The sequence below is a fragment of the Gymnoscopelus braueri genome, assembly GCF_963280865.1.
Source record: "Gymnoscopelus braueri genome assembly, chromosome: 19".
NCBI lineage: Eukaryota > Metazoa > Chordata > Actinopteri > Myctophiformes > Myctophidae > Gymnoscopelus > Gymnoscopelus braueri.
The window spans coordinates 31,104,902-31,176,816 of record NC_137621.1 but is presented as its reverse complement, the minus strand read 5'-3'; the positions used below and the strand labels follow the sequence as shown (position 1 = coordinate 31,176,816).

At 41.0% G+C, this 71,915-nt stretch overlaps 4 protein-coding genes across 7 annotated transcripts in view; 1 reads left to right on the top strand and 3 right to left on the bottom strand.

Annotated features, from left to right (window-relative positions):
- asxl2 (ASXL transcriptional regulator 2) overlaps positions 1-11,930 on the bottom strand; it is a 19,329-nt gene extending 7,399 nt beyond the window's left edge. Inside the window, exons 1-10 of one of the 3 annotated variants that reach the window (XM_080413309.1) lie at positions 11,762-11,930; positions 8,708-8,790; positions 6,779-6,887; positions 6,153-6,294; positions 3,006-3,124; positions 1,996-2,116; positions 1,698-1,844; positions 1,084-1,244; positions 607-724; positions 377-482 (exon numbers count right to left, since the gene is read on the bottom strand). In XM_080413309.1, the coding sequence (XP_080269435.1) occupies positions 377-482; positions 607-724; positions 1,084-1,244; positions 1,698-1,844; positions 1,996-2,116; positions 3,006-3,124; positions 6,153-6,294; positions 6,779-6,887; positions 8,708-8,790; positions 11,762-11,818 (1,163 nt within the window). In that variant the 5' untranslated portion in view covers positions 11,819-11,930. Of the gene's footprint in view, positions 1-376; positions 483-606; positions 725-1,083; positions 1,245-1,697; positions 1,845-1,995; positions 2,117-3,005; positions 3,125-3,361; positions 3,500-6,152; positions 6,295-6,778; positions 6,888-8,707; positions 8,791-11,761 lie in introns of those variants that run through there. The other 2 variants (XM_080413310.1, XM_080413311.1) reach the window with 2 other exon arrangements.
- Positions 11,931-13,717: 1,787 nt separating this feature from the next.
- LOC308074865 (kinesin-like protein KIF3B) lies at positions 13,718-18,548 on the bottom strand (the record flags this gene model as incomplete). The annotated part of the gene is made up of 8 exons (XM_080414362.1): positions 13,718-13,847; positions 14,177-14,352; positions 14,779-14,893; positions 15,154-15,270; positions 16,233-16,351; positions 16,617-16,739; positions 16,917-17,018; positions 17,145-18,548. 8 exons carry the CDS (start codon positions 18,546-18,548, stop codon positions 13,718-13,720), a joined length of 2,286 nt encoding a protein of 761 aa, XP_080270488.1.
- Positions 18,549-19,051: 503 nt separating this feature from the next.
- On the bottom strand, positions 19,052-30,212 carry hadhab (hydroxyacyl-CoA dehydrogenase trifunctional multienzyme complex subunit alpha b). Its single transcript, XM_080413201.1, has 20 exons — positions 30,079-30,212; positions 28,991-29,032; positions 28,819-28,889; positions 28,577-28,710; positions 27,888-28,026; positions 27,695-27,814; positions 27,483-27,585; positions 26,878-27,000; positions 26,666-26,784; positions 26,372-26,428; positions 26,150-26,259; positions 24,317-24,451; positions 23,865-24,036; positions 23,580-23,666; positions 22,129-22,269; positions 21,868-21,936; positions 21,377-21,572; positions 21,095-21,209; positions 20,210-20,355; positions 19,052-19,694 (listed from the first exon to the last, which is right to left on the bottom strand). The coding sequence occupies exons 1-20, from the start codon at positions 30,143-30,145 to the stop codon at positions 19,549-19,551; spliced, it is 2,292 nt and encodes a 763-aa protein (XP_080269327.1). The 5' UTR covers positions 30,146-30,212; the 3' UTR covers positions 19,052-19,548.
- A 2,194-nt stretch (positions 30,213-32,406) lies between these two features.
- Positions 32,407-64,064, top strand: rps6ka5 (ribosomal protein S6 kinase, polypeptide 5). 2 transcript variants are annotated; one of them, XM_080414783.1, is made up of 17 exons: positions 32,407-32,710; positions 39,945-40,016; positions 40,227-40,445; positions 41,049-41,164; positions 41,328-41,429; positions 42,169-42,252; positions 42,779-42,882; positions 43,089-43,239; positions 43,431-43,592; positions 45,071-45,196; positions 45,969-46,102; positions 48,934-49,027; positions 50,096-50,266; positions 50,512-50,703; positions 54,015-54,174; positions 56,013-56,176; positions 56,298-64,064. In XM_080414783.1, the coding sequence occupies exons 1-17, from the start codon at positions 32,641-32,643 to the stop codon at positions 56,598-56,600; spliced, it is 2,424 nt and encodes an 807-aa protein (XP_080270909.1). In that variant the 5' UTR covers positions 32,407-32,640; the 3' UTR covers positions 56,601-64,064. The 2 variants fall into 2 exon arrangements, with proteins under 2 accessions (XP_080270909.1, XP_080270910.1); XM_080414784.1 differs by lacking the exon at positions 32,407-32,710 and adding an exon at positions 36,436-36,451.
- The last annotated feature ends 7,851 nt before the right edge of the window (positions 64,065-71,915 follow it).

Sequence of the window (71,915 nt, the reverse complement as noted above, 5' to 3'; positions counted from 1 at the left end):
CTTGTCACTTCTATTGTGAACACTACCACTATTGATGACACGTGTCACGAAGCTCGGCCCATCTGTGAAGCCGATGGGTTGGGTTGACCAATCAGGGAAGCTGCCTACACCTCCCCCCACCCCGCCCCCCCAACCCCACCCCGCCCCCCCAAACAGAGAGATTAGGGGCGTCCTCCATAGACCCTCATACATACAAACATTCATGGATTTTTGGTTCTCGACAACCACAGGTCCGACCAAATGCAAGAATAGTGCAGATGGATGCTAGGCAAAAATGTAGGTGCGGTTATACTGTTTATTTCAGCCTGACTTTAATTGTTGGAGGTTCAATGCAGTTTCAACTTTTAATTTCTATTCATGCTAAAGAGTGACTTACTTTTCACCATAGTAGTTCTCAAAGAAGGTTTCTTTCCAGTGCTCCACTTTTTTCTCCTTTTCAATTTCTTGTCGCATTCTTAGCTGTAACTCTGGAGTGAACTCACCTGAAAAAACAAAGAGAAAATGTTTTACATTATACTTGATCTCTTTCCACATCCCCTATTTTGTGGGGTTCTTATAATGGACAATAATGGACTATAATGGACTCATGGGTGCAGTGACACTGACCCTCAGCCAGCCTCTCCTTCCATGACTGTGCAGCCGATGTGAAAAACTCGTTGTTCAGGGCAGAACTGGTGACCTTGAGAAGGCCCTCCATACATGCCTGGGGAGAAGGGGGGGTAGCCTGTATTAGGAGTGTGAGATGGTAAGCCATGTATTAACCATTAGAACCCTATCATCCCTATTCTGGGGCCTGGGCAGGTCATAATAGGCGAATATTCTGTGAAAATGGACGACCATTCAGCGAAAATAGAAGATCTACAAGCTCACACCGTGTCATGTTGTGAACCTGTAGATCAGCTAGTTTGGGAAGATATTTGGTGTAGAGGGAAAAAAGAAGGGGCTAAGTAAGTACAGACCCCTGCAGGACTATGGTCCAAATGACGCAATACATAGTGTCACCAGGTCTCCCTGGTATTCTCTCCGCATTCGGTGACAAGATTATTTAAAAGAGCAACAAGGCTGCATAAATGTTGGATCCACCTGCTGGTCGACCTCGGGTAGAAGTTTGAGCAGCCTCTGTTGACATTCTGTGGGCAGGACAGAGAAGGTATGCTTGTTGATGATCGCACGCAGGTTGGTGTTGACTAAGATGGAGTCTGGAGTTTCCACATCTATTTCACACTTGTTACGTTTCAGCTGCCCTGGAAAACAAAACAAGGAAGGGATATAAACCTTAACACAGGGGACTTCAACAAGGGGTCCGGGACCCCTAGGGGGTCCTCAGAGTTACTACAGGGTGTAGTTACAAATGTGATAGGAACTTTTTCTGTGGGGAACATTAGCTGAAAATAGCTGAACAACAGCTGAAAATTAGTAGATCAGCCATTTTTCTATGAAAAGGTTTAATCTGCAACATAGTGTTATACAATATGTTGTGGGGGTCCCTGCTTCATCTCTCTCTCAGCTAAGGGGTCCTTGGCCTTAAAAACGCTGAAGACCCCTGCCTTGAAACAATGTCGATATACGGTATTTTCGATTTATTGACACAAACCTTTCATGTTTGTGACATGACATGAGAAGACATGAGAAGACATGACATACATGTCTATCATACTGGAGAATTTAATATATAACTGCTTGACGTTTGTACTCACGTGCATTGAGACGACTAGACCTCGGGGCTATTTTCCTGGTTGCAGCCGTGTGGCATGGTTCTGTTTTGACAGAGGAAGAGGAACTGGAGGACGAGTTCTGAGGGCTGGCAGGACAGCGATCTGACTGTTTCAGTTCCCATAGTGATGCTGCCAATCATAAAAGTTATGCTGTTTTTTACAACGAAATTATGACTTTTTGTAGTAGGAGATCCTGTGCCACACTACATTGCCAAGCTAAACTAAATATGCTGGGTGTGCTGGCCTGGGGCTGGTTTAAACTGAAATATTTACCACTTACTAGTCTTTGTAGTAATGTTGTCAGTCATATCTTTGACCGTCTTCAGGAGTAGTCTGGGGCTGGAGGTAGTAGCCATTCCACCCTGCCTACGCTGGTTCCTCTGTTGCTGCTGCTTCAAGGCCTAAAACAAGCAAAAGAAAAAAAGACAATAAGGAAGGAACGAAAGCACAATGATAAGAAATGTTCAAAACAAGTCTGTGTGCCCTCCCTCCCCTTGCTGCAGCGACTCCATCAGTCTGTTGCTGTAAATAAGAATGTATTCTTACTAGTCTGCTCGCCTGCTTGAATAACAGTTTAAAATGGTGTTCCAATGAAATGTGTTGCATAACTTGATCACAAATTGTGATATAAAGATAACCAACAGATTCCAGAACAATTGATGACAAAAAAGGGGTGGGGCGGTGGGGGCATAATAAATCTCCACAATACCTCACATTTTAGCCAAACCTTCATCTTACTAGGGTTTCAGTAGCCTAATAAACCAAGGCAATTGGTCTTTAGCTGAACATTTCCACGGGAGTGCAGATGGAGTGAATTACAATCTGTGCAATCAAGTGAAATCTAATTACATGCAACACAAAAGGCATGAGGCAGCCAATAGGAAAATGTTGAAGGGGTGGATTATGAGAACATTAATAAAACCAGCAATAAGCATTTTTTCCCCTGACACCCCATTGTTTTTAAATAACCAGCACAAGATGTCTAAGTAACACACTGGGAATTGAGCATAACAAGCATAACGAGTGCCTGTGTGAAAACCTAGCACCAAAGTTGTGTGCTCAGGCATTTAGTGAAAATGTTAAAAAAAGAATGTTAAAAAAAAAAAACGTATTTTGATATTACAGATTAACAAGGATTAGAGGCAAAAGAACAACTAATATTAATTGTGGCATGTGTGCTATTCAAAACAATCCTTTTTCAGACCACTGAAGAAACCAACAGACTGCAAGATACTGTAATGGTGCTGCAACAGTGCCATGTTAGTAATTGCAGAAAACAAAGACATGTACCTGCTTCAGGGCTTTCTTGCTGTGTTTCTGAGAAGGAGAGATGAGCTTGCTGGCAGGGACAGAGGGTGACGAGCATCGAGGCTGTGGAGACGAGGGCTGCGACTGCAGCTTGGAGGGGACTAAGAAAACAAAAAGCGCAAAGTAGATGTTACAAAATACACTCCCTGAGGGAGCCATACTGACTTTTCACACAGCGCCATTGTTTTGATGAAAGTTAAAACCATTAAGATACACAAATAGGCATATGGCATTACTATTCTAGAATAACTGATTATCAAAATCAAAATGGCCTAAAAGCCTCGCGGCATAGATGGCTATTTCCTCATCTCTCACAGATGTGCAAAGTTTCCACATACCGTAGCAGAGCTGCTGGTGTCTTTTAGGTGGTTTTCTTAGCATTTGAACTCTTGGCTCTTTGCATAGATTATCTCACAAATAGAAAGAGTCAAGAGTCATCCTCCCACCCTGCATGTGCCAAGGTTATTTGCTCGCCAGTTTCTAACATGCATAATGAGGAAGTGGTCACGGGTCAAACTGAGAAAATACAGTTTCCTGTTTCAACACTCGCTCAAAATATTCAAGTGGCACGGAGCAGTAATGAGAGCCAATAACAGCGTTGCCTCAAATAAACAAAATGTATACATGGGCAAAAAGGTCTTCTACTGAAGCTGCTCTTGTTTATCAGGTGCAGTTACAGCAAGCTAAAGAAGTGGTCTGAAACCGTATGTACAGCAGACACAAGAAAAACAGAAGCCAAAGAACCTTGACTGTTATGTCATCGTGATGAATAACCACAAACTACTCTGTTGGCAATAAATAGATTACTTTTATTGAGACATAAAATATTATAGCTCTTTACATCAGTGTAAACTTACTAGTACCAACAAATCAAACAAACCATCTACGTGTCGTGAATGAATGTGTATGCCTATTGCCTATATCAGTGCCTGTCTGCCTGATATTGTATATCCCCAGTATAGCCAACCTGGGTCTTAATAACCATGTTTCCATTTTCTTATTTGGTTCTACAGTTCTGGAAGGGTAATAACAACTTGAACCCTATCATCCCTACTCTGGCCATGTCGTAATAGGCTAATATTCTGCAGAAATAGGAAAACATTATGCAAAACTAGCAGATCTACAAGATCACAACGCTTTTCATGAAGATATATGGTGTATATATGGTGAAACTTTTTCATGTCAAGGACCCCCAAATTGACACTTTCTTTCTTTCTTTTTCCTTTATTTATTCAGGGAAGTCCATTGAGAGCAAGCTCTCTTTTTCAAGGACGCCCTGATAACAACATACATGAAAACCTAGCACTTATTAGCCCACAGACCCCCATTTGAAAAGATATGCCAGGGACCCCCCCATAAGAGAAGATTTTTACAGCAGTGATTCTCAACCATTTTAATTTCAAGGACCCCCACTTTGACATGCACTAGGCTACAGACCCCCATTTAATGGCATTTCTATCTCTGGGACCCCAATTTATATTGTAAAATCAATGTTAATTTAAAGGGCCAGACCACTTTGGTAGAGGTTTGGGTTGTGTAGTTACCTTGCCATGATGTTACTCATGGACAAGAAATCCAAAATAATTGCTCCATTGATTAGAAATGGATCATTCTAAATATGCTCCTCATTGACTTACATTGTACACTGAAACAGCTCTCAAAGTCACTCTTTTAGCATGTAAACAAACACAAACAAAGTTGATTCAGACAGTCTAGAGCATCACCAAACCCAGTACTATTTGTTTTTTTAATAAAAATGTTAGCTTCCTGTTAATTTCGCAAGACTGGATCCACGGATCCGGATCTTCAAATAGTAAAATCAACAGGAAGTTGACATTTTTATATAATAAAAAAAAACATTGCTGGGTTTGGTGATGCTCTATATTGTCTGAATCAGCTTTGTTTGTGTTCGTTTACGGGCTAAAAGAGTGACTCTGACGGTGCGTTTTAACAGCGGGCGATTCAGGATAGTATTCTCCGGCAGTGCATTATGTCTATGAGAGCCGGCAACTACTGGCGATAGCTGGGCGAAGAGGCGAAGTGGGCGGGGGGACGATGTTGATCTGAAAAGATGGATTTTATTTATCTTTTGGACTATGTCGTCCGGAGATCGTCCGGAGAGTCGCCCGCTGTTAAAATGTACTGTTAGAGCTGCTTCACTGTACAATGTAAGTCAATGAGGACTGGAGCATTCATTTTTCCCATAGAGATTTCCAAAAATATTTATATCAATTATTTTAAGCCTAGAATCAAGCCATCCAGGATCCTGGTGATTCATGACCATAAAACGTTTGATTCTGTGATTATTATTTTTTTGAAAACCACAAAACAAAGGGTATTTATTAAATATAGTATAATATAATTAAATATTCAAAAAAGTTTTTGCACAGAATCAAATGTTTTATGGTCATGATTCGCCAGGATCCTGGATGGCTTGATTCTAGGCTTAAATTAATTGATATAAATATTTTTGGAAATCTCTATGGGAAAAATGAATGGAGTCTGGAACGATGGAACCAGAAAATGTCCGCCACTGCTATGGCCTATAAGCTTTTAATAGTAATCTAGCTGGAATGACCAATGGTCTATCCTCTCTCCACAACTACCATTATGGTGTCATTAGGCAAGGTCCCCCCTATTGAACTTCCCAAGTGGGAATGTGTGAGACTATGTGAGCGTTAAGGATGTTGCAGGTGCACTCAGGATAGTCACCCTATCCTGGTAAAATAAAGAAATGCAACCAAAACTGTTCTAGGAAAGGAAAATAAAACATACCAAACCTGAATACTGAATACCAAATATCCTGAATACTTGAGTAATGAGTCACACTGGTCAAACACAGCAGGGGGTATATATTGAGGTAGCACACACAGTATTATTTCATTGGTATTTTCTATAATAGCATTGGGAAAATAAATAATATATATATATATCACACAGCAAGACAGACACGAATCTGAGGTGAAATCTACTACCAAAATCTGCTGCTACTTTTTGAAATCCATGATGGACTTACCTACATAAAGACTAATGCAGCTATAATACATGGTGAGTGATCATTCACTCACCAATGAGTCATGGAACATGTAAAGTATACATTCTGAATTTCTTAGCAAATATGCACAGTACCTCTCCGCCTCCACCTTCCCCTTCTGCCCTCTGGTGCATTGGAATTGCTGTTGTATTCTGTGCTTCGGGAATCAGAGAGATTGTCGCTGCTGTCTTCAGAGCCTTCTTCGGACAGCTCTTTGGCCACATCCGAGACGTCCGTCTGCATAACATGCATATATTAATTACCTTTTAGTTACAGGTACAACTGTGTGTGTGTGTGTGTGTGTGTGTGTGTGTGTGTGTGTGTGTGTGTGTGTGTGTGTGTGTGTGTGTGTGTGTGTGTGTGTGTGTGTGTGTGTGTGTGTGTGTGTGTGTGTGTGTGTGTGTGTGTGTGTGTGTGCTGTAATGACCATGAACATACACCCTATTAGGATTGTTTTCCCACCAGTCACTTTTAAGAGCACTACCATTTTATTATTTCTTTATTATTATTTTTGGAGGGCTGCCAAAGTGGCTGGTACAGTAGGCAAACTGAACAGCCACAGACTAAATGTACATCCTGTTGGCTGGTGTTTTATTCTGCTTGTGGAGAATTTACTTCTGTTTACACTGTACATCAAGTCAACTTCCTAGTATATGCAAATGTATCTGCCAATAAAGGAGTTTCTGATTCTGATTCAAAGCTATCTTATTGTCAGGCTAACCTTCAAGATGTAGACTCCCATTCGGCCAGGAACTTTGTAGAATAATCCCTCCTCACCACGGGAGTTTGTGTGTAGCATTGCATTGAGACATGCCAATGGGGAGGTTCCACTAGATCATAAAAGAGAAATGCAAATTAAACATCTGTTTCACCGTTAAGAAAGACGGCTGCGAGGGTGCTGTAAAGGAAAGAAAACCTGTTCTGGTATCTGGGTGGGAAAAGCTATCATGCATTAAGAGGGAAAACATCACTTCAACTCAAATTCATATCAGTGTCACTGGAAGGCATTTGAATGTTTGCTATATAAAGAATCAAATGCATAAACTTGGTTGATCTAAGCAGTACAACAATCTGAAATTCATTAATTAAGCCTAATTTATGCATTGGCAAAAACGTCATGTGACCTGTAGCTTGACAATAATTATGTATTTTTAACTTTTTCAGTTAAAAAGTATTTTTTTAACTGAAAAGTCATTTCATGTCATGTCGCATGGCACTTTTTCACTTAAGCATAAATTAAGCGTTAGACTGCCATGACATACTGTAAAACTGTTGCATAAAAAGCTAATACAATTTCGATTTTCAGCCTGAACAGTTTCCATAGGAAAATAAACACACAAAACGTTTCTCCCCAAGAGAGACAACTATTGTGTTAATATTTTGTTATTGTGAACAATATTTCTTCATGACTGATAAACACAATTGCTGCTGCTAATTCACTGTTCACTAGCAGGGTGCTTACAGATGTAGTTGGCTAAAATTTGCCTGATTATTTGTCCCACTAAAACTATATACCATAACATTTCTTTGGAAAAAACACGTTTTGAACTAGGGTTTTTATTCCGTAAATTTAAATTTCTTTTTTTTTTCATTAAAGGCATACTAGGTAACGTTTTCAACAAAACTAAAGTTAAATTGTATATCTTTTGTGAGTGGCAAAAGTTTCACAACACCCACTCCATGAATTTCACCCCCGGAAGCCTTTTATTTATATATTTTCTATTGAACGTGGACGGTGGGGACTTTCCCGGGAAAATGACGTTCCTGGCCAACGTCATGACGTCGTGGCCGACGTCCTGGCCGAACACCGCAACAGTTTCCTGTTTGGCCAGGAACTACCGCGCTAATAACAAAAAGGAACCTCACGCTGATTTTAAGAGAATGTAGGATTGGAAGATCGAAAAAGAATAGAAAAAGAAAGCACAGCTCATGGTAACTATTAACTAATGCTCCAATGGCTAAGAGAAACGATCCGTAGATAGTATAAAACAATTAAAAGATCGCTTTTTAAAACGCTTCCGGCTTCCGGTGAAAACGAATGGAATTCTGGGTAATCGAGGACTACGGAAATTGTATGCAGTGACGGTAGTGACCAGCAGAGGTTGCTAAAAATCGTTATTTGTGATTCTGCATTGTACAACTTTAACTAAAGGTCCATAAGACGATGCAAATTTTAATTGCTTCTGGGTAGAAACCAATTTATTTTTATGCAACAGCTGAATTCAGATGTGTCTGTTTAGCAAATCTGAATAAAGGTTGGGCTTACAGGTCTAGTTACACAACGAAACAAAACTGAACGAAAGACATGTTATTGTTAATAACATGCACAAGGTAAGACAAAACAAAATGGCATTGCAGTGAGTTGGTTAACGGGTAAAGTTGGTGGGCAGGTGGGGGGTGGGGTCTAGCTTTTTTCTTACCTTCTGGATGAGAACAGTGACAATGAAACAAAAAGAAATGATAGAATTAGAATTTGAGTGAAATAATCACCACTATGCAAACAAGTTGAAGGAAATTACACGACGTGAGCATCAATAAACGAAGGAGAAAGACGCACTGCTTCTTATGACGCTATGGACCCAGCATGAACAACATTTGCCATGATAAGACTGATACTGCCAGAAATAAAGGAATTAGAATGACTATTTACCTAATTTCTTTAAGCCTTTCTCTTTGGATGACCTGCAGGATCTCTTTATGGCTCATGGGCGTGTTTGGATACTTCTCCAAAACCTGAAAGAAATGAAACATACAGTTTTTAAGGACCTCAAAATTACAATGATGCAAATGCTGTTTGACTATGCTGTGCAGCATAAACTAATGTAATTGGTTTAATAAACTATAATTCTAAATAATACACCTTTATGGAGTAGTAGCTACAGTAGCTATCAAAATTTCCTTTAAATATGCCTTGGGTTAGCCTATGGGTTGCAACAAAGTCAACATGACAACAGTTTTCAAAATCTGAGGATTTTGTTAAGTTATAAGAGTGGCATTAAAGTGGCACAATGTAACTTTTTTTTTAATTAATTAATAACATGTAATTTTGTCCAATCTGTATGGTAGAGTATGTTAATACAATATAACTTATACAATTGGGGTGGTTGTATTTTGTCTCCCTGCTCTTCTATTGAGACATTTAGAGGGTGTCAAAAGTCATGTCTCACCTAGACACAGGATCTGACAATTTTGACCTGATGATCAAGATTCAATTTATCCCCTGAACAAGCAGGCAGGCTCTATTAGCTCAATGGTAAAAAATGTCAGCACTAGCGCAGTAAACCGGATTCAAATCTGGGGTAGAAGAGGAAATTTACATAGTGCAGCTTTACCTAATTTTGACAGCTTGGGCTGGAGCTGGGGAATCCACAGAAATCTAATCTTTGCGTTAACAGCAGTTTGAAATAACATCTGTGGTAACGAATTCCCTTGCCTCTGGCATAATTGCACAATAGTGAAAATGCCCACAATAACAAAGACACATGCATACAGACTTCAGTATGAATGAAGGTGTGCTTTTCTACTGTTATAGCATGAACTTGACCCCCAAGTGGACATGTTCAGTACTTTGCAGTAAATTATTCTGGTGATGGAAAGTACTGAATCTAGGCAAATGCTTTTGGTATTTGGGAGGGATCCTCCTGGACTTGTCGTACGATGGTGTCGCTCGCCAACAAGAGCCGAAAAAATTAGGTTTGAACGCTAACAACGCTTATAGATCCGACCTAGGTCCAGGTCGGATCTATAAGCTCCCAAGTCCCAACAGATAGCATTGCATTATGAACTTGTAGATCTGATATTTTCGCCCGAATGTCCTCCTATTTTTTTTAGCTCATATATTTAGGCAGCTATCTGCATACAAGTTAACTTTGTCTGTAAGAAAACAGTCATCCAACCCAAGTGTATTGATGTGAACAGAACAACCCCAGAGGAGTGGTTCTCAAAGTGGATTCCAGGGACTCTCTGGGTTCCTTTAGGGGGGCTGACAGTATACAAATGGAACCAAATGGTTCCATTTGTATACCTTCAGAGTTAAGGGGAGACCTTGAAATGTAAAAGTTTGAGAACCACTGCCCTAGGTAAACAATAATCCACTGTTCAGTGTTTTTAATCACAAAAGCAACATTGTTACGTTAATTTATGTGATTTAGCACTACTACACTTGCAAGACTGTAATTACTTTAGTCCTATGGCAAGTATTGGTTATATCTCCCTACGTTCGCATGTTAGAGATTAGCTAGGTCAGCCAGAACGAGCCATAGTAGTACAGTAGCTATGTGGACTGCTAAGTGGCTAGCAGCGTTGCCATGTCCGCTTATTATAAGCAACTTTGGGCTTGTTTTTCTGTCAAGTGGCATGTCAATATTGGTAGATGTGGGTTGCGGTTTATTGGGCTTGTTTCTAAAGTGTAGTTACTTATTTGGGCTTGTTTCCTAATGTTGTTTAAACCAGTGTTTCTCAAACATTTTCAAGTCAAGGACCCCCAAATTAATATGCATTTGTCTGCGGGCCCCCATCTGAAAACATTTTATGCCAGGGACCAACATACAAGATTTGTGTTGTTAAAGGGAAACTAGGTCACTTTTCTGTTCTGTGTGTGTACACACACACACTCCCCCCTCCCTCCTGCATTAATTGATTAGAGAGAGCACTAACGAGCAGCACAGAACGAGTTTGACACTTTTATGGCACAATCAATCAAATCAGTGCACAACCCCTTTGAAGTTCAAAGGGATCAATTAAGAGCTCCGGCTGAGCTCCCCCCTCCCCCACAGACAGAGGCGTCCCTGCAACTTCAAGGGATGAATGTCAACATAAACAGTGGAACAAAACCAAAATACAGCCAGAGGGATATGTGTCTTTCTGCAAGGAAACACATCTGCTATTTTGAAAATAGCAGATCTACAAAGCTTTTCAAACAGCCAATGTATGTGTTTAAAGGGCGAAGGGCTCGCTTTTTTAGGGCTTCTTTTCATAGACCTGGTTGCTTGTTTCTCTCCCAAAACCTGGCAACACTGGTTGCTAGCACAGCTAGCTTAACTAGGGCGAAACACTTTGACATGTTTTGACTATTAAGGAGAGTTTACTTTAGCTAACTTCACAATGTATGAGACATTTCTGTCACTGACTGTCTAGACACGACACACACGGGTTTGGGTGCACATACAACAAGAAAACACTGGTCTGAAACCAAGTACACATCTTCAAGGCTGGATAGTGGATACAACAACAGACATTAGCTTGTTTTTTTTTTTTTATAAAGCTTAATAATATGTACGTCGAACGAGCGTCGTGTCTCGCGACAAAAATGACGCGGGTCGCGTCTACTACACTTTTTTTTCTCCCCCCCCCAGTTGAATCATTTTTGTCGAGCGACGAACAGCCGTGACCGTGGAACCAACGTCCAAACGTGGATCCCCGTCCACACACACAGGCCGCGGACGCAGAGTTCAAACCTAATTTTATTCCTACTACGTCGTCGTACGATGGTGTCGCTCGCCGACAAGAGCCGATCGGCAAGCTCACGCCGACGCCTGAGCTTGCCGATCGGCTCTTGTCGCTTGTCGGCGAGCGACACCATCGTACGACAAGTCCAGCTCATGAACTCATAAACACACTTGCACAAGTGGGATCAGAGCTGCAAGGAAAACAACCACAAACACACGGGCGGATTAGTAAAAAAAGAACTGTATGGATTGGATACCGTCTTGGCTGCTTCTGCCCACGTCCTCCCCTTCTTTTTCTTCTGCCTCTCCCTCATCGTCGCCGTCTTGCGCGGATCGGCGTTTAGTGTTGAACGTGTCTGTCTGTGTTTCTGTTGAAATGTTGCTTTAGTTACCGCGTAAGCTCCTCTCCCCGTCTGCCATGTTGGACTTTACTGTAAAGAGTGTGTCATGTGACTCCGAGAGAGACGTCATCTTACTGTATGGCTGCTGTCATTTCAAAGTCCTCCTGAGTTTTCTCATGTACCGTATGCCTATGCAATGTGCATGATCATAACATCGCGAAAATTGTAATCACACAGGACGACCATCAACAACTATGACTTGGTAATTACGTAGTAATTAATAATAATAATAATAATAATAATAATAATGAAGAGTCATATTCCATTCTTCAATGTTTATTCTGATGTGTAAGCAAATGGATTTTGCACAATTTCACAACCTTAAGAAAAATAAGGCAGCTAATCAAGAAAGCATCACAATTTTATTCACAAAATGTTTTGCTCATACATGATACAACCTAGCAACAGGGAGAGGCAGAAGCAACAATGAACAACCCATCATACAATTGATAACCTATGGGCTAACTAGGGTTCACCATAATTTGGGGACAGTCTTCCCCCTACATTTGAACTTGCACACAATTTCCAATTTTGGGCATCATGACAATGTAATTATTCGAAAGACCTCTTATGTTAACCTATTGTCAGCAGTACAGTGATTAGGCTACGCTACATCATTGCTATATTGAGAAAAGTAAAGTAGATCAGTAAATCCATCATTAAGGATTTGAAGACCCCCACCACCCAAAATACTTGTATCTGGTTGTGCAATAATGTAGTGCTTTTGAATTATCGCAAAGTTTTATTATTATTTGGGTTGTGCTATTCCTAGAGGACACTGTAGGGCAAGAATACACAGTCACACTGTAAAATCCTGAGTGTTGATTAATTTAACTCTGAGTTACAGTTATTAAAGCTGCAATCTGGAGCTTATCTTAAAGAATACAACGACAACTACTGGTTGACACGTTGCCCAGCCTGAAGCTCGTAAGCCCAATATCTCCCCAGGCCAAGCAAGGTTTCCCTCTTGCACTAGCGGTATGTTTGTTTTCCTATGTGTAGTGAAGTGCAGTGAGCTGGGATTGAACCCGAGGCTCCCACTCGCCAGTCCGACGTGTTACCAGTCATGCCAATAGGGCTGAGCCCGATTGGCAGGTCTTTTGCACGCCGGTTCTGGCTACTATGACTGTGGGGGCTACAATCACCCCCCCGTTCTTTGGAGCGCGTCCTCGCGCTTCACACTTCACGCCGCGGACCACCGTACACGACGTCCGTCATGTCCCTCACGCGAGGATATTACGCTCCTCGTCCTGCCGACTACGCCAGATTGTAGTGAAGTGCAGTGAGCTGGGATTGAACCCGAGGCTCCCACTCGCCAGTCCGACGTGTTACCAGTCATGCCAATAGGGCTGAGCCCGATTGGCAGGTCTTTTGCACGCCGGTTCTGGCTACTATGACTGTGGGGGCTACATATGCAAGAAAGCTGGGTTCTTGGGTGTTACAATTGCAATTACCTCTCTCCACCGGGAAAGAACATAAAACGAATGGATTGTACAACACTGAGGATTTGACTGTGCATCTGGTAGGGTTAGTTACAATAGCTCCACTGATCACTATGTTCTTCTGACAAACTTCTAAGCATTCTAGTGTTAAAGCGTATACCCAAATGAAAGATGAAACGCTGATTTCTCCTGCGACACCAGATACATGCTTACTGAATCCCATATCTTCACAAATTACTTTAAAATCAATAAAAAAAAGTACTGGACATTGAATCACTTATTTTATCCCTTTGGCTAATCAAGAACCACAAGCAGCACTTAAAAACAGAGGCTAGCTGTGTGTATGCAAACTTAAGAGCATTCACACATGTCAAGGGCTCGTCTCGCTGGCACCTTCCAGTGGATGATAGGCAACAGAGGATGGTCTCTGTCTTGGAGGTTGAGAGAGGCACTGGGATGATGAGGAGGATGAGATTTGTGGCGCTTGCGGTGCTTGATACCTGTAGTGTATAACGACAGAATAAGACTTAATTTAGTGACACTACACAAAAAAACAACTACACACTGACAAAACATATGGATGCCAGTGGGTTGTTAATATACCACATACTGTATCATAGTATTCTACATTGTGCCTCCACTTAGTTTGCACTTTACATTGTTCACTTAATGTGTCTTTTGTTTCTGCAAGACACTTAATGTTTCTTCAAAACATGATTAATGTACTGTAGCTAAAAAGTTGAATTGGTTATTACAGTGTCATCATCACACATTAAGCTGGGCACCTTTTACCATGTTAATATTCTGCCTTTAAAAACCATTCTCTCACCAGGATCGGGACTTCCTGACTCGTGATGCAGTATTCCTCTCCCTGAAGGGTGCACTTGTGATCAGATCCCTCATCGGTCTGGGAGAGAACACCCGCTCCAGATGAGCTCCATTAAGGTTCAAGGTGAACATTGTGGGTGGAGTCATATCCAACTCTAACAGCATTATATTCTCAGCCTGGAGGAAGAACAGGTAAATAACCTGGTAGGTTTCTCACACAATTCTATGCTTATAAGGAAACACAATGTGTTTCATATAGATTTAGTTTTGCTCCAATTTTATGACAAACTAAAAGCTAAAGTCATCTTCTATCATTATCCAATGTATGAATGCTATAGATTCAAGCTGCTGTGGTTGAAATGATCACATGATCTAGACAAGGCTAAATAAAAGATTATCATAAATGTTGTTGTTTGTGTTTAAGATCAAGTTCAATATAAGATAGCTGTACAATATAGTTGGCTATTTAATTTGCATACTCAGAGTTGTAAACAACAGTATCTATTATGAGTTAAATAAGGAAAAAAAGTCTGACCTAGACATTTATAAAATGCTACTTCACAGTAGTTTGAAAACCATTTTCATGAATAACTAAATACCAACCTGGTATCTGGATGGGGCCCCTGCTGCTGTGGCAACAGCCAGCTGTGCATATTGGCTGATTGGCCTTTTGTGTCCCACGACAGAGCAAGGCCTTTTCCTAACCTGAGTGGGTGCACTGGCATGAAGACATGGAAAACCAAGGGTTAGAAATATGTTCCTTCTTTTACAAAGAGATGGTGTAATAGGTGAAATCATTATCACTGGAACCATAATGGACCCTATTGTAGCTTGTCGATACTATGTCTCCTTTATTGTATTCTACTTAACCCGTTTCCTACCATTTGAATAAAGACAAAAATATTAAAAGGAGGGTCAGAATGTATTACTCCATAGTTCATATACAGTACATACTATTAGAGAGATCAAATCACTGACCTCTCTGATGGAATGACAGGCCAGATGTGCCATTGGTCCTCCTCACTGTCAAAATGCAGTCTGTTCATAATCTTGTTCTTTTCCTCCGGAGGTATGAAATTCTCAATCAAGAGATACCTGCAATAAACAAGTAAAGACAGGTGTCATTTTGTGAACAGCAGACGTAAATTTGACATGCTGTACACTCGAAGTGGAGACATTCAATCCTTCATAGTCTATTAGTAGCTTTGTAACCTGTCACCTGAGAAAAATATTATATGTATGTGGTTAGCTCTGCAATTCGATCCAATAACAGAAGGCATTCTTTTGGCTTTCCAATCAATGAACTGTGGGAGACAAAATATTAATGTTTTGACGGGACAACAGAACAGGCCTAACTGTAATTTGCATGTGATGTTCTGACTTTTACTGCATTTTAATAAGTTGAGATGAGTGGGCAAGAAACATCAGCGTTATACAAATTGTACTGTAGTACTAAAACCTAGAAGCAAGTTCACAATGGGTTCGGGTTCCCTCACTAGATTTCCAATGCCTTATAATCCCATACGGTTTCGGATTTAAGTGGAAAATAAGGTCTGCGGCTAACATCAGCCTGAGAGTTTTGTTCTATATTCCCGTTAATACCTCAACGTGAACTGTGAAGCTGTTATGCTTACAATAAATTGCTTGTGTGGTTAAAAATGTTTAAAACTAAAACTTGCAGAGACTATATTGCTTTTATTTATTTTTTATTCAAGAAGCTTTTATTCATATAGAAATGGTTAGGTGAAATAGTCCTCGTCACACAAAGCAAGGGTTGTTATTTAATTATGAGCCAATGTAGTATGAGCCAACATGTACAGTAGAGCCACTATGAGTAGCATTCTGTTTTGGGGGTTAGGACATTTTCGAAAGAAAATGTCCTAAAAATCTTTTTTATTTATCCAAAATAACTAACTTCTGTGATTGCCTACAAAAAGACATTGTCATCCCTGTAGCTCTGTATTAGAATAAAATCAAAGGCTAATGTAATATAAATGTAATACTCCATCTGGTGGCACATCAACGGTCATGTGTGTTTGCTAGTGTGCATTACTCACTTGTACTTAAGTTCTCTGGTGAGCTCATTCTGCGTCTGTTCAAGCTCCTGCCTAGTTGTAACATGCTCATCGATTACATCACCAATCTCTGCCCTCACGAGCTGCAGCTTGGCATATATCTTGATGGACATAGGAATAGTTTACTAGGTTGTGATTAAACATTAAGTTACATTAAGTTAAAGTGACATGGGTATTATAATACTCAGTTGTTAAATTAAACAGATCAAATGGGTTGAATGTAAAACTGTTTTATAAGGGCTTAGCACAAGCCACAAACAAAATATATTTTGATTTCTGTGGTGTTGTCATAAATAAAACTAGTATTACTTAATTAAATGTGGGGCAGTGAGTGACACATATTGATGGGTGAGTGAGTCATCCTACCTTCTTTAGCTTCTTAGTTTTGAGTTCCACCTCCTGCTGTAGGGAAGAGAAGGTCTCTCTCATTTCTATGGTCTCTTCATCCTGCAGCATCACTTGCTGTTGAATTTCCCTCTCACATCTTATCTATAAACCCAGAGAAACAAATCAGCTCCAAGGTCCAGAACAAACAGTACAAACACATGAGAATAAGTACACACATTCTGAACAGCACAGATGTGAAGAAAGTTGGTGTCACACAGACAGTATTTGACTCTTAAGTTAATATTATTGACATTTGACACCCCAAATAACACAATTTACCTGCACTGCAATTTCTTGCCTCTTCAGCTCCAGTGTTTTTTGTTGCTCATTTGTGTGATCAATTATGTTCTTTCCACCAACTAATAATTTGCTCTCCATAGCCTGAGAACAAAGACAGACATGATGCAATAAATTATTTATGTGGAATTCCTTTGTTCCAATGGTACAGTATGTCATCTGTTGGATACTGTACTACAGTGAAAGGCAAGTGATTTTATTGCACAGTACCTTATATTTCTCAATCATCTTTTCTAGGGCCTCCTGTTCCTTTTGCATATCCTCCATTGTTCTTACTTTTTCGCCCAGCTGCTTCCACTTCTCAGGGCTTCCCTGGCAGGCATTGGCATTAGCGTTGTCCATAAACTGATGTTTCAGGTAGTATTCTACTTCCCGCTCCTCATCAACAGCCTTCCACAACTCTATTTCTCGCTCTTTAAAGAGCTCATCCTCCATGAAAGCCAGACTCAATCTTTTACTGTGCCTTCTCCTCCTCCTCCTCTCTTTTGCAAGCATACATCGCTCTTGCAGCTGTGATTTCAGACGGGCAATCTCCTCCTGAAACTCCCTTAGCAAGGCATCTTTGGGGTCCTCATTGATCCGAGGCTTGTTCTTGATGTTCTTTGCCCTACTGGCATACCTCAGCGTTGTGAGGGATTCGTCATGGTGCTTGCCCGATGGTCCCACTGTTGCCACCATAACAGTCTTTGCATTGCCACCCAGTGAATCCTGGAGCAAGCGGGTCAGCTTTGAATCTCTGTAGGGAACATGAGAGCTCTTCCCATCCGCCAAGGCTGATATTACATTCCCCAACGCCGAGAGGGACAGATTAATTTTGGCTGCCTCCTTCAGCCTCATCCCTTTAGCACCTGTCTTGCTCTGGCGCTCACTTCCAGCCAGGTCAACCATGTTCAACTTCCCAACTCGGATGTGGTCCTCACCATCTGCCCCGACCTCGCTGCACTCCACCGTTATGACAAAGATGGCATGGGATCGAGAGCTGTGCTCATTCATATTTGTGAACCCCACAGACCTGGACTCGTTGCCCATGTTCATCACATGCTCCACCTCTGTGGCATTTTTACAGACTACTGAGGACAGGTCTTTCACATACACCCCATAATCAGGATTCTCTTTGAGCTCCAATTTCTTGTCGTTGTCTTTACATAAAAGATCTCTGATTTCCTCCTGGTAGATTTCAAGATATGAAGCCCTCACCAGGTACTTCTGATTCTGAGTTCTGGATATCTGTGTAAAGATGTGCTGAAATGAATTTGGTATAATTCCTCTCCTCTCTGGGTCGTTTGAAACGCCCAGCATTGTGTATGTTTTACCTGTCCCGGTCTGTCCATAAGCAAATATAGTCCCATTGAAGCCTTGTATCACGGACTCCACAAGAGGTCTAATTCTATCATCGTAAATGTCGGTTTGTTTTGATTTCCAGTCATAGACCGAGTCAAATGTGAATACCTTCATTGGCCCATCAGGTGGTGCTTTCGGATTCCGGATAGTGATCTGTCCCAGTTTATCGTTCACCTCCAGGATGTTGTCAAAGCCCATCATCTCCTCTCTGGTGCTGAACGGGCGGCAGCGGACCACCACCCTGACAGCCTCGGAATGTTTGGTTTTTGACATTTTGGTTTAACAATCCTCTTACTAATATTCAACGCCTTGTGTAGCATATAAAACAGCGGTACCTCAATCGTGCGCGTCTTTCTCGTATACAGGTGCGGCAACGTTATTATGATGCACGTTCATTTAGCAAAAGCCGTCAACGCAGTCGAGACACACCTCATCTCTCCATCGCCGGAGGCCAGTTTGTATCGTTTGGATGTCCTGATGAACGTTGCGTTTTCTCCGCCCTTCGCATCCTTTAGCTGTCAAGCGACGATGCATGAAAAAAAAGGATGCTGCGAAATGAGCCTCCGCCAGAGTCAAAACCCACACACGCCCAACCCAGACTAGACTAGTACCCGATGCACACACCCTACCTACTCTGCGGACAATGGAAAAGACATGTGACTTGCACAACAAATTGGATTTCAGAAAACCTTTCCATGATGCAGCTGATATTAATGCTGTAAATATAATAAATAATACTCCAAATTAACACCCATAGCCAATTACAAATATTCATATTGATTCAATAACAAAAGTTTTATTTACTGGTTCAAATATAATACATCAGTGCCCACAACACAGAAAAAGCAGTCTTTAATGTAAGAAAAAGAAGAAAAAAGTCACTTCAACTTATTAATAGACATCTACTGACCATAGGCCTGCTTATTTATGTGTCAACTTGGAATTTCTTTGCATCTACATTTTTTTAAACATTTGTAATGTGTGAACAAGCCGTTAGTCTATCAAAACTCTTGGTTTTAGGAACTTAAGGAATTATGTTAAAAAGAAAGTGCAAAAAAAGACCATATCCATCTCTGACAAATTGTGACAATCAGAACGCTTGAGTTTGGACAGAGGACATTGTATTTTGAAATAATTTTCTTTCTCTGCTTGAGTTTGGACAAAGGACATTGTATTTTTTAATTATTTTCTTGCTCTTTTGTGATCCACTCAAATGTTAGGCACGTTCTAGTGGCGGACTGCATGAGTTCGTATCAGCACATGGTGTCCAGGTTCACTTGTGAAACTTCTTGCTGGGGTCCTTTGCATGGTCAAGTAATAGTTGGCATGGGGTGAATTGATTTCCATAGACTGCTTCATATCTCCTCATCTTCTCCACCAGCTTGTCGGCACCGAAGGAGTCCACAAACCGGAATGGACCTGAACAACAGAAGATTACTATGAGGTTTGCTTCACATGATGGGAGACATTTAAATGCAGCTAATAGTCAACACTTGCATCATTCAGTCACTGGTCCATATGAGCGCGCCCTCAAGAGGCATATTTTTTGCAGCAGAACCATTGTGAAGAGGAAAGGATGACTATGATGTGTGTAATATAAATATATGTTTTTGTGACAATCACATGTCATGTAGAGTGATGGCAGCAAAACAGCCATCACTCTACATGACCACCTCCATAGATTCCATCATTTTCACACAAGTCGGGAATAAGAAGCTATTAGACTTCACCACTGGTAGATACTACATCATTGTGCACTGCATACAGTATATACACTAATTTCATAAATGCTGGTGAGACTTAAATGCACCATACATTTCAGTATCAATTTAAGCCTTCTTTCATGCAAGTCTTTCATCATGTGTAATCATGTCAAACTGAGAAAAAGTGACAAGAGCTGCTCTTGTGATCAGGAAACATAGTTGAACGCTGACCTCCAAGACAAGGGGGGAATCCTAGTCCAAACACTGCCCCGATGTCTCCCTCCACAGGACTGTTGAGGATGCCCTCCTGCAGACACAGCACTGCCTCGTTGACAAACCGTGAGACCAGACGATACTGTACATCAGAATCTGAGGACCTGAAGGAAGACAGCAAAAAAATCATTTTAAATCATTTTATGCTACATATTCAGATATGTGCAGACTCAAAAAGTTAATGCCAAGACTTGATAGAATTGGCATTGATCATGCCAGATTCAACAGACATCCATTTTTTTAAAAACAGACCTACTGTTAAATATAATTAAAATGTCTGTTATTTCTTCCACAGAAGCAGAGTGGGCAACTGATTGTTGTAAGTTTAACTACATAACTGTTCATCTTGCAAACTGTTCATCATGTAAAGCCACCCCCCCGGAGAAGAACTCCATGTTATCATGAGTGCATTATTGCAGGTATACCATGGCCACTTACCAACAAAGAAAAGTGGGTTTGTTTATATTTTGTACTTTTACAATTGATAAGAACAGCACACAAACAATATGTTCCAAACAGCTGCTACAGATTGTTTATTACAGTTATGTTTACATGCAGTTTAATATTAAGAGCAATGATTTAGAACAGTGATTAAACTGTTAACAGGGACTATGTTTGAGGTTGTCCTTATATCCAATATATTGACGGACACCTGACAAGTATTTCCTGAAACAAGTATTTTCTGTTGCTATGATACAATTCCACCTTAAGTGGTGCCAATATACAAAGAATCAAATCCAGTGATTAAGTCGAAGCCATGATGACCAGGCGTAATCAAGGCTCAAGCAAAGGTAGATAAAGAGATGCAGCATACAGTATATCAATTATCCAATGTTAACTTACACAGCAGGATTTGGTGTCATCTTGTATTTCTCCAGGATTTCGTCAAGATCGGGGTTGACATCTTTGACTTTGAGGCCTGGCTGGTAGACATAACAACCCTTTCCTGATTTACGACCTTTGGATTAAAAAGACATGGTAAGGATTAATACATTTATGCAACTCTACATTACTTGTTCTGGTTTTTAAAACAATCATGCGATCTACAACTGATATAGATTTCAAATGTGAAATATGTTATGTAGTTAATATATAATTACAGTCCTTCAGGTAGAAGGATCATACCCTTGAATCCCAGGTCCACCATGGTTTTAAGGACTTCCACATTTCCACCACCGAAGCGAGAGCCGAAAGCTTTACCCAGGTCCTCTGCCACATGGGCAGCAACATCAATGCCGACTTCATCAGCCAATGTTGCTGCACCAACTGGGAACCCAAAGCCTGTGGTTAGAGAATCCAGCTTCTTGGGGTCAACTCCTTCCTGGAAGTACAAAAAATAAGTACACAAATAAAAAGGAAATACTCAAAAAGACAGAAACCCAACATAAAAAGTAAGTGCAAGGATATAAAAGTGCCCCTAAACTTGAGTGTGATTTGTTATTACAATCAGTGTACTCCATCTTTTGTTGTTCATTTAGTTTGTCTTGGTAATGGTATGTAATCGAGTCATCAAGCACTTCCATTTACTCAACACTCATACATTCAGTAAGCAATATGAGAGAGGCTACAACTTATTTTAACTTTGTAGCTGGGTTTCACCCTCTGACACTACTAACCTGAAGTACTCTCACTGCTTCAGCCAACATGGGAGCTAAACACCTTGTAGTATAGAATCCAGGTCCATCCTATAGAAGACAAAATCAGAGAAGTCAAAACATGCTTTCCTAGTTGCTGTTCAATTTCTACCCAATTTGTCTCGTTGAATCTTTAAAGACACATGATTCCTCAGAAACATCACTACTTTGCTGGCAAATATCAAATCGTATGAGACATTTACTTGCAATCTTGCTAACAAGAAGCTGCAGTATTTATCTCACCCCCACAACTATGATGACTTTGCCCTGTTTCAGGCCCACTGCCACAGCAGAGGCAGTAGTGTCCTTTGAGGTCTGATCAGTGGTGATAATCTCCAGGAGCTGCATCTTGTCCACTGGAGAGAAGTAGTGCATTCCAATGACCTAGGGGCACGGAAAAGCAGAAGGCCATTAAAAAGTATGCCAATGTCAGTATTGGCTCTAAGACTTCAACCTTGTATATCTCTTCTGTCCAGCCCGAACCTGCTAACTCCAAAACGCTCATTGTTCAGGAAACGAAAAAACAAAATATACGTTTTTCAGGAAATGAAGAAAACCTTATATTTTTAAAACAAAGCAATACTGCCTCATCAAAGTTGGTATAGTGACTTTATACATCGTCAGATACTTGCATATGTCATTATATTATCACCACTTTACCCAAATCCAGCGCAAGTGGAGATAGTAGTTTCAGACGAGCAGAAATCAAGCTGAAATGGGGCTAGGTGTCCAAACAACAGCTCCACTTGCTGCTGAGGGAGAGGTTTCAAAAGGGTACAAATTTCCAAAAGCTAACAATGGATCTCCAAGCTCACAATGCATCACAACAACGTGTGAATTAATGCCCCGATGCTTCATGACACTTATATAGGCCAACAATAATAAACAGGACTTTAAATATTACAATAACTTTTACAAAGAGGGGTTCACAGAATTGGAGTTTCAGTAGAACTAGCGCGAGTCGCGACAGAAATGCTATCAACTCCTTTCTTCTTGTCACATTGCTCTCTTCATTAAACACTTCATAGATTTTAGAAATATAATTACTTGTTTTCATAACATTAGCGTCAGTGCTAAGTTTGATAAACAGGTACACTGCATAGTTTTAACAGACTACGGGGAGTTTGTTTACGTGATACTCCTCCTCCTTCACTGCGCAGCTATGTTCTGTGTTGTGAAAAGGCTGCAGCAGAGTAGAGAGGGGGAGTTGTTTGTTTTTGACGGACAGTTTGAGGATCCAATGGAGTTGGGAGGTTTCGTCAGAGGTGCTTTTTAATACTTTTCATTGGTTCAAATGTTTAGATTTTTTACACAGACGTAAAGGGTGTTCAATAGTGTTGATTTATGAAAAAAAAAAAAAGCTGAAAATGGAGTTAGCTGGTTCGTCCCGGACACCGACGATATGCATCTGTCTCATCCCATTGTCACAAAGACAATTCCTGTACAATTATTGTGCCTGGCGATCAAAGTGATTATAATTGTATGTACTGTATATAAGCAAAGGGATTCGTGGCCACATTTACAATTAGGGCATTTAGCAGAAGCTTATCTAGATAAATGTAAGATCAAAGTAAATGGCATGAACCCTAGTCAAACGATAAGGTAAATGATCACATAAATAAGAGTGCAAAGAAAACAAATTTGTAAAAATTATATTAACATAATATTCATATCTAGAGATTACCATTACCCACCTTGTCTGGTCTCTTACTGGCAGCAGCGATATCTTTAATTGGTAGAGCAGATGTGTTGGTGGCAAATATACAGTGTGGGGGAATCACCTGCAAACAAAGGTTTAGTGGATTAATAGCTTAAATATTAATTAAGCATCAAAAATTAAATATTTAAATTAAAGCTTAATACAACTTTTATTTTATTTTTAGGAACTAATACTTATATGACAATTCCACCATATAAAAGTCCTTTCCTGTTAAAGCACAGGACATAATATGGCATGAAGTTACTATGAAGTTACTTACAGCCTCAACCTCTTTTATGACTCTATGTTTAATGTTGATGTCCTCAAACACAGCTTCAATAACCATGTCGGCCTTTTCAAACCCACTGTACTCTAACTGGCCAGTCAGGTTGGAAAGTATGGAGTCCCTCTCAAAGGATGTGATGTTCTTCTTTTTGGTCTTGTCATTAAGCCTGGTAAAAAAAGAAGTATACATTTATTATTCAGAGGTGATTCAACGAAAACCATACAATTTCCTACTTTGCTCACTCCTACCTACTCAAGTTATATACATGAGACCTGATATACTATAAGTATAATAAACTGAGGGATTGAAGACATGGCATTAAAAAGAAAATAACACACAATTTTCGAAAAATGCCATCAATTTGATGCAACTCTTTGATCAACATTCTAAATCAATGTACACTTAAATAACAGACAAGATAACATAATTTGGTCTCTGAAACCCACCCTTTGTAGACCTGCTGCTGTCCTCTTGCCAATCCCTCCACAGTGGTGTCCTTCAGGATTATGTGCACACCTTTGTCCACTGTTACCTGGGCAACGCCAGCCCCCATCAGACCTGCTCCCAAGATGGCCAGTGTTCTGTTCAATAATAATAAAAACGGACACAAAAACAGACACTTAGCTAAGCAACCACTTGAAATGGTAACTAAGGATTGTGAAATTCCATGCCATATTTTGGGGACACAGACAAAGTGGTGTGCAACACTGTCAATAGCTTGGTGGGTGGTGCATGACGTGTGGTATTTTCTGGACTTGAGAAGGGTAAAGTGACGGCGTGGGTTGGATTAGGCTCAAATTATCATTATTGGGTGTGTTGCAGGTGGATTTAGTCATGACCATTCAAAGTAATGCTTTTCATTAGCTTTAGGAGCAGAGCACTGCACTCAGTGCAAGGTTGTACTGGCAATTTTCGTATGGAAGGAAAAAAAAAATATATATATTTTTTTTTTTCCTCCCAAGATCAAACATATATTCATGTGTGGGCGGTAATATACAGAATCTCAAACCGACCACCAATAGCAGACGATGTAAAATTATCTTGGGAGGAAATAAGAAATGCAGATATTATATCTGGCACTGGTCCTATGAGAAGCGTTTCTCAGCGCAGTTCATAATCGCCAAATAAAACTGACCTCCTGGGCAGACATCTGCTAAGGGTTCACTTTAGGTCAGTGTGGACATAAAGCAGGCCCTGGTCAGATGTCTGCCCAGGAAGTTCTTGCAGCAATTTTTACGCCATGGCTCTAGAAGAGGGTCTGTCTGTCCGGAGTTAATCTCACAAGCCGCTTGACCAATGTGCCAGTAAGCCACAAAAGTACCTCCACTTTTTTTTAAATAATTAACTTACATTTTTAAAAGTTGGGCACTAATCAGGGTGAAACTTTGCCCAAATTTGTAGTCAGACATCATAGATAATTATGTCATGGATGACTGACGTCAAATGCTGGCCAAATCAAGTCTGAAGTCCGTATTGGAGCCACACTTTTCCCATGTGGATCCCAAGATCCACCAAAAAAATATGTTTGCATACCTGACCATGAGAAATGTTGTCTATGAATTTGGGCTGGCATAAGCTGAGTATGCTTTCAGTAATCTGGACTAAAAAAAGTATACTGTCTTCTATATGCCTGCACAGTCCACTGGACTCTCCTTCAATGGCATGAACAGTACATGTTTCTGTTCCCTGTTTTAAACTCTACACAAGCATCTTAAGAAACAGTCAATGATGTCCCAACAGAACCTGAAACAGGCATTATGTGAAATAATCTAGTTGACCAATCAGTAAGCTTTTTATAAAGGAAAAAGCAATATCGATGTTTTGTTGGATGCAAGAATTTATTCATTGTAATGTTTGGGTTAGAATGCATAAAAACATCCTGAAATATTTCCCCAACTTGAGGTATTCCTACCAAAATGAATGGTACGTCAAAACTTCTACAGTATCTGGATGTGCTTGCACCCAACCTAAGTGTGCAAAAATAGCAAAGGACGAGCATGCATCTCGCTACACCTGGTCCAAGCAGGCAGGCGGCACAAATCCTGATCACTGTTGACCCCAAAATTGCAGTGCACTGCTGATTTACACAAAACAAATCCCCTACTGCACTTTTCCCACATACGGTGCACAGCGAGTCCCCAAAATACCAAACACATGCAGGCAGGGAAAATCACACCACTTCAGCTCTGGAAATGGTCAATTCACCTATTCGCTGCAAGCCTCACACCAATCCGCCTGCCCCAAAATAGGCCCCTTCAAGTCTCTTTACATTAGCTTACTTCACATCTCTTGCAGGGGTTCCAAAGCGGTTTTTCTTGCAGGCAACTTGGCCATGGTAAAGGCCGATGAGGGCTGCTGACTCACTGGTTCTTGCCAGCTGACCAAAGTTCTAATAATACAAACAAAAACGTGGAAATTTGTTACAACAGCCACCACAGTATATTTATTAAATGAATAAGTGCATTTGTTTATGTAGAAAAAGAAATGCGATTCCCCCTCACCTGAGATTCAGCGAGATATCCAGCAGTGGGACCCTGTTCCACTCCAGCCTTTACAGACTGAAAAACAAATATAATAATTTCAAGTCTTAAGGGGCAAATTCTGGACTAGAACTGAAAAGGAACTAAAGACAGCCAAATGTAGTGCTCTAGTCTATCAAGACAAAAAAGCAAGCAAGCAAGTACATGGATAATGTAGGGTTTTCATAGAAGAGAATAGGGCAGAGGATATTGTATGACAAAAATGTTAATTCACAATAGTTAAAAACGAGAGCTTATAAAAAACTTTAAACTTACATCTATGATCTTGAGGGGTGCTGGGTAAAGTCCCTTGCTCTGCTTCATAACTTTTCCATGGACAGTTTTGTAAATTTGATTCCGCACCATCTCATAGCTCATAACGTAGTCCTGAAGCTCTATGGAGAAAAGAAAAATAACTCAATTGGTTAATTTCTTCATTTGCTTTGATCATAAAGAGAAAGCTACTTTTCAGTTCAGTTTTTACTTACTCTGCATCATGCCTTTTGGTTTGGAGAGTGAGATTTTCTTATTGGCAATTCCTCTGGCACATTCAACAGCAATTTCCTCAAGATACTCCATTGTCCTTTCCTCTGGCCCCTTCAGGCCAGGGCCTAAAACACAACATAGAAAATAGAAGCATTAAAACAATTAATTCGAATATTTTAAGTTAACCAAATGATGCACATGAGGGCCAGATTAGGCTTTATGCCCAATTTAAACTTCATAATTATGACAGTTGTTGAAAATCACTGATTGAGGGTATAATTATACATTAGTTCACGCCATTTGTGTCTGACCAGACTTCTTACCTTTTAGTGTAAAGTTAATATAGGAAATGTGATTCTACTCTTAAAGGACTGGTTCTGGAGGAGTCTCAAAAGCACATTTCCAGCGAGTTGAAAGGGCAATTATTATGGAATTCATATTTTTGTAAAAACTGTATTCTTTTAAATGAAATGATTAATTACCACGGTCACTTGAAGGACATGCTGTACTGGTCACGGCTTGCACTACTGAGGTACACAGCTTGACATTACTCACAAGTAGAATTTCGAACTAACAATAAATGCAAGAATTAGGTATAGGGCTTTACCAAGCGGGTCTACAAGCTGATCTACGATCCCCATCTTCTTGGCTTTATCTGCTCGAATATTTCTGCCAGTCAACATCATATCAAAGGCACTGGGAAGTCCAATCTAAAAGACAATAACAATATTCGCTTTGTTATACTAAGAGACTGGTGGTGGTGGTAGAGAATACATGGGATCACGAGAATTTTCTCAACTCTCAAGTGGTATAACCAACCATTTTAGGGAGTCTTTGTGTCCCTCCAGCTCCAGGTAAAAGCCCCAACATCACCTCGGGGGTGCCAAGGACTGTCTTCTTGCTCTTAGTTGCAATTCTGTACTGGCATGCGATGGCAAACTGAAATATATTTTACAATTAGATAATGTCCATTAAAATAAATTGTTAAACTTTTAAAAGAGCTTTTCATCACCTCTAGGCCGCCACCTAAGCAAGAACCATTGATGGCAGCAACAATGGGTTTGGGAGACTTCTCAATTTTCTCAAACATCATTTGCCCTTCCCGAGACAGTTTGGACACTTCCTCTTCACTGTTGCAGGCCTGGATCATACTGCAGACAATTGGAAGGACATTAAAACAACATTTTAGACACTCCCATAAATATACATAAAAGTTTAGATAGGTAATAAGTACCCTACTTCCATCTTCACAACCACTTACTTTTCTGGTGGACTCAATGATGCTCATAAATAATAACTACCATTAACATAACCAATGCATCTACATAATGGAACAAAGCATCGCAGAGGTCCCCATGGATTGATTACACCCTCTTCCATGTCTGACATGGAAGCACAACACTGAATTGAAATATCCATTCTATACATTATTTCTATTCTCCAAATATTTTCCAAGTCAAAGTTGTTTATATGTATCTATGTAAATAAATAAGTTATCTTCATGCCACACTACTCATTTCAATACACTAGTCTAGATAACTTGATGAGAGCATATCACAACAAAAAAAAAGCAGCAGATGTACAGAAATCAGAGGAGTGTCATTTAAACATGGCAAGTAGCAGAAATTTAGGTAATATATATTCTTAAAATAATTATACAAATAATTAATTTGGATACATTATTTAAGGTTAAGATCTTACTTAATGTCAGCTCCTGCAATGAAGCAACCAGGCTTTGAGGAGATGAGAACAGCACTTTGAACGGCATTGTTTCCCCATATCTCCTCCATAACTTCTGTCATCTCCTTTTGCATTTGTACAGATAAAGTGTTGACCTGAAAATACATAAAAGACAGTTAACTTCTATGGTTAGGTACACAGGTCCTAAATGACAACCACCATCATTACATTTGTGCTGCTTATATGCAGTCAATGGTTCATACCTTGGAGTTTGGGTCATTGATCCGAACAACAGCAACATCGTCTTTGACTTCATAGCTTACGTGAGTTCTGGCTAAAAGTATACAAGACAAGTAATGTGCAGTGAGATAGAAAGTTAACCAAATGTACCGTATGTCAACAGCATATGATTGAGTTCATATGATTTTAAATTACCTTGCATGGCAGGTGCAACTGAGAAGGTACGATAAGTAGTGCCTGTGAGGAAAAGGTACATCATAAGTACACTGCAATCACAGAACAAGGACTGTTTCACAGTAAAATAAATCTAAACATTTTATCCATTTGTAAATCAGATTCAGTGTACAAATTTAACCAAATTGTTTACATTTGTACACTCTCAGGGTTACATGATTTGACTGTGTTGGCTGTCAAATGACAAATGACGAATATAGCCCTGCAGCACAACTGTTATGAAGTATCACATCCTGGCTGGGACAACTCCTGAACTGGCACTCAGACTGACTGACAGTTCTGTGTTATGACCTGAAAAAACTCCCAGTCAGGACACCGCATGCAAATCCACTGAAACGTGCCCTCTCACCTACATTCCCCGCCTCCCTCCCACATAGAAAATGAATGGCAAATTGTCCACACAGCAAAATCACTGTCAATATCCATCATTAAACCAAGGACTGAAGTGAATGCCAATAGAGAAATCGAACGTTTAACGGTAATAAAGCTATATACCACACGTGTTATTTCTATCAAACACGGGCCTGGTAACCTGGTTTAACCTCGCATCACATTCACAAGGCTTTCCGATGTACCGACATTAAGTTCTATGTAACTGCTCAGTGGTCAGATCCGGTCTAGTGACCGCCTACTGTATCCTGTAAATTGCACACAAACATACAGGCACACAAACAGTTTCCGTATCCATCCCTGGCCGGATCTGCAATCTGCAAAGCGAATTGATCCCATTCTAGTCTGGTTTTACTAGCCAGCTATCTTAGCTGAGCTCATACTACTATAACTTCACTTTGAGGTGTTAAATGTTGATGTCCTCAAGCCCTATGTGTGGAGAAGTATTCACTGACATGACAATCTTGTGTTGTTAGACGTGTGCGAATAATAAGTGGAATAATAATATAAAAACAAAGGCTTGGTTGGTATTTATGTTAGCCTTCATTGAGACGATCAGCACTGAGCTAACTTCCCGCTAGGCTAATTATTCCCAAATTATGGTGTTTTTTTTTCTTTTAAAAACGTAATCCTCACAGAAATTAAGTCTGTTGTTGTACCTGTAATGAGAGCGTATCTTCTTGATGCTATTCTGGAGAGTGCACCAAGGGCTCGAACACCAGCCATGTTGGAAAGGAGGTCAAGTACAATCAACAGCAGACTGACAGACACAGATAATACTGACCCTGCCTGATATTACTTGATTTTATTTCCGGGAAGACAGACGGAGCCGAGAACAAAGTCAATAGAGCGTCGCAGTTCCCGCCCACTTCCTGTTTTTTTTGGTGCCGGAAGAAAAAACTCAATGCATTTTTCCATTGACATTTCCAAAAATATTTATATCTATTAATTTAAGCCTCGAATCAAGCCATCACGAGATGACATGAATAATGACCATAAAACGTTTTTTTTCTGTGATTTTTTTTTATTTTATATTTAATTATATGATATACTATATTTAATAAATACCCTTTGTTTTGCCGTTTTCAACAAAAAAAAAATCACAGAATCAAACGTTTATGGTCATGATTCATGTCATGTCATGATGGCTTGATTCGAGGCTTAAATTAATAGATATAAATATTTTTGGAAATGTCAATGGAAAAATGCATTGAGTTTTTTCTTCCGGCACCAAAAAAAACAGGAAGTGGGCGGGAACTGCGACGCTCTATTGGCTGATCGTAGAGCGGACTCGCAGTTAATTGGCTGTTAGGAGAACGATCCAGCGGCTGATTGGTTGTGGTGTGATACTGACAGTGCCAGTGGTGTAAAGTAACTAAGTACATTTACTCAACTACTGTACAAAAACAAATTAGGTATTTTTTACTTTACTGGAGTATTTCCAATTTTCAGTAATTTTACTTCTATTGCACTACATCTCAGAGGCAAATATTGTACTTTTACTCCACTACAATTATTTGAAAACTTTAGTAGTTATTTTTTTCAAAAAAAACGTTTTGTTTTGACCAAAAAATATCACTTACCCTATACCAATATAATGTTGGATTATGGGAATTGTAGTTGTGATTCTGGTGACTTTCAAATTTATTCATCATTGATCTTTATTGCTATCCAACGCTGCCATCTATCGTCAACTATGATAACAACATCAAATATTCAACCAATGGGTGTAGTAGAGGGGAATTCCTTTGACGGAGGCGGTCCACGTGTGATCGACACCAAAAAACAGCCAATCACAGGGTACCTTTTCACATAGCAACCCCAATCGTCGCTGTATGGCTGCGTGGTTGCGATGGTAGTGGTAGTGGTGGCAGTGTTGCCATGTCGGCTTATTATAAGTGACATTGGGATTGTTTTTCTGGTAAGTTGCTTGTAAATATTGGTAGTTGCGGGTTGCAGTTTATTTGGGCTTGTTTCTAAAGTGTAGCTGCTTATTAGTCAGGGGATATTAAAAAAATCTTGGAATAAATTCCTTACCAAAAAAAATCTTCACCAATGTGTTTGTAAAGGTGTCTAGTAACACATATCACAAAGACTGAAATGCAGTTTCCCTAGGAGAATTTGTGACAGCTCCTGAAAGTTGGGGTACCAACCATAACGAAAAAAAAAGAAATTTAATTCTGTTTTAAGTAGCATGTGAGGGGTCAAACTAGGGTGTTTTTATGATTCTGAATCCATTGCAACCATTTGTTTTGCACCAAAACCACTCATTGGGCTAAAAACGGCCATAGCCATCCTTTTCCAGGTATACTTTTTGTGTAAAAAGCCCATTGAGATTGGGCTGTTTTTAGCCCAAGGAGTGGTTTTGGTGCAAAACAAATGCTTGCAATTGATTCAGAATCATAAAAACACCCTAGTTTGCCCTCTCACATAATACTTAAAACAGAATTAAAATTTGATTTTTCCCCCCCCCTGCATAAGGTTATGGTGAAACTTTCAGGAGCTGTCAAAAATTCCCCTAGGGAAACAGCATTTCAGTCTTTGTGAGATGTGTTTCTAGACACTTTTACAAACACATTGGTGAAGATTTTTTTTGGTACGGAATTTATTCCAAGATTGGAAATTTTCCTGCTAATATCCCCTGACTATATTTGGGCTTTCCTCCTAAAGTAGATTAAGCCATTTTCAAACATTTTCATGTCAAGGACCCCCAAATGAATATGTATTTGTCTGCAGACCCCCCATCTGAAAATATATTATGCCAGGGACCCCCATACAAGATTTGTGTTGTTAAAATGTTGTTAAAAAAATTCCACATTTTCTTCAAGATTTAATTAAAATAGCAGATCAACAATTTCAGTGAACTTGTAGATCGGCTATTTTCAAATAGCCAATCTAAAGTGTTCATGTCGCTTCTTTTGGGCTTGTTTTCATAGACCTGGTTGCTTGTTTCTCTCGCAAAATATGGCAACACTGGGTAGTGGTAGTGGTGGTAAAAGCAAGTGTTTCCTTGCGCTGCATTTTCGTGCTGCTACGTTAGATCTTGCAATATTCTGCCAAATTTTATCTTTGTATTATTAGTTTTTTCAAGTTTGATTCCTAATGCAAATGCGTTAGCGTACCTCGCTAAATTCGTCTGTTTTTCATGTTGATATTGCAATCAACTGACTTGCTAGTGTGAATAGCAAGGTGTCTCGGCATAAGTGGAATAGGGAATAACGATGCCATCCCCGATGGAGGGATCGTCCAGAGAAGGTGACCTGGTTACTGTGAAACATGAGCTAAAACATGGTGAGTTTGGCTGCCAGCCAGCCGTGCACTTGATCAGCCCGTGTTTACCTGTCCTGTCCGTCCCTTCTTCTTCTTGTGGTGACACGTGTGACAAGATAAACGATAGCGCGTTAAGCTATAGTAGAGGCATATTATCTTTTCCCCATCGATGGGCGTTTGCAATTATCCACAACATTAGTGTTCCTTCCTCTTATGGCAAAGTCCAATAAAGGCAGGGAAATCCTGACGTTAGTGAACCGTGTGGACGGTTCACTAACGTCAGGATTTCCTAGCTTTCTGGCAAGCAAACGGTTACCTAACCTTGTTACTAATATACTGTCTGTTAACCTAGTTAACACAGCTAGTGACTTTAACCGTAGTCTGCAAATCATAATAATCGAACAATATAGGGAGACAGAAAACAGAAAAGAGTTTTGTTGGCGACTTGGCGGACATGTCGTTAGATAACTTACTTAAACCACCACATACATGCATTCAGATTCAGTGAACAGCTAGCTAACGGCGATGTCTCCACTCAGATAGAGGGGAGTGGACAGTCATAAGAATAACGCCAGGTTTACTAGCTGTAGCATGTAATGTTGATTCACGTGAAAAACACAAAATGGGCATATATATATATATATATATATATATATATATATATATATATATATATATATATATATATATATATATATATATATGCACGCAGACCATGGTTTTATTTCTCATTCCATGTCTCAAACTGAGTAAAGAAGACTTATTGATTTAATTTGGTTATAAATAGGTCACTGTTCAATTATAACATGCAATTGGAAGGTAATGGATGCATCCACCAAAACATCATACCGTGACAGGAAACAAGCCAGTGCAAGCATCTCCCAGATGTTTGTGTAATAATGACTGACTGTGTAGAAGAGAACACTCTGTAGCCTAGTCCTGTACTTAACACAGAGGCTTGCTGAATGCAGTTTCAGTTACACTTACACCACTGGTTCTCAACCTTTTCAGGCTGTGACCCCCAAAATAATTTGAACTGGGGACCGCCACAAAATAATCATTTATAATTGAGTTGAGGCATTACATTTAGTTTGACTTGGTTCCACAGATAAATATTGTGAAAATTGCCGATCTACAAGCTCACACTTAGCTTGTAGATCAGCTTTTTTCAAAATGTTTGCCTTTTTCTTATATTATTTGACAATTTGTCTGACCAGTTTTAATAGTATAGTACTATAGTTTGTTAATTACTTTTGATGCAGTATTGGTCTTTTTTTCTTCTTTCTTTTAGGTATTAAAAAGGTCTTAGGTCTTAAAAGTCCTTAAATTGTCACTTCACTGTCATCTGGGGACCCCCCCCCCCAAATCATGTGGTGGTGACCCCCCTGGGAGTCCCGACCCACAGGTTGAGAATCACTGAGTTACACCACTGGTTTCATTCAGGCACCAACATGCAGAGCTAAACCCCCCTTCCATTTACTGTCCTGCCCTAAATATGCAGATAGTCTAGTTGTCATTGTTATCATAATTTCACACAGCAGCCTGAGTACCGAACTGTGCCAATGGCTAATCTTACGCTGAACTTCTTGGAGAAATAAATTGGGCTGGCCTTGGGAAATGTACACATTTAAAATTTCCCACATCATAGATATAATTAAATGAACTTATAATTAATAATTAATTTCAAAATTCCTATTTTCATTGCATCTTTTATCAGTGCAAGTCCTTTATTGAAAAGTATTAAAGGAGGAGTTCACCCAAAAAATGACTTATTTTCTATCAATTGTACACCCTATGAAGCCTTGAATCCATGGATTCTTTTTTGTTTTTGTCGCATTCCTAAGCTAATAATTTGATTCCCGTCTCCTGCCGGCTAATGTATCCGGTAGGAGACACAAAGTAGATTATTTGTGTCTCCTACCGGAAATACACACGGTCATCAAATTATTGTCTTAGGAATGCCACAAAAACAAAAATAAATCCATGAAATCAAGGCTTCATGGGGTGTGTAATTGATAGAAAATAAGTAATTTTTTGGGTGAACTACTCCTTTAAATAAAAAATAGTCTCCCTTTAATTTTTCTTTTCTGTTGCTAATGCTTCTCTTGCCATACTGTAGCTTCCGTTTTGACCTGTTATCTGATGTCAGTAAATCCAGAGATAAAAAACCCATCTAGGTACATGAATTGTGTAATTAATGACATTTATTGCAAATGTGACAATATCAAATATTTACATTCTGTACTATATAAAATCAGTAAAATGATAAAATAGGCCCCTATTATGGCACCCAGTGGCTCACCTTAAGGCTCAGTCTACACAGCCGACACAGGTTTAAAAATGTTGAATCCAACTTGAGGCCATTTGCTGCAAGGCATTCCCCTACTCTCTTTCCATTTCCTGTCTCTCTATCACTACTGACTTATCAATAAAGGCAGAAAAGGTCCCACAAAATATCTTGAAACCAAAAATAGGCCTCTGTTAGTGTTGCAGGCCACTGAGGCCTGTAATAGAGACTTAGAATATGTGGTAGAATGTGTAGAAGATATAGTAGGAGGTGAATCATTTCTGAGTCAAGTTGAGTTCAGTTGCCTGCAAAATCAACCCAAAAAACCCTCTTCCAAGAAACCCAACGGTTCAAAGTAATTTGTAAAATGGTTAGGTTCAAAGTCCCACTGCTGAGCAGTGGCTGGGCTATTGGTTATTATTGTGGTGGCAACAGGCATTCATTTGTTTGGCTCAGCTCTTCAAGAAGTAGGGCTGCACAATAAAGTGGAAATATGCAATCATGTGTGATATAAATTTGTTGTATTGTAGTGTATTTAAACCGGTCTCACTCTGACTGTACATGCCGATACTGTTCTCAGCATTGCCAGCAATGTTAAAAAGCCTACATTGTCGCCTCCACCTGTTTCTGTTGTTAGATGATATCTTTAGATTCACCACCTTGAAATATTGACCCAGACACTTGACTGCTCTTTTGTGATTGGTCACTTGATATGACTGATTATTCTATTATTCTATTCTAACTAGTTGAACAGAATTTAACTTTGGCCTTCGATACTCCATCCTATCTTCGAGTGATCATATTTACTCTGAGCAGATATGATCAGGTGTGTGTGTGTGTGTGTGTGTGTGTGTGTGTGTGTGTGTGTGTGTGTGTGTGTGTGTGTGTGTGTGTGTGTGTGTGTGTGTGTGTGTGTGTGTGTGTGTGTGTGTGTGTGTGTGTGTGTGTGTGTGTGTGTGTGTGTGTGTGTGTGTGTGTGTGTGTGTGTGTGTGTGTGTGTGTGTGTGGTCTTGCCTCCCACAATTTTCATTTAGGGCAGTGGGCATGTATGTGAGCCCCAGCGCCTGGGGGAAAAAGTGTTGAGTGGGGCGAGGTATTGATGTTGATATACTGATAGCTTTTGGAAGTTTGACCAGGGTCGGAGGACTCAGCCATTCTCTTTCCTACTTCTTGAGTGGTGCAGGTCCTGGAGTTATGGCAGGTAGCCACCGATGATCCTTTTGGTCGACCAATTAATCCACTGCAGACCAAAGACTGTTGTGTTGTCAACAAACTTCAGGACATTACACACAAGTGGTTTAGATTTGCTTACCCAGCTTGCACAGGCTGTGCTTCCTGTCTACTAGGAACTAAGTGATCCTTCTGCAGGTTCAGGCACACTCAGCTGAGTGAGCTTGTCCTGGAGCAGAGCTTGGATGACGGTGTTGAATGCAGAGCTGAAGTCCACATAGGAGGTCCTGGTACTGGAGGAGATAGTGAGGATATATACCGCAGGCCCATATTGCTGCCTGCATCGTCAGACTGGCTGGGGAGGTGGTTGTATCAGATTAACCCATTAAGACCGGGAACGCGTCTGTGTCATTTTTAGATTTCTCTGGCTATTCAAAAATAGCAGATCTACTATGAGCTTGTAGATCTGCTATTTTTTGAATAGCCAAATACATCTAAAGTGACACAGATGCGTTCCCGGTCTTAACCCTTTAAGACCTGAAGCCGATTCTACAGTACATGTCTCCTAAATCCCAACAGTATTCTGAAAAACGTATGTTTCAGTGTGGTTCTCAATCTTTTTCATGTCGAGGACCCCCAAAATGATATATATTTGGCCGCGGACCCCCATGTCAAAATATTTTGTTCCAGGGGGTCCCAGAACCAAAGAGTTAAAAATGTTCGCTTAAAAATATATAAATTCAAAGATTTGCACAAATTTTCAAGATTTTTCAAAAATAGCAGATCTACAAGCTCATAGCGCGGCACTCGGTGCCGCGCTATGAGCTTGTATATCTGCTATTTTTGAATAGCCAAAGGGAAATGATCTGTTAGGGTTGGGGTGGAGTAGTTTATTATGATGACTGATGATTATGATGACAATTGTAATCACCATCTGCTCTGAGCAGGTATGATTGTGCGTAGCTACTGGTATGGGGCAAGATGCCACCAAAAACAGAGACCAACTGAGGGTGTGCATTCCTTCAGAACAAGCATCAGCAGCACTCTGCTGATGTGCATATTATGACACTTGTTTAATGTTTACAATTACATTAGTGAACATTAAAACCAGCAGGCTGAAAGTTGGACAGCTATTAGCCTACTTTCATGGCCCAAAGCAGAAGTATGTATTGTCATGTTTGTGAAAGGGGACTTTTTCTCAGCCGTCTCAATTTTCCAGCCATTCTGACATCGAAGGCCTTTGCCATATGTCTATTGTGTAAATTCATGGAAATTCATATTGCACTATATGTAAAAAACATTTGATAACATCATGCAGCCCTACTTTCAACCCCCTCACCCTCCATACTATATCATGTTTTTCTAGCGTACTTGTTCTGGTATGTCATTTGTCCTTGAGGGAGAAAATACTCTGTCCCTCTCCCTCCCTAGCTCCTGTCTGCTGTTTCGTAGCACTCTTCTCTTACACAATTGTTCTAAGACCAAAGTCATATTTTATGGGAGCTATTGCTTAGACATTAGTTTTTTTGTTTTACAATGTTGGTGATTTACTTACAAATCAAAGCCTTTTCTGCTCATTTGCAAGGTTGCTCTGGATAAGATGCATGCACTGTACTGTATATGCCTAAAATCAAATGAAAAAAATTATGAGAGAAATTATGAGAGAAAGCTGTTTATTTAGAAGAAAATGCCACGATCTTTCTAACAGTATGAAAGGAGAATGCCATTCCCCTGCTGCAGGTTCACATGCTCCGTGCAAGCAGAGATAGACTTCAGTAGTTACTGTAGGCTATGTTTCTTGATCTGGATGGATACCCTGGCAGTCTATTAATAAACACTGAAATCAAACTTGACCCTAGTAGGGAGAGGTTGATGGTGGTGTTATGCAACCTGAACCCTTGACCTCACATTTTGTCAGAAACAATTGATCTTTTGAAATAACATTCACTTAAGTTGTCTAATAGCTACTTTAGCTTCGTCTAATCTAATTTGAAAGAGGGACACAGAAAAAAGATTGAATCGGCTGCCTTAATTGTGCAGTGCTGTGTCTATTTTCAGAGTGTGAGACAGAAGGAATGTGTTCAGTACAATGGGCATGCATGTCTATGAGCGTGCTACTGTATGCTCATTCAGCTGGACAGTGGACAGGGATAGTGGGATAGACAGACATCACGACACCAACATGTCGTGAGGAAATCATTGGCTCGCTGAAGTCCTGGGCCAAATTCCATGAGAATCATGGATGAAAGTTAAGACACTTCTGCCAGTTAAAGAAGACTGTTAGTTCAATGACAATTTGGCCACAGGGTGTTGTTTATTTAGGTGAGTGTTTAATTAGCCGGGGTTACATTACCGGAGAAAAGAGTGGTTGGCCAGCATTTGTCCAGGGAAGGTTTGCTGAGCATGCAGGCTCTTTTTCATCGCTGACCTGCTACACATTCATTACACATACTCACACCTGGGAGCAGCTCAGTACATCAAATGTCGTCAGCTGTTGGCACTCACTACTAGTAGCCCATTTACACAACCTGTTCAAGGCGGGAATGTTGCTGGCAGCAAAAGAAAGCCAGCATAGTGAGAGATCTTTATGGCAATATTGCGGGATCCCTCTGTATATAAGGGGCCACTGACTTTCCTTTCTCTGAGCTTTCCAAAATGGACAAGGGTATTCAAACTGGTGATCTTCCATTTCCCTTATGCTTCTTTCACTTATGGTACCACCATCCCTTCTTCTTTTTAGGGCTATACAAACTCTGTTCGCCCCAGTGCAAGTTATTATTATTATTATTATTATTATTACTAATACTACTCAGGAACGATGGAAGTTGGGAAGAATGCAAGTTGGGAAGTACAACGGGTATTGCATAAACGGGTGGGGTATGCATATATGCATACCCCACCCGTTTATGCAATACCCGTTGTACTTGTCAGAGTACCCAGTGTGGTACGTGCCCACTACTATAGCACTACAAACTAGTGTGTGACGTCAATACTTTGATGTCATATTGATGACATGACAACTTTACTGATATTGGTGCAGCGGCACAAACGTACCGCAAAGCTTGGCCAACCTAACCGATGGGCTAGGTTGGCCAATCAGGGCAGCTGATGCCTACACCCCCTGGTTTTTGTAACGGTGTGATGTTGGTGATTATTCTTTCAACATGTTATTTCTCAAGCCATCTTTATCTTTCTTTATATGTTATATGACATGATATCAGTCGAGAGTGTATTAAGTAAGGGATATTTAGGTAGGGTAAGTGATATTGTTGGGTTAAAACAAAAAGTATTTTGTTAAAAGGTTAAAGCACTATATTCTGATAGTAATCATTGCTATAGAGTGTTTGTTCAGTAACAGGAATCTCCCCGTCTCTCCAGCTCTTTAATAAACAGAAAATACATTTTCTGGTAGGTGTCAAAATCTCAGACAATCAGGAGAAAGTACCCATTTTTAAGCTTCATTTTTATAGTGTTCCAGTTCCAATTTTGTCTGCTCATTTCTTAGTGTCATCACTTCCAATTTCACTTGTTTAATCTATATCCTGATTGAGTTCTCTATCCTGATTGGATAAAATTGTGGAAATGAAACTGAAAGTGAAACGAAAATGCATTTTCTGTTTTATAAAGAGCTGGAGAGACATGGAGACTCTTTATATGGACAGGACACTCTATAGTAACGAGCACTATCAGAACATAGACCCATTTTGCAATTATTTTAATAATTGCAAATCACTTACCCTACCTTTAACTGTATTATTGAACCTTACATTATCTGATTCCTTTTTTGCTCTATTTCAGCCAACCTGACAGGCCATGTGGAAAGGGTTGGCATTGAAAATTTTGAGCTGTTAAAGGTGCTGGGCACTGGAGGTAAGCTACAATGATAAATCTCTGCCTGCCTATCGCCACCTATAATAAAATGTGTTGCACATGTGATAATTTAAGAGTTTGAATATCTTAGTTTTGTGATTTTTATTTTTGAAATGATGAGGTTCCTTGTTTATATCCAACAGTGTGTGGTGTTGAAGGCACTTCACATTGAGGTGTGCCGTCTTTGTGATAACATTCCTCCCCTGTTAGCGTACGGTAAGGTGTTCCTGGTGCGAAAGGTGAGCGGTCACGATGCAGGGAAGCTGTATGCCATGAAGGTGTTGAAGAAGGCCACCATCGTGCAGAAAGCGAAGACTGCCGAGCACACACGGACAGAGCGCCAAGTCCTGGAACACATCCGACAGTCGCCATTCCTTGTCACACTGCACTACGCCTTCCAGACAGACACCAAGCTGCACCTCATTCTTGGTCAGTCTCTCTGTTTTTATCTTGTGATACAGATTTCCTGTGTTATCTTATCAGTTACTAGGGTTGGATTTGATTTGATTTGCTAGGGGGATGGATCAATGCCTCTGCTTTTGATATCCTTGGTCATTAATTCTCTATCAGTGGTGGTGATATGTTTTGTCACTGCTCCTGATTAGACTGAATTAAATGCATGCATTTCCTTTTGAGAAATGTAGAGCGTCTGATATGTTTGATCTAATAGCACTATTTAACTATTTGATTCAAAATGTATGTTAATAACTACATTAACAATAACCGTGTCTCTATTTTGGTCATTGGGACAAATAGCCTATCTCCAAGCTCACAATGCATCGCTTAACTATTTGTTGTACGAGCAAGTCTGTGGCTTATTTCTTTTTTTTTAACAAATCAAACCCTGTCAGTTTCATTAGGCCGGTGAAATAAGTGGACCAACGTTTACCAGCTGGATGATTCTATACACAAGGGGGTTGTTCTAAAAACAACTGACCTTCCGCAAAGTGAAATTATTTTTGTGGTAATGATATTGCATGCATGAAGTGTTCAATTCCTTTTCATTTCTTTGTCATACACCTCTCATTGTAGATTATGTAAACGGCGGGGAGCTCTTCACACATTTGGTGCAGAGGGTTAGGTTTAAGGAGCAGGAAGTGGCCCTGTACAGTGGTGAGATCGTGCTAGCACTAGAGCACCTACACGAGGTAACTCCCACATTCCACTCAGTCAGGTTTTCTTCAGTTTTGTTAATAGCCTACAGTGCACATTATGCCTGCTGCAATTTTGCTAATAATTAATGTACTGTAATAACAAAAAAAAAGTGTACGATTCACTCTACCTTTGCCCTTGTGTCTCCCCCCCTTGCAGCTTGGAATTGTTTATCGTGACCTGAAGCTAGAGAATGTCTTGCTGGACTGTAGTGGTCATATAGTCCTCACAGATTTTGGCCTCAGTAAAGAGTTTGACCAGGTATGTCTGTGTGATAGTGTTTTTGGATTTTCCATCCTTAGAAAGGAATGTGAAAAGTGATAGTAGTACCCTACCGTGACATTCACATCACACAGTCATCCACACTGTAATCCTACTTTTAGTTATACGTTGATTGGGAATCATCAATCTGCTCACTGAAAACTGACTTTAATTTTTTTTTATAATATATACTGTATATGCTGATAGTGTTGTTGCTGCTCTAACCATCATTATTGTTGGTGGTGGTAGTACCAATCATTTGTACTGGAAGGCCTGGGATTCTCAAATCCTTTGTTAATTATTATTATCATTATTATTCAAATGTTTTTATTGGTCTTTTATAAATGTATCAATAATCACAGACATATACGCCACAGGACCACACGTAACCACAAACCACAAATTCAAAATAAAATAAAATATCCCAAAACACAGTACCGGTAATACAGAAAGAAAACAAAAAAATTACAATTTTCTTGTTTTCTTGTCAGTCTAACAATTCACCATCCTATGTCTCAGTGTCCCTAGCCAGAAATTCCAGATTAAAATAATCCAATAATGGCTGCCAAACCTTATAGAATCTCTGGACAGAGGCCCTGGTTGAGTATTTGAGATTCTCAAGTTTTAAATATTCCATCACATCTCCAACCCAACGTGTAATGTTAATGACATCTACTAAGTTTTAACTTCCTAAACACTTGGGAGTTCTAAAGTATGTAATTCTTGTGTCTTCACACAGGTGGAGAGAGCATTCTCCATCTGTGGCACCATTGAATACATGGCTCCAGAAATTGTGGAAGGAGGGCAGTCTGGGCATGACAAGGTATATTACAGTTTCATGCTGCTTTGCTCTTTTTTGTATCTTTTTATTTCCACTCATTGAAATTCTTCCAGAATGTAATAAGCTTTCTACAGTGAACTCCTTTTTTGTTTTCTATAAAGTGACCTGTTAAGGATGGGTGTTTTCATTGTTATTATGCTTTTATTTATTTTTACTGTTATTGTACTGCTATTTCTGTCTGTTTTCACTTGTTGCTGTAATGGAGAAGAGCCGAAACCAAGGAATTTTACTTTCTTATACTTGTATAACCCAATTAGACCTGTTACACCTATACGTTGTTAAACCTTTCAAGCCCGGAATGCCTCTGTCATTTTAGTTCCAAAAATTAAAACAAATAATATTGCTATATACTGTAGCAACATTATAATTTGTTTTACTTTTTTGAATAAAGATTTGAAGTCTTTCAGAAAACTTAGGTCAGGATTTAGTAGGCAGTTTTAGAATCGGCCTCAGGTCTACATGGGTCAATGGAACCGCAACAAAAAATAAAACATTTGATGTTTTTCAGGCTGTGGACTGGTGGAGTCTCGGTGTGCTGATGTATGAGCTTCTAACGGGTGGATCACCTTTCACTGTTGATGGAGATGAGAACTCACACACAGACATCGCCAAGTATGGATTCTTCCTCTTTAATATGCAAAAATAATGTAAATTTGACCAAAATATTACTGTGCAATGATATTTGCTGTGCTGTATATCATCTATATTGAGCAGGTTTCAAGCCACTGTAAGTTGATTAATGCTGTACTGAAATTAATCTTGCAATATATCTCATATCGTTTTGATTACTGACTGTCTCTCCCTGCCCCTTTCCTCAGGAGAATTTTAAAGAAGGATCCTCCTTTCCCCAAAGAAATGGGACCACTGGCTAAAGACCTCATCCAGCGGCTACTCATCAAAGATCCAAAGAAGAGATTGGGCTCAGGTCCCAGCGGAGCCGAAAATTTAAAAAAACACCCATTTTACCAGGTGGGACACATCTCTCTGGACATTTCACATTGTTTAAAATATACTTGCAGGGTGGGCTGTTAGCATTGCATCATGGAGCCACTTGGAGGGCATAGCATTTAACTAAATTAAATGTAGTTTGTTTCTCAGCAATGGGGAGAAGAAATTGGTGCTGAATAGACTTTTCTTTTTCTCTTTATAATCTCTTTTAGAAAATTAACTGGGAAGATCTGGCAGCTAAGAAGGTGCCCGCCCCGTTCAAGCCAGTAATTCGAGACGAGCTGGATGTCAGCAACTTTGCAGAAGAGTTCACAGAGATGGACCCTACCTATTCTCCTGCAGCTCTGCCTCAGAACTGTGACCGTATCTTCCAGGTGGGAGGAACATGAGGGGGTTTGAGACAGTCAGACTATTTTTGTTGTGGTTCCATACTTTTGTTATTTTTTATGAAAAGGAGAAAACATTTTGTGTGTTGCTTTTAGGTCATCACACAGGCCTACATTGATCTTTTCACTGTCACTTGTGCTTCAGTTTTTGTACACTATTTTTGGAGGTTTGGTTTCACGGCTGGGCTTTGGTTGCATGCAGTGTAAAATGAAAAACATTACACCTTGCATACTTTTGGTCTGCGACTATATTTGAGATACTCACTCCACAGTTATTGAAATGCTCAAGTGAAATTTTGAATGCACTTGAATGTTGCTTGTGAGTCAACACAAGCCTGTCTGTGTGCATCAGTATTCAAATTGACTGAAGGGGCTTTCACTGAAGGCTTGTAATTACTGCCATATGCAGCTTTTGATTGAGGTAACAGATGTGAATGACTATTTTTGATGTGGCTTTGAACCATAATGTGGCCTGCAAACTCTGCCAGCTGATGTCTGTCTGATGTATCGTATGAATTTTCAACTCTGATTGCCTTTTGGATCCTTGAGCCCAGCAGATCAATAGATCCATTAACAGGCTTCTCTCATGGAATAAAAGGTTACACTTTGAGAGAATCACCATTTCTGTCTCGGTTACGCCTTCAACCTTTGATTGCCAACTTCATCTTGGCTTTTTTCTTTTTTCTCTTCACCTCTCGCCTGCCATTCACAGTCTCAAATTTTGTGGTCTTTATAATTTGCAAGCCTATAGCAATCTGTGAGGTAATGGCAGCAAGCCCAACTTTAAACGGTGCGCTTACCCCCAACCCCCCACAATGCTGTCTTACAAAACAAGATTAAAATTGCATTAATGGGCCTGAGATGTAATTTCACTGCAGAGCAATCAAATATTCAAGCCTGGTAATTTAGGGGCTTCTCATGCATTCAACATCCATCCTTCCGTCCATCCATGGCTGTCACTATGTGCCACACAGCTGTGTGGTGTCTCTGTGTGCGTCTGAGTGAAAAGAGGGGAGGGAGACATTAATGCCAGCTCAAGGCCCTGAGCTTCCAACAGCTGGAACCACGCAGGCACGCCAGGCAGCCTTCCACGAATGACAGCTCTAATAATAGGCACAGATGGACAGCCAATGTCAGTCATCTATGCGTGTGTGTGTGTGTGTGTGTGTGTGTGTGTGTGTGTGTGTATGTATGTGTGTATATATATATACATACATACACACACACACACACACACACACACACACACACACACACACACACACACACACACACACACACACACACACTGTAAATCAATTGAATGTTGATGCTACGGTTTAGTCTGAGGCTTTAAATTATGCGAATTGACTTCCCCTTTCAATGTGAAGCTCTGTTCTGTAGTGCTGTGACATAGGCCAGCTCCATATCGTATGTTTCTCCATAATGTAAACGTGTGGTGGTCCTGTGTGCATGTTTTTGTGCAGGGCTACTCCTTCATGGCCCCTTCCATCTTGTTCAAGAGGAACGTGGTGATGGATGACACCGTCCAGCTGTGTGGGGGCTCTGACAGACCAGGCTCTGCTGCAGTGGCCCGCAGCGCCATGATGAAGGTAAGATGGATGGGCCTGGAACCCACTGCACAAACACACTCACGTTAATGGCTGCCCTCACTGACAGATAGCTTTTTTCTTTTCTTGTCCTTTTAGCGTTAAAGTCAACTTTGAGCCATTCCCTTGATAATGTTTTGCCTAGTGTTTGCATTTGACCCTGTTTTTTTTTTGCTTGCTTACAAACATCTTGAGTGTCTCTGGCAGGTTCCCTAGTTATGTGACCAATACGGAGAGAAGTCTTTCAGTTTGATTATCAAAGAGGTCCTTTTGGAGCCAAAGGGACTGTAATTGCATTTGATGCAAAATAAATCAGTCCATAAATCGATGACCCTAAGCGTAGGTGTCATTTAGCCTGGCATTGGCCAGACTGATAACGTGGATTCACTCTCACGTTCCTCCCCGGTATCAGTCTGGACTTCGGCCAATAGGGAGCGAGTATGAGAAATCAGAAAATGATTTTGATGCTTTTCACTGTTGTACGGACTGCAGTTGAAACGCAGTCACTGATTGGCCCGATCATTTTCTGATTTCTCATACTCGCTCCCTATGGGCCGAAGTCCAGACTGATACCGGGGAGGAACGCGAGAGTGAATCCATGTTGTCAGTCTGGCCTATGCCAGGCTAGGTGTCATTGCCATGTCATTTTGAAATCAACTTCTACATGCATTTTGTCTCACCTGTGAAGTCAAAGGCTATCCATGTCCTCCATACATACTTATTATGCTCTTGGATCTGACACATTGGTTTGGGCCATTGTCTCCCCCTTCCACAGGACTCTCCTTTCTATATGAGTTATGAGATGGACATGAAGGACAACGCTCTGGGAGAGGGCAGCTTCTCCATCTGCAGACAATGCACACACAAGAAGACTGGCCAGAAATATGCTGTCAAGATTGTCAGCAAGAGGTACATGCTCATAGTCTGCTTGTATGCTTGTCTACCTAAATATTATCAGTGTTATGTCATGGTTATTTTAATGAAATGTACCAGCTCAAACGTGCTTGCTTTGATGTGCTTGTTAACCTAGATATTATGAATGAGATGTTATTTAATGGCTTATTAATTTCTTGACAAACTGTTTGATCTTCATGGGCAAGGTTAGAAACACTGACTGTCAAGTGAATATGAGCACAAAGCCACACATCTCCGCTAAAAAGTGCAAGAAGCAATCAAGACTGTACAAGCTTACACCCTGCTCAGCTCACGCTGACATGTTTGCCAAGCTAGATGCTATTGGCGTCATGTGATTAAATGGTTTAACCCATTAAGACCGGGAAAGCATTTTTACCACTTTAACCATTATTTTATACTTTGGCTATTCAAAAATAGCATATACAAGCTCATAGCGCGGCACCAAGTACCGCTCTATGAGCGCGTAGCTCTGCTATTTTTGAAAAATCGTGCAAATCTTTTAAAGCGAACATTTGAAACATATTTTGTTCCAGGGACCTCCCAGAAGCAAAGATTTGAGTTTAAAATGTTGTTTCAGGGGGCACGGTGGCGCAGTCGGTAGCGCTGTCGCCTCACAGCTAGAAGGTCCTCCTGGGTTCGATTCCCGCCGGGGGCGCTGGGGGCGTGTTCTCTCCTCCGTGTCATCAGTGCCCATACCCTAGGTGGGGTTGGCGAAGGGCCTTTCTGTGTGGAGTTTGCATGTTCTCCCCATGTCCCCTAGGGTAGGTACCCTCACAAAAACATGCAGTAATCCTGGTCTCTATACTGCCTCCCCCTGGTCAGCCGGGGAGCCTGATGGAGGGGAAAGGAACTGGTTGGAATAACGTATTCCTTCCACACGCCACGTCCTACCGAGGAAACTCCCCCCTGTCAGGTGATAAGAAGCGGCCTGCTCACTCCTCATGCATTGAAGGAAGCATGAGCTCAGTTTGGGGCTCTCCCCCGGCTGGCAGAGGGAGAGTAGTGCCCAGGATTACATTCCGTTCCCGGATTCAATGGGTTAAAGAAAACATTAATGAATTAATTAATCATTTCGAAAAAATGAGTTGAGCACAAGCATAAAGCCACATACATACTGTAGTAGGCAGAGTTTGTGCTGCAGTGCAGCTGCAGTAAAAATGACCCCAAACATGTTTGAAAGTTAAATATCCCTTTAAAGGAGGAGTTCACCCAAAAAATGATTTATTTTCTATCAATTGCACACCCCATGAAGCCTTGAATACATGGATTTATTTAGTTTTTTGTTGCATTCCTAAGCCAATAATTTGATGCCCTGGTGTATTTCCGGTAGGAGACACAAAGAATCTACTTTGTGTCTCCTACCGGATACATTAGCCGGTAGGAGACAGGAATCAAATTATTAGCTTAGGAATGCGACAAAAACACAAATAAATCCATGGATTCAAGGCTTCATGGGGTGTGCAATTGATAGAAAATAAGTCATTTTTTGGGTGAACTACTCCTTTAAGCCCGATCAGAGCCCCATTAACTTCCATTATTAAAAAAAGGTTATATTTCATAAAGTATAAAGCATATGTGATTTTTCTTTTTTACTGAACATACTTCTGTAGCCTACTGGCAATGTGCACACGAAATGTGGCACTGATCAGTCCAGCAGGTTGTGAGATTAGCTGAGCACACACACACACACACACACACACACACACACACACACACACACACACACACACACACACACACACACACACACACACACACACACACACACACACACACACACTGTCCCCCTTTTAGACGGCCACGCTGAGCCACGCTGTAATAATGTCTGGTGGTATGATATATGAATACTGGTCTTTTAATCCATTAACACTGGGAAAGCATTTCATTTTAGATTTTAGCGTTGGCTATTCTAAAATATAATATAATTCTAAAACAGCGCAAGCTGCGAGCTTGTACATCTGCTATTTTTTATTTTTTTTTAGTTTGAGAACTACTGCTTTAGAAGGCATTTGTAGAATCGGCCTCAGGTCTTAATGGGTTAAGTACTTGATTAATTGATTGACCATTGTTGACTATCACATTTACAGAAGCACAAGGCCACACAGCTCTGTGCACATTCCCCCGGGTCACAAGACAGCTGGGCTGTTCTTGCTCTGCACACAGAGCTCAATTACAAGCCTAATTTATGCTTCAGCAAAAATGTCGAGTGACATGTCACACAACACATATTCACAGAGGCATAAATTAGGCTTCAAGGTGCCGACACCCTCTGACATGAGCAGAAGTTCCATTACTAATAAACTGTGACAAGCAGCCACCCAGAGTGGCTTTAGGAAGACACATTTGACAACGCAACCTTCCTGTGATGATGCCCCCAAAAGTGAATGATACTTTAGTGCAGTGGTTCTCAACCTGTGGGTTGGGACCCCCAGGGGGGTCCCCACATGTTTTTTAGGGGTCCCCAGATGACAGTATAAGTGACAATTTAAGGACTTTTAAGACATTTTTTAATACCGAAAAAAAAGTCTATTACTGCATCAAAAGTAATCAATAATAAATTAATATAATAATAAATTATCGCCCCCCCACGCAGAGCAGTGCTGTCCTACTGGAATGTGGAGCATTACTAGGGGCGAAGCAGTTCTGTGTGCGTCACAGAAGGGGGGCGTGTTACTGCAACTCGGTGGGAAAGCAGGGCTTGCTTCGTATATGCACAACAAATTAAATTGAATTATAGAAATGAAGTGACTTTGTCTTTGTGGTTTTGCCTTGTATTGTTCACACTTCAGTTATCATTTTGTCTTTTCTCACTCTCACACCTTCAGGATGGAGGCGCAAACACAGAAGGAAATAGCAGCCCTGAAGCTGTGTGATGGCCACCCCAACATTGTCAAATTACATGAGATCTATCACGATCAGGTGAGGTGCAAAACTATGCCTGTATTCACACCAGTGAATTCTATTTGATGTTCACTGTGAATGTCTAGAGACTGCAGCCTTGTTAAGTCCTGGAACTGGAACAAAGCAGATTAATGGGGGGTGTTGGGAGCCCTCTGGGCTATCTTTTTGCGTATCGGCCCATAAACACTTTTCCCTGTTTCTGGTATCTCACAGCATATCTATTTTCAAACGACGGCAGCTGCACCAACACTTAATTTTGCAGCTCCTTCCTATACAACCTAGATTTACCGGTGCTGTGTTACCTAATCTGGGCCCACACTTGACTTAAACAAGTGTGCATAATGTGAGAAACATGGTGTGCTTGTTCTGCCGTGGAAGAGTGTGTATCTGTGTGGCTGATGGTGCCCAGGTTCATTAGCACCAGCCCTTCGAGCATGGGAGCACTGCTTTAAACTCTCATGAGCTCAGTGGGGTTATTACTGTACCTCAGAGGACCTGTGACCCAGATCAAAGCACTACTGTCTCACCCCAGCCCCTGCCTTTGTTCCCTGGCTCCTGCACTAATGAGAAACTGTGCCCCCCCCCCCACCACCACCACCACTACCAGGCACATGCACATTATTCCCATCACCAATTTTGTTTGGCCTGCTTTTCACTTCATACAATACCGTGTTGGTTTGATCTCACCATGGAATTGAGGAGGGGGGGGGGGGCTGATATTTGTCATACAAGAACGATTTGATGCCAGCAGATCACTAGTCTGTGTTTGACTGTTTTCAACTTGCAGTCCAACCTGAGCTAACACGATCAACTACAAACACATCAGTCAACTTCAAGTTGTTATTGAACTCACTGTTTGTTGAAGTTGCATAACCCTACAGGAATGTTTGCACATGTAATGCACTGTTGATATCGTCAATATCATTTTTCAATCCATGTCAAAGAATAAAGAAGTGGGTGAAGTGTAAAATATACTGTGCGTTTGCCGGTCTGTGTGTCTGGGCGCGTGTGTCTACACTTGGAATGGATGTTTGTGTGTGTATGTACGTGCGTGTGTGGCGTGCGTGCGTGTCCCTGTTTCTGTAGCTCCACACATACCTGGTTCTGGAGTTGCTGGGTGGAGGGGAGCTGCTGGAACGGATCCGCAGAAAGCAGCACTTCAGTGAGACTGAGGCCAGCCGCATCATGCGCAGACTGGTCTCCGCTGTCAGTCACATGCATGATGTTGGGGTTGTACACAGAGACCTCAAACCAGAGGTACCCATAATGTAAAATCTAGAGTGTTACCACAAGATTATATTGTTATTAACATGGTTTATACGGTTATCCTAATAGCTTAAGTTAATATTATCCAGCCCCATTTTGCATTATTTTTCATTTATTAATTTTAAAGAGACAACAAAGTCTTTCTTTAAAATTAGGGAAAAGATGAGGAATGACAAAGTGCGGGTCTGAACCGGATTCTATAAATGATTACAATCTCTGTCCAACTTGCTTCACAGAACCTGCTCTTCACCGACGAGAGTGAAAACTTGGAGATAAAGATCATAGACTTTGGTTTTGCTCGCTTAAAACCTCCAGATAATCAGCTTCTGAAGACACCTTGCTTCACGCTGCAGTATGCCGCGCCCGAGATCCTAAAGTATGATGGCTATGACGAGTCCTGTGACCTGTGGAGCCTGGGGGTCATCCTGGTGAGTGGCCCTATGAGATGCAAAAACTGTGTGGGGCACTGTGTGAACCACTGATTTATAGGACCATCATATAGTGTCTTATTCTAAAGTAAAAAAAAGAATAATAAGAAAACGACACTCGGGTGTCGCAGCAGTTCCTACACAGGTTGGTCAAGGCGCCTGTTCAGTGGGGTGTGCAGCTAGGAAGAATAAGGTGTACTGTACATTCACTTGCATTGCGTCCTCCCAGTATCCCAGTGTGATCATGTGTGATCCCACATGATCACAGACAGATCCCACATGATCACAGACACAGAGTAAAGTAATTGACCACAGTGACTTCAAGACCTGCCAACCACTGTTTTATCAGTCTAACAGATTTATGGAAGTTAGCATCTCATTGAGGGTTGTTTACCCACAGTAGACTAGTGAAACCTACAGTACTAACTGCAGCTCAGTCTTATTCATTCTGAGACTAAAAACTGCCCAAAACATTCTAGCATCAACATGGTAACATAATGTATTAATCCTGTTTGCTGTAAATCAAATGTACAAATCTCCCCCACCCCCTGGTGGAGATCTGACCTCCAGTTTGAAAACTGTAGCTTGGGAGTCTATACTAATACATTGCAAGTGAGTGCTGTTTTCATGGGTTTCCTCCATACATTGTTCGTGTGTTGATTTTATTTTCCAGTTTATGGGTTGGCCTTATGCTGCAGGGTGTTCTCATTAGGCAGCCCAGTGTTACATTGTTAAGCCGTTTTTGTTTTTCCAAGATTCTTACTGTGTGTGTGTGTGTGTGTGTGTACCTGTGTGTGTGTACCTGTGTGTGTGTACCTGTGTGCGTATGTATACTACTGTATGTGTGTTGTTTTGTTTAGTCAGGTTTGTGTGATAACCATCTCCCTCTCCTGTTCAGCACTGCATGCATTGGTGTCCTGTGGTGTGCTGACACAGTTTTTAACATGCACCACAGACCCACTAGTAACCAGCTGTTTAAGGCTGAAGATTGCATCCTTGTGAGACTTGGCTTTCCCCGGCAGCACAAATGTCATTCTAACTCAACAGCACTCTGCACAGACAGGAGGAGTAAAGCCTGAATTATACTTAAAAATGGCCGATCTACAAGCTCATAGTCGCAACGCGTCACCCTGCAACACGTAGACCAGCTATTTTGGTTGCACGACACCTGCGTGCAACCAAGTAAAATTCATGCTTAAAATGAAAAGCAGAGATTGTGGATAGAGGGCACGCGTGAGAGAGAGAGTGAGAGACTATTCATGCATGCAGAGCTCTTTCTCCCTCACTCACTCCCGCTCACTCTTGTCATTTCTCTCGCTCTCTATCTCTGCAAGCACTGCTCTACACTGTCGCCCCCTGGGGGGGATAGGGGAGCAGTACCGCCTCATGGAGCCATGACGAAATGGCTCCTGACAAGCTGCCTGCACAATGCCCTGGAAACATAGCGAGCCAAGGAGAGTCCGAAAAATACATATAAACAGAGTGCATTTCCACAATATGCATGTGCCAGAAAACGAGGGAGAGATATTAGGGCACATCTGAGTGTACACAGCCAAAAGCCCTCTGCTGTGACTAAAGGCTGATTTTTACATAGTTGCATGCCGGTTTTGTGTGCCGAAAATAGACGATGTACAAGCTTGTAGATCTGCTATATCTGGCATGCGACACCGGTCGCAAAACTAAGAATAAATTAAGCATAATGAGAACATGGAGGGCAGATATAATCAGGCCAAGGTGAGAGTGTTCTCTTCTGGCAGCTTTGCACAGAGATCTCTGCTATTTGTTCTGAGACACGGCAGAGATCCAACCATGGTCAATAACACACAGTACTGCAGCAGTGCAAATGGCTAGAGATGCCAGTAAACCGCTCTAATTAAGCATGCCAATGCTTTCCTAGGCTGTTAGGCTTAATAGTAATCTCAACATTATTTTTGACCCTCCTTTTATGGCATAGCCACAATACAGGGAGATAAAAGGCACAGGCTATTGCCATGTTGTTGCTGCATTACTACTGCAGATGTGGTATGGACGGTGATCTCGGTTGACTTCTGAATTATTTATCATAATTACAGTAGAAAGCCATGGCATTGGATTAGCATTTTTTTCATATAAAAAATAATTTCTTTCTGATTGCTTTGAAATATAGGAGAAGCACTCTGCGCAAGACCACACCATTATTTGGAAGCGGAAGCTATTTTCGCTATTCGACATACAATGAAGTATAATAGGATTTAAAATATGAATGTTGAATTAAAAGGTTATTTATCTATAATGTAGCAGTGGGTTCCAGTTAAACTGTGTAACAAAATTCTATATTAAATGCCAATGCCCATCAATAGCCTACCACATATGTCACAAATGTTCAAAATGCGGATCAGTTGTGATAGCATAAGACCAATTTAATGTAGTGCTTGTTCATGTTACAATGCCTACTCGATTTCTTTAGGAAGACTTATTATCCTCTAGCCTAACTGCACTAATCTCGTCTCATCTCTAGCACACTGATCGTCATAAAATAGTTATATTCTTAAAATATATATTCACATACCAACTCTTTGTGGAAACGTGACCAGTGTTGCCTAAATTCCATGTCCATGTCACTGATTCCTTAAATAATATGGTATTTAGTCTTCAAGCAATAATATAATGTCTAAAAGCATGTTTACATTAGAAATCCAGCAGTCTATTGTACATCTTGATTGGTTGTTTTATTGCAAATTTTCAATGACAGATTCATTGGTTTATTAAGCTGTTCATGATGCTGAAACTTTATGTATTTAATGAAACTACATAAAAATGCTCTCCTCTCCTGTGTGTGTGGCCAAGTATTTTAAATATAATTAACTACATTGTTGTGACTGTCAGTTCCATATTCTAAAACTAGCAAACTTCTCGTACTGGAAATTAGAGCTACCAGTGTAGCAGTTTAGAATCCCCCTAACAACCTAAACCCTATGGAGTGTGCCAACGCGTCGTCACCACGGGGGGGCGTGGCATAGTAGCGCAGACATGTTTGTTTTGGGCAATGTTAAGTCAACCTGGTTTTTACCCCTCACAGATGTCCGCTGCTACCAAAAGACACTTGTTGACGCCCCCTTCAGGATTTTTGGCACGCTCTATACTTTAGGCCTGTTCGGCCAAGTTTCCTTTCACTCTGGAATTTGACACACAGTTGATGCTCTTGTTCGTTTCAGTACACTATGCTGTCAGGCCAGGTGATTTGACTCACAGTTGATGCTCTTGTTCGTCTCAGTACACTGTGTTGTCTGGCCAGGTGATTTGACTGACAGTGATGTTCTTGTTCGTTTCAGTACACTATGCTGTCAGGCCAGGTACCATTCCAGTGCCAGGAGAAGAGCCTTACCCACACCAGTGCAGCAGAGATAATGAAGAAGATCAAACAGGGGGATTTCTCTTTCGAGGGAGAGGCCTGGAGGAATGTGTCCCAGCAGGCTAAGGACCTCATACAAGGTGTGGGTGGACTCTGTGGTCCCTATTTTAAACCTATCGCTAAACACTGCGAAGTTTAGCGGTAGTATCATTGCTAGTTTACAACTGACGTAGTTGTCATTGCCACGCCCAGCGTTAAGGTTGTATAATTACCAAATGTACTTGGCTCATCTGCACACTGATGATACGACACTCTGATTGGTCCAATTATGTATGTATTATTATTATATATATATATATTTTTTTTTGTTCTTTATTTACCCAGCAAGTAAAGTGCTCATTTTCAGCAACGCCCTGCACATAGAAACATACAGACAGACAGACACATTAAAACTTGGGAGCTGACTAGTACAACCACAGTCTTATGCTGTTGGCCACTAAGCAGCTCCACTGGAGCAGTTGGGGTTCAGTGCCTTGCTCAAGGGCACTTCAGTGGTGTTGGGGAAGTGGTGACCATTCACTTCCGCACCCAGATTTTTTCCTGCCAGTCCGAGGATTCGCACCGGCAACCTTCCGGCAACGAGGGCGCTCCTCTAACCTTTAGGCCACCACTGCCCACAATGCCCAATTATGTTATAAGTGCTACAGTATGCTGTGTTGTGTCCAAAACATACCCATGACCAGTGTTGGGGATAACGGCGTTACAAGTAACGGAATACTTTTTTGGGGAACGGAGTAATGTAACACGTTAGTTTTGCAATTAGAGTACTCGGTTACTTAGTTACCTTTTCCCAAATAATGGCGTTACTTCGTTACATTTAAGACCTATATTTCCCTGTTCTTTCTGTTGCCACAAAGGAAAAGGAAAATCCATCCGACGCGTTTCCTGATAAATGACAAGCTCGTCTCTGACAGAAACTTGCACGGATGTTACACGAAAATTGGTGACCGGGCCAGCAGTCTGTGGTGATTGCGTAATCATTCTAGTCAATGGGTCACCACTTTTGGTGTGACGCAGGCCGCGACTGACGTTATTACTGGTCTTGTTTACATAAATTTGTTGCACGTGTGCGACATACAGAGATTGAGAGAAGACAGAGAGGTTGCCCTTTAGTACGGTCGTGGAATATTCACACTATTTTTGGATTTATTGGTGAAAGGAGGAGAACGTCAATGCAAATTAGCCTTGGTGAAGGCCAGCACAGCTCCACAACACTCCGGTAGGCTGCACTCTTGATTCTATGTTTACCAAACTTCCTCGCAGGTGGATTCTAATCGTCGGTAACGCAAAAATTATCTAACAAGTTACTTTTCTCAGAAGGTAATCCTGTAACGTAACAGAATACTTTTTAATGGCGGTAATCCTGTAACATAACAAGTTACTTTTAAAAGTTACGTTACTCAACACTGCCCATGACTAATTCAGCCTAGTCTTGCGCCTATAAAACCTGCTGTTTAACTAACAAAATTGGAACTGGACACAACCCCAGCACAATTGCAACTTGCGTCCATGGATCATTTGAATAGGTCAAATTGACCAAGGTCAATGTTGATCTGTTTTGTCACCTCGGGCCCATACTTGGTCTTGTCATTACAATTTTTATTTTCATCAAGGTAAAATCTAATAATGTGAGCTGTTTGCGATTTAGACTGGGAGGACGTTTTCAACAAGGAAAAATCTAATAATGTGAGCTGTTTGCCGTTTAGACTGGAAGGAAAGTTGAATCCTTTCATCAATCTCATTTTGCTTAATAAAGATATAGATTTGTGTATCTTTTTTAGTAAATGTCTAAACTCTACTGAGCAGCTCAGTTTGGTTGAACTACCTGGCCAGGGAAATGCTTGCTCTTTTGCAGTTCACCTTTGGCTCACCCTTTCAGAAGAGCTGATGTTAATGGTTTGAGTCTGGCTTCCCATAGAGCTGCTGACAGTGGATCCAAACAAGAGGATTAAGATGTGTGGCCTGCGCTACAATGCTTGGCTCCAGGATGACAGCCAGCTGTCCTCCAACCCCCTAATGACCCCAGACATCCTGGGCTCTTCCACCGCCAACGTTCACACCTATGTCAAAGCCACCTTTAATGTACGAAATTACACACACACTTTCTGTTCATTTTGTTTTTTCAATCATAACATTTTGTATAACTGGTTTGACAGTCCTGTATTCTTGTAAGATTTGTCCACAATCCCTTGGCCTTTCACAGGCATTCAATAAGTGCAAGCGAGAGGGGTTCCGCCTGCAGACAGTGGATAAGGCGCCACTGGCCAAAAGGAGGAAGATGAAGAAGACTAGCACCAGCACAGAGACGCGCAGCAGCTCCAGCGAGAGCACCCAGTCCTCCTCGTCCTCCTCCCAGTCCCAGGAGAAGACTCCACCGGAGAGCGACCCCTCCATGCCCCAGCCCTCCTGCAGCACCCCTGACAACACACCCCTGACCTCGGGTACAGACTCTGAGCACACAGACCAGCCAGCGCCTCCAGCCTTCCGCTTCTCAGAGGGTCAGTGAAAGAGAGATGGAGCGACACGGGCAAATATTGTTGAACTAAAGGATGGATAGGAACAGTGTAGAGATCCCGCTCTCCCTCCCTCTCCCCAATCTCTTTCTCTTCCTCTCACTCTCTCTTTGGCAGCTCTCCGCCTCTGGCAGAGAGCTCAAATGCATGGACAAGAGCATGACTCCGAACCGAGCATGCAACAGAAGCAGCAACCACCTCAACCAATCAATCAATCAATCAATCCATTATCCATAGCAATAGCCTTTAGTAATTCCCTTAGTCTTTGACATGTCCCACCCTCTCTCACACGAGACGGTATCAATCAGGGAGTGTACCAGGAAGAGTTGTCGCCAAACAAATGCGCTGTCCTACTGCCCCAGTGCGTCCAATGTGGTGAGGTGAAGTTATACTTTGACACAAAGTATACATTTGCCTTTAACCATTCTCAAGTTTGGCCATGTGTCCAGAGCTCTAGAGATTTTAAAGGGAAAGTTGCAGTATGTTTTCTACAGTTTATTGGTAAAGGGGTCCACTTCTCTCTTCTTCTGAGAAAGGTCTCTGCAGAATGGAGCAGGGTCATTTATATGTTAAAACTTTACAGACTGAAGTTTATTTATGATGAGCTATATCGTTTTTATGTTAACTTATTTGTGTGTGTTTCAGATGGCTCTGAAATAAATCAATGGACACGGTGTGAGTATTTTAAAAACTAGATATTTTGTGTATGTAGAGACATTTATGCTTTGAGCAAAAAAAAAGAATAGAAAAAAGACCAGACAACATCTCTATGTAATCTTCACAGTTGCCAACTCGTTGAGATTAATTAATTCCAACTCTCTCAATGTGAGACACCATGACTACACATTAAGTATAGTAGAGTCAATGTCAGGTGTCTAATCTTCAGAAGCATGGTGAAAAATAAACACTAGCCCTCAGCTAAATGGTTGTAAATTTTTGCTGTGGATAAAGTTTCTCAACCCTACCAGCTGCTTTAGCGTGCCAGGGTAGGTCATTCTGTAGAGCACTTGACTTGGAATCACAAGGTTCTCAGTTTGATACCAGGCGCCGCCAACTACGCGTATGAGTAGCATGGCTTTGTTTGTGCATAAGTATTGGGAGCTGACAGTTGGTGAGGTGCTCCACCTCAGCAATCCATCTCCCTGGTCTAGGGCCTTGTTGTTAGGGGGATCGATGCCCATTGCTCGGATGATACTGACAATAAGCCACTTCGATCTACTTGCTTACTTGACATGCATTGTCGCTTTTTATGGTTCCTGTGCGGTTCTTTTTTTGCTTAAATATTTATTTAGGCTTTTAAAGTAGCGTAGCCTGTTAATAATAAAACGTGTACATATTACCATAGTCAACCAAATGCAGTTGTGTCAGTCAAACACCTGAGTAGAAGTGACCCTAATAGAAAAGATTCCAAACAGAATCAGTCCAGAATCTTGGTTATTTAGCTTGGTAGCTGGAATGATGATGACTGTGTTACCATGGCTGACATACCACATGGTTTACTTAACCCAATATGTGGGTCTTTAGCGCAGTGGTTCTCAATCTGTGGGTCGCGACCCCCAGGTTGATTACTTCATCCAAAGTAATCAAGAAATTATACTTTAAAAACTGGTCAAACATTTGCCAAATTGTCAAATAATATAAGGAGGCAAAAAATTTATAAATAGCCGATTGGCTATTTTCACAATATCTCAACTCCTACAATTCCAAGTGCTTATCAGGGTGGCGGGTCCCCAGTTCAAATATGATTATTTTGGGGGGTCACGGCCTGAAGGTTGAGAACCACTGCTTTAGCTGAACTGTCTTGGGACTCAGGTGTAGTTCATAGTAGGTGGACCTAAAAGTTGACATAGTCTCAACATGAAAACAAAGAATTGGACTGGTTGGAATATCCTACCAGAACATTCAGATTGGCCAGCCCTTGGGTAATGAGCTGTTAAGTTGAGGTTGCTGAGGTTCAACATGCCAAAAGGGGAAATTAGACTTGCTTTCCTCTTAAGATATATTATGTGCCAAAATAAAATTACTATCTGACCTGGTAATTGGCCATATTCACGCAGTGGCCATTTTGCGCTTACTTCGTACTGGGGGATTGCCAACCCCCGGAGTATGAAGTAACTCGGTACTCGGTAGAGCATGCAGAGTAAAGCCTGCAGCATACTCCAAAAACAAAATTCTGCTCCAGCAGGAAAATAACAAAGTTAGATGCCGAGCGAATGAACAAATGCAGTGCCTTGCCATCTTACACTTCCAAGACTTTCGAACTAGCCAAACATCACCGCAGAGACATGTGATTGGTCAGACACATATATTTTATTTCGGCAATCTGCTGGTAGTGTTAACATGGATAGTTTTGTAGAAGGGTTGTCTGAGGAGGTTAGGAGGTATATCAGACAGCAAATAATTCATGGAGAGAGCTAGCACACACATTGTCCATCGTGTCTGTCGCCAGAAATGGTGAGACAAATGATGTCAAAGCACGTCGGAGGTTGATGTAAACAAACAGAAGAGATCTTTGGTAAAATCACTGTTCCAGAGCTGAATAGATGTTTGAATTCCTTTCAGAGTACGCTGCAGGTTAAAGGGTGATGATGGATGGTGCTTCTTGACCTGGCAGCAAAACAAAACAAAAATGGTTTACTGGCAACAAGGTGTGCTGTGCAACACAGTGGAGGCAGCTCCTCTGTCACCCATGTCCATCAGACTTGCCGCAAAAACGTTGCCCTGCTTATCATGCCTTGATTTTTAACCACTTAACCACAAATATTTGTACATTATTTTCAAAATGGTGGCATGTCCAGTGGGTGGTCTTGTGTGGCACGGGTCACCCCTGGAATCTGAGGTGCCAGCCCAGGTGCCACCCCATTACACACTTTGGGAAATACCTTCAGAAAGCGCTAGAATGCATCCGGGGTGCTCTCTCTTGGTTGTTTATCTTTCTAAAAATGTTAATTCTAACCGCATCCACCCATAACAACTCGGGTTATAATCATCCTTATACTTGGGATGAACGTTCATTAGAATGCATATTAAAAGAAGAACATGGAAAATGACTGTTCATTAATAAATGTGCTCTATGACGTAAACGGCAGAGAGCTCTGAAATCGGAGCAAATTCTCACAACATATTTATGAATGCAGCCAAATATTACATTTGTATGGTGCCACACGCTACGTGTTGCCATTGGTATGTGTATCTCTTGTAAGAGTGAACATGCCGTTATGGAATGATTTGTCACAAAATATGGTAATTGATGTGATTCCGATTTCCGACATTTGTGTGTGTGTGTGTGCACGCCCAAATAGGGCCACCCAGGTAAAAAAGTCTGGACATGCCACTGAGCTGATCTACAAGCTCACAACACATTGCAGCGCAGCATGTTGTGAGCTTTTTTTATAATTCGTTTTTATTTGAATTTCACCAATAACATGGCCAAAACTGGCTTACAGGGTTATTATAGCGGTTAATGGTTGGGGCGTACTGCAAAACTTATATCCTATATGACAACATCAAGTTCCTAATGAGGAACTTAAACCAATTCTGCTTTTTCATGTTTCTTCCAAATCACTTCCTCTCTTTGCCATGTTGTACTGCATGACTGAAATAATGATCTTTGCACTGTGTGATAACTTGCATTCTTTTATGATGCTGATACTTAAGTTATTTATACTTGTTTATTTTTAATATGAGTTTGTTTAAATTATGATTCTGTGACAATTGGAGCTACTGGAATGTTAAGGGACAGTGCATTTCAACAGCAAAGGTCCTTAAAAAACAGAAAATCGTTTTATCTATATATTTTTTAAACCCAGAGATGATCCCTGCAATATAAGCCACCTTATCCAATGTTCTGTTCATATTTGCAGGGCTCTAGGTTATTTAGTATATTCTGTTAATATAGAATATGAAGATGCATTGCATACACCTTACAGCATAAAAGGCTTCACCATTTTAATGTACTCAACAGTGCGAACCAAATCAATTTGAAAAGCAACTTTAAAGTACCTGCTCTTAAGCTGCATGAGATATTCTCTGTCATGCAAATATTATGCACAATTGCTTCTTTCTGTCACATTCTTTTCTGTCCAACTAGTAAAATATGTAAAATATTTTTAGTCAAGAATATCTTTTAGTAGCAGGATATGGTATGCTTGCAACTTAGGGTTAGCCATTAAAGGACTTAGTATCAACATTCAGTACATTTCTTCACTCAGAACTATGCATCCATGTACGCCTATTCAATTGATTTATCATTTTAACAACCACTTTATCCCTATTAAATATTTTTTAATGTAGATCTGCTCTTTTTGAAAAAGGGAAAACAATTGAAAATGTTTGCCTATATTGACATGCTTAAAATAGGGACGCCGGGTTGATAGTGGTTAAGCAGGCTAACAGGGTCAGAAGCACTTGAAATAGCCAACAAAAGTTAACCTGTGCTTTGGCCCATGAATTGCATTAACCACAGTGGAAATAGACAAGTAGTATCTGTTGCCTCTATTAAAAGCTGGAACCCTTGCAGCTAAACACCACAAAGCTCTGTGTGCATGAGTTCCCCGTTGCTGCCTCATTAGCCCTCCTCTCTTTTGTTTGGGTTTATTAATAGCTTAAGCGGAGGAAGGGGAAGTGGAGTGTCCTATATTGAACTACCCTCTGGGAGACGTGCTCTATTAGCTGATGCACTGCTGCTACTGCAGCAGCAAGGCTTGTTTGTTCCAAAGAAAAGTATTCCACTCACTTCCTCGGTGGGGACCCAGGTACGCTGTCAGAGAAATGGGGTGTTTTAAGTACCACAGTCTCTTAAGGCTGGTTCCTAACTAGTCCCCCTCCTGTCTTTGGAACGGCTTGTTCAGAGTGCCAGTTATGGAGATGGAGAGAGTCATTTTTTGGAGGTTCTGTTTCTGATGTAGTTTTGATGTCTGTCCCGTGGAGTTGTAGTGGTAGGCATCTTCTCTGTAGTGCTTTATTAAAGTTCTAGATATCTGAACTGAACTGAAAACACTCTAGCTAATTAGCTGTTTTTACTGTTGCATGTCCCACATTAGTTCGCTTTTCATTATAAAAGCAGCTATTTTACCCAACTCGGTGTCTCTTTGTAACGTTGGCATTAACATTTTCTCTCAGGCTGTTGTCTGCTGTCATTGAGCCAGAGGGATCGGCAGATGCTCCTGTTGCCTTTTTAGACAGTGAAGTGTGGATGAGCTTAAGATAAAACACCTGGCTTATAACCAAAATAAATAGTCATACTGAATATGTGCCATAACTATAGGACTGCTGCTCGGGTACTGCAGCTCTTTGCCATGGAGCATCAGGTGTTTTGATGGGATTGTGCAACTCCTCTGCAATGCTTGCAAGGACATTGCAGTGACCTGGTTGTGTCAGTTTTGTGATCAGCAGTTAAGACAGTTGGGCTGGAGCTGTCCAAGGCCCCTTCTATCTGTGCTGATGTTGATGTGCTGGTGTTGGGACACCATAGGAAGAAGACATTGTCAGAACGCAATACTTGGTCAGCATGGGTACATGTGGGCCTAGAAATAGGAGTCTTGTTGCACCATCACAGGGTACAACTACTGGCTGCAGTCTAGTGGAATTGGTGTGCCAACAAAGCCAATAATACTGGATGGTTTCTAGTCATGGCACATGGTAAGTAATGTAGCTATGCATTACCCACGGTCCTTAGTGTTTGATTCATTGCCGGCCGTCAGGGAGGGTTCGTGCTTGTCAAGCCATCATAGTTGTTCTGCATGCTACATGTATGCTATTATTGATGCCATTGCCTTACAGTGCTTTTCCTGGTTGAAGCTTATCTGAGTACTGTTGCAGCAAATCCCTTTGAGACTAGCAAATGTCCCACCTTTGAAAACATGCAATCAATCTTTAAGGGCAAGTTTTTGCAGTTGATCGTGTGCTGTTGATTTGTCTTGAATGGTGAAAAATATATATTTTTCCTTTATGGTCAGACGCTAGACTTTCGTATCACCTCTCAGTTGCTCTGTTGGTGTCTGTTGTCCTGCGTTTATTAAAAGACAAAACAGCTATATTTGAACCACTGTAGTAACCACTGGTTGCTACTTCAGTTACTGCAATGAGATACAGCGTACAGTATATACTTTTTGGGCACTGTGAATACCATCAATGAGGTCTTAACAGGGATGGTATGAAAATAATATGTGAAATCTGAGTACATAGATTTATTTTTTCTTTTGCTTCACATTTATAAATGCTTTACTAGCTGGCTGAAAATACCTGTATGTTTAATAACCTGATATTATTGATGTCTGAACCTGTTCATCTTTTGATAGATACAGTACTTGGCTGCAGTTGCATATAAGATTGGAATTTACATTTTATGGAAGATATTTTACGGAAATATTTTGTAATACCAGGAATTGAATTTGTGTATATATGAGGCGTCACCAATCATGATAAAATGTAAAAATTCCCCCAGTTTGTTTAAATTGTACTTGGTGACTTCTAAAGGTATTCTTACTCTGACTAGGCACAAATCTGTTCACGTTAACAAAAAAGTATTCTTGTTTGAAATACATGTCATGTCAAATGTCATGAAATACAAAAGCTTTCGAAATTATAAAGTGTTATTTATTTTGTACTTTTAATCATCCACTGAAATGTTGTATTCTAGGATGTGCAGTTTTAACATACAACCTCTAGATGGCAGTGTTTGATTAAAATACCACAGGTTCAACAGTCCAAACCTCTCCTGTGTAGCTGATCAGCTTCTTCTCACTGTGCAACATGAGTTCTTGACAGTATTTGATATTTATCCATAGACAACTCGGTATACAGGAAACATTTTTTTTTGTTTTATACCTATATCAATATGTATTCCCATGTTTTCTAGCAGGGCTAGATATTTACATGTACAGTTCTAAGTTCACACTGGAATTCAGTTGATAAATGTAAATTTAAAACCAAATTAAGGTTATTTTTCTTTGTCTTAAAAAAGGGTTCTGTAAATACTGTAAATGTTCAGTCATTGTATTAAGTCAGTGTATGACTTCATGTTCAACTACATGTGTGCAGTGTGGGATTGATAAAGAGGGATTCATTCATTAAAGAAAGATATGTTCCTTTTACAGAAGGTTATTTCAAAGTTGAATTATTTTTGTTTCTCATGTATTTTATATTGCCAGGATGTTTTGACACAAATACTGGTGTGAGATTTCAGGAGATAGTGGTCTGGGAAAGAGTTGAATCAACTCTGGCATTGGCATGGACAGTGAGGGACTGATGTTCATTTGTAAAGTAAATGTTTGAGCTTTGTTTGTGTTTGCAGAATTTGCCTGTTCAGTGTTTAATATATCTGTGAGGAAAAAGTTTATAAAAAAAGAGAGGGAAGAAGTTAAGGGCTTTAAGGTTTTTGAATCCTTTATAGAAATGACCATGTTGTTCCTGTTTGTCACATCTTCAAATAAAGTTTTTAAGTTCACTAACGTTCAGTCTCTCTTGTGTTGTTTAATCCATATCAGTGTAAAATTCATCCTGGGCTTGAATGGGCTTGTATGATATACAGTTTGTTCAGTAGACCTTATACAGTAACTGTAGTGAGGCTCAAAGGGCAAATGTATTAAAATCTTATGAAAATAGCAGATCTACAAGATCCCAACGCATCGCATTGTGATCTGACAATCATCTTCCCAACACTGCTCTCTGTTGCTTTTAACAGATCTACAAGCACGCAATGTCAGTGCTTTTGTAAGGTTCTTTATTCAAGGCCACCACTTGTAACATTTTCTCTCGACATCTAAATCCTCCGAGGTAAGTATTTAATGATCACACATTTTCCATGCCCCTAATGGCACAGGTGAGATGTAAGAGGTTTGTAGAAAGGAGTTTCTTTTGTGTTCAAACCCACCTCTTGGAACATTTTCACATACCATCTAAATCAATTACAGGGTAAGTATTTCATTTGAAGAAATTCACCAGGGTGGAATGAGGAGGCACTCCAAAATAAAAGTTGCAAGACTGAACTCGATTAACCATCTCTTTTATTCGGACGTGGCATAAAGCTAAAGATTTTTTGAATGGTTTTCAACGACATGCAATAGCAGTGTTTCTCAACCTTTTTTTGGGGCCAGTGCTCCCTATCCAAAATCCAGATCTCTTACTGCCCCCCACACCCAATTAAAATGTAAGCTTTATTTTTATTGTGTATTGTGTTGCTTCTATAAGTAAGAAAACACAATCGGTTTCTAAATATCCGATTTTACATTGAACTGGACTGTCTGTTAGTATAGCCTATGTTTTTTATATAATTATTAGCCTACTTCCCAGGGATAATAATGTATAATGTTACGATTATAAGTCATGACATAACACTTGGTATATTGTCAAATTATTCACAGCACAAGCACTAATACACTAGTATTTTTGTATTTAATAGATTGGTGGTTGTTATAAAGACATAAAATGGAATTGAATGCATTAAGACTTTGACTCAGGGTTCTTTTTAACTGATGTTCCTTAATTACAATACTGCAGAAACACTGTAGAACAAAACAAACATTAACTCTGACATTCATATATTTACATTAATATATATGACTTTCAAATGAGCATGCTCTCCCTTAGTAGAATGAGACTGCTGTCAGACAGGCAAATACTCTCTAAAATGTAAAGTTCACAACTATGGGGCTCAGTCTATGATTGTTCATTGATTGCTGTATGCCATGTCTTAAATTAAACTTAAATCAGCGAATCGAGAAGTTATAAGCGTAGTACCACGCTGTTTGAGAAACCTATTGAAAACCTTATAGCAACTGTAATTATTTTAAAGATCCAAACTGACAACTCCAAATGTGCTCTATTAGACAAAAGGTTGTATGGTGTTGGTTGAGTAAAACGGCTATAGTTTGGTAATCTAAAACTAATAATCAAAGGGGGCGTTCTGAAAGCCCTGTGACAGGGCTGGTATCATGTTAACATGGTACCATTGATTGATTGAATACTTTATTAGTCAGAAATGTAAACAGCACGAGGTACTGTCAGACATTTAAGCTAAAACACAAAAAAGTCCTGGGGACTTGTTTCCATGGTGGTCACCATGGTAACATGGCAGGGCCTGTGACAGGGTCATGACAGCCTTGCCGTTCAGTGCTGTGAGAGGGGCCTGATGTGACAGGGCCAGACATCCATAAACAATTTACTCTTATATATAAAATGTTTATACTATTGGAATCTTACACACCTGCTCCCAATAAATTACATCACCACAGCGCAAAAGTAGGTCAAATCAATCAATCTCTCTCTCTCTGGGAGCGACAACGAGAAACAGTGAATGTAGGTTTTCATAGACATGGTCGCTTGTTTCTCTCACATAATCTGGCAACACCGACAGCCCTCGCTGCGCTGTTGTTGTCACTTCTTCTCTGCAACATGGCTACTCCCAGTCGGGCCCCAGTCGGCCAAAGAACTGAACATGTTCGGTTGGCCGAAAAGGTCCCGACGGACCACCCGACGGACCCCTAACCGACTGGACGAATCTATATCGAACGCTTCCCGACGCCAAGTTGGTCCAAAGTCGGTCTGGTGGAGAGTTAGCTTAAAGGTGACTCTCCACCAAACAGACTAGTTCAGACTACTTCAGACTGCAACAGACTGGTAGTCGGTTGGCAAAAGCAGCCCAACATTGTCACAGCGCATGTGTCGCTCAGATAACATGCAATAATTCTCCAAACCAGTAGGTGGCAGCAGTCTGCAGGAGCTCAGGGGACCGGAAGCTAACCCTATCCAGAGCCTCACTATTCGGTTGGAATATGAAGTGTCTGTGATATCATACAGTGGCCTCCTCTCCTCCACCAGTTCTATAAAGTTCTCCTCCGCCTCCTCAGTCCACGTCAACGCCATTGCTAGACACATGACCATAGCAACTCCCTGTGTTGTCTTTTATTCTCTTTCGTTGGCTCACTTCCGTTTCTCTACTCGTGCTCTGATTTGTCTGACCAAACAAGCTAAACAGCCAATCAGGGTGCTCTACAGAGCCTTCACCCCCTCCCTCCCCCCACTTCACCACCCCATGGCTCTACCAGTCGGCCAAAGGACTGAACATGTTCGGTCGGCTCTGGGTCGGCCGAAAAGGTCCCGATGGACCACCCGACGGACCACCCGACGGACCCCTAACTGACTGGACGACTATATCGAACACTTCCCGACGCCAAGTCGGCCCAAAATCGGTGCGTTGGAGAGTGGCTTTAAACAGTACTGTTCTCATGTCAATGTATGGTGACTATGCTGACTATGGTTACTGACTATGGTGCTGAGCGCTGACTATGGTGCTGACAATGGTAGTGACTATGGTGCTGACTATGGTGCTGACTATGGTGCTGTGGTTACTGACTATGGTACTGACTATGGTTCCGGAATATTATACCGACTATGGTTACTGACTCTGGTACCGTTACTGACTGTGGTACTAACTATGGTACTGCATGGTACTGCATGGTACTGACTATGGTTACTGATTATGGTACTCCTGACTATAGTTACTGATTATGGTACTGACTATGGCTACTGATTATGGAGCTGACTATGGTTACTGACTATGGTACTGACTATGGTTACTGATTATGTTACTATGGTTACTGATTATGGTGCTGACTATAGGCTACTGACTATGGTACTCACTATAGTGCTGACTATGGTGCTGACTATGGTGCTGACTATAGCACTGACTGGTGCTAACTATGGTTATGGTGCGGATTATGGTAATGACTATGATTACTGACTATGGTGCTGACTGGCTACTGACTATGGTGCTGACTATGGTGGTGCTGACTATGGTGCTGACTATGATGCTAACTATAGTATTATGGTTACTAACGATGGTACTGACTACGGTGCTGACTATGGTGCTGACTATGGTTACTGACTATGGTGCTGACTTTGTTACTGACTATGGTGCTGCGACCACGTTTGGTGCCCCCCCGATCACTTCATCAGCGGGTTGATGAAGTGACTGCTCCATCAGCCGGTTGAGGGGTGTTGCCGTCGCATTTTGCAAAAGTAAAGTTTTTTTTTGTAAAAATGTGTATGGGCTTATATTAATGCCAATATTATTTTGTACTTGTAAACATATTTTGTATTTGTAAGCCCATAGAAGTGCTTTTTGGCAAGGCATTTGGTTGCCATAAATTCATACAGATTTGTCAGTAAAAGATGATGAATAAAATACATTAACATCAATAGAATGCAGTGAAAAACTATAAGTTATAGGAAATAGGAAAAAAATGTAAAAAAAACACTACACAGTAAAAAAAAACAAAAAAAAACAGCTATAACTACAATATAAAATATCTGGCCAACCTCCTCCCACCTGCTCTCTCCCCCAGTGCTTCATTGTCTAATGGCCCTTGGAATGAAGGAGTTCTTAAATCTGTCATGAATACAGCGATTTCACTACATCCTTAAGGGGCACCACAAATGCGAGATTTTCCACCAAATTAGGCACAAAATGGTCTCATGCTTCATTTGACATTGGCTGGCTGTCAAATAGCGTTTTGATACTCCACATCGTTTGCCTGTAATTGCCTTCACAAATTTGTGGTCTGGGACTATTTCTTACAAACAATGCCATATATCATGCACAAAAATCATAACCAAATTGCCATTGTGTGTTGAAGGGCCTCTATAGAGTGCACCTCCAAAACACAAACAGTGCACCGTCTGCTGTATAAACTCTATTTCCCCTCACAGCTTCCTGATGGCTGCACCCCAAGACTGACAAAGCAGACTGTCTTTCCCTCCACACCTCTAATATGGTCTCTGCAGTGTGGAGGCGCTTGGGGAATGCCCCTGCTATGGGGACACCTCCTCTTCATCACTCTTTTTATTATTATTATTATTATTATTATCAGTTTATTCTTTTCTTTTTTCCATTCAGATTCAAGATGTTTGGAGCATTATAGTATGAGGGTTTTATAGCTTAGTATGAATTTAGAATTTCTACTGGATGGAGGACAGAAAAGAGACAGGAAACTGAGGCCATAGCCAGAATTTGCATTGATGTTAGGCTCTGACTTACTTACTTATGCCTATCGCTCCTTTTCATGTTGACTACAGTCGGCCAGAGTCCTCTATCCTGGGCCTTCTTTTCCAGCTGTTTCCATGTCAGTCCACAGTCCACACTGCTTGCTGTCAGTCTCAAGGTCCCTGCGCCAGGTGTTCTTCCTCTCTTTCTTGTGCCTTGCAGGTTCCATCTAAGGGCTTGTCTTGTGATGCTGGTATTGGGCTTCCGGAGCGTGTGGCCGATCCATCCCCACCTTCTTCTCTTAATATTCTCTTCCACTGGTAGACCCGCGTTATTGCTAATGGTGTCTGGCCAGCGGATGCTCAGGATCCTCCTCAGGCAGCTGTTGATGAATGTTTGTACCAGTGGTGGAAAGTAACTACATACATTTACTTAAGTACTGTACTTAAGTAAAATGTTGAGGTATTTGTACTTTACTTGAGTATTTCCAATTTCCAGTACTACAATTATTTGAAAACTTTAGTTACTAGTTACTTTTCAGATACAAATTATGATATTATGAAACATACATTAACCACTTTAGCCCTATTTAATGCATAGGCTATTTGAAAATAGCATCGCAACGCGTTGTGAGCTTGTAGATCTGCTATTTTCAAACATTTGAGTACTTTTACTTTCGGTACTTTAAGTACATTTTGATGCCAATACTTCTGTACTTTCAATTTTGAATTCTGGACTTTTACTTGTAACGGAGTATTTCTATTTAGCAGTATTGGTACTTTTACTTGAGTAATGAATTTGAGTCGTTTTTCCACCACTGGTTTGTGCCTTCATCGTTGTGGTCTTTGTTGTCCTCCACCTCTCTGATCCGTACAGTAGTACTAGCTTGACGTTTGACGTTAGGCTCTGAGGCATGTTATAATGTGTGTGTGCATGTGTGTGCATTCATATGTTCATATCCATGTGTGGGTTTGCATGTACACCATTGGTTGTTAAACATAAATAAATGTCCACGCACATGTACATGTGTGTTTCAATGTATGGACCTTTTGGCCAAACAGTAGAGAGCTGAAGTAGCACCTTATCCGCACGAAACAAACGCATTCATTTTCTTGCTCTCCAACATGTTTTTTGACTGGCCTGCTCCAGTGCATGAGGCTGTATCCATTTTCCAGCGGTCCAGAAACAATCCCCTCCATCCCGTCAACCCCCCTCACCCCCAACCCACTCTTCCCTACACTGGGCCCGATCCCAAAACGATTGACATTCCTGGGGGGCCACCAGTGAAGCAGCTTTAGATGAAGGGCCACTGGCTCCTGGGTGGCCTCTTGTGCACAGGCTCCGAGGGGAGGAGACAATGTCTTATTAATTGACTGGGCGTCTTGGGCAGGAGTGCAGGAATTTGCAGAAGGGGGTGGGTGGAAAGTTGGGAAGATGGCGGGGCGGAGGGAGAGAGGTGGGACGATGGGGGATTCCCAGTGCAATGGGGGAAGATTCACTGACCTCTTTCTCAGATTTATTTCATTTTGATTTACACTGTTGCTGGCCAGGAAAGAACAATGCCCTAACAGTGATAAATTGCTGCCCTGCTTGACCAAAAGCATGTGTTTAACGGTCACATATTCTCAGTCACATACTGTGTGTGTGTGTGTGTGTGTGTGTGTGTGTGTGTGTGTGTGTGTGTGTGTGTGTGTGTGTGTCATTTTTATTAAATGACACATTCAGTTTTCAGCATTGGCATCTTTTCAGGTTAGTGAATGCATAATCACACAGCTCCTACACATCTACGCACAGCACTGACGTTCACAGGATGAAAATGGAATCACGGTGGGCATGAAGCCATTCCTTTGTTTTTGTGCAGGTTTGATGGAGAGCGACGGGGGGACGGGGGTGAGACAAGTGCAGCATCTCCCCATGTGGTCCCCCCCCCCCCAGGTGTCCTTACCCTAATCCTGTTACATGTGTCCCCCATTAGCACTAATGGAGCCTCCATTGTCTGCCTGTTGTGCCCCCCTCCACAGGCCCAGTCACCTTGAGTCAGTAAACTCCAGCCCCATGCCTGTCATGTTTGGACTGCTTCCCACACACAGGGGTCACCATGACGACAGTGGACTCCCACACCCTCGCTGACATCGCTGACATAACACTGCCAAGGCTGCTGGTGGGAGAGAGGGGGAGCAGCCGGGGGGTGAAGCAGAAGGTAAGCTTAACTAAACTCTGTATTGGTGAATTATGTGCCCGGTTTATTTATTTATATAGAATAAGTTCCTTGTTTGCCATAGTTACCATACCATGTAGTTTACAGTTTACCATAGTTCAGGAGAATAAAAAAGAGTCATACAATTGTGCAAATATTACTGCCATTCCATTTGTGTCTGATCATCTTATAGCATCCGATCACCAACTGTAATCAATTGTAACTGTGGTATAATAATGGATATATCACGGCCTTAAGTGTATTGTTGCCGGATGCCAGCGATTAGCAGCAAGATTCACCCACAATTTTAAACAAAACCTCTCGGAGAACTTCAATGCATTCCAGTGGGCGGTTCCAATTTCACCTTGTTATAATTAAGTAAAGCAAGTAGTATGAACAAAACGGATGGCAAAAACACACTTTCATTCCCTATTTAACATTTGTAACTTTTGTACAGACGGATGTTCAAAACTATGCTGTGTAATGAGTGTGAGTGAGAGAAAGGGCCAGATAAAGCGAAAGAGAGCGACACGCAAAAAGAGAGCTGAAGAACGGGCGATAGAACAAAAGGAACAGCAGGACGGTGAGTGCTAGTCCACAGTCTCCAACGTGTTTTCAGGTGACCCGGCTGCCCACGCTGCATCCATCATACGAGGGCTGATTGAGCTGACCTTCAGGCGTGCCCTGTCGACCCCTGGGCTTCCTGTTCTTTGTCACACACTCACAATGCCGCTGGGTATCACACAGACATGTGGGGGAGGTCTGAGAACCGTCCAGGGAGTCCACGCAGGCAGAGGAACCGAGGAGAGCGGAGTGTGAGTGTGTGTGGTGGTGGGGTTGGGGTGAGTAAAGTGGGAGTGGGTGGGCAATTCTGGGGAGGAGTTGCACCCCCACCCCCCCCCCCCAACACACACACACACACACACACACACACACACACACACACACACACACACACACACACACACACACACACACACACGTTCACCCCAGTCTTTCCAAGTGAGAGAAAGGGAGAGAGTGGTGTCCTCTGTCACCCTGTCACACAGGGACTTTTTTTTTCTTTAAACAAAAAAGCAGCCTCAGTGATTTCTCAAGTGAGGGTTCTTCTCGAGGGACAAAAAAGAA

Bases quoted from the DNA above. Each gene is read 5' to 3' on its own strand.
- hadhab (XM_080413201.1), bottom strand. From the start codon at position 30,145: ATGGCTGGTGTTCGAGCCCTTGGTGCACTCTCCAGAATAGCATCAAGA. The intron at 28,890-28,990 runs GTAATTTAAAAT...GTATACTTTTAG, and splicing joins AGTTGCACCTGCCATGCAAG to CCAGAACTCACGTAAGCTAT. The intron at 28,027-28,576 runs GTAAGATCTTAA...AATTGTCTGCAG, and splicing joins ATTGCAGGAGCTGACATTAA to TATGATCCAGGCCTGCAACA.
- rps6ka5 (XM_080414783.1), top strand. From the start codon at position 32,641: ATGCCATCCCCGATGGAGGGATCGTCCAGAGAAGGTGACCTGGTTACT. The intron at 43,593-45,070 runs GTGGGAGGAACA...GTTTTTGTGCAG, and splicing joins ACTGTGACCGTATCTTCCAG to GGCTACTCCTTCATGGCCCC. The intron at 49,028-50,095 runs GTGAGGTGCAAA...CTGTTTCTGTAG, and splicing joins ATGAGATCTATCACGATCAG to CTCCACACATACCTGGTTCT.